At 47.6% G+C, this 66,765-nt stretch overlaps 3 protein-coding genes across 7 annotated transcripts; all 3 read right to left on the bottom strand.

Annotated features, from left to right (window-relative positions):
• Positions 1-10,105: 10,105 nt before the first annotated feature.
• Positions 10,106-19,231, bottom strand: HAUS4 (HAUS augmin like complex subunit 4). 2 transcript variants are annotated; one of them, XM_021695386.1, is made up of 10 exons: positions 19,039-19,231; positions 17,209-17,293; positions 15,801-15,943; positions 15,578-15,709; positions 14,979-15,113; positions 13,516-13,612; positions 12,084-12,229; positions 11,813-11,913; positions 10,778-10,846; positions 10,106-10,653 (listed from the first exon to the last, which is right to left on the bottom strand). In XM_021695386.1, exons 2-10 carry the CDS (start codon positions 17,261-17,263, stop codon positions 10,470-10,472), a joined length of 1,062 nt encoding a protein of 353 aa, XP_021551061.1. In that variant the 5' UTR covers positions 17,264-17,293; positions 19,039-19,231; the 3' UTR covers positions 10,106-10,469. The 2 variants fall into 2 exon arrangements, with proteins under 2 accessions (XP_021551061.1, XP_021551060.1); XM_021695385.1 differs by having other exon boundaries at positions 10,110-10,653; positions 11,813-11,943.
• Positions 19,232-29,325: 10,094 nt separating this feature from the next.
• Positions 29,326-39,458, bottom strand: AJUBA (ajuba LIM protein). Of its 2 annotated transcripts, XM_021695405.1 has the most exons (8): positions 38,110-39,458; positions 35,242-35,343; positions 33,504-33,571; positions 33,305-33,367; positions 32,235-32,365; positions 32,095-32,146; positions 31,290-31,358; positions 29,326-30,821 (listed from the first exon to the last, which is right to left on the bottom strand). In XM_021695405.1, exons 1-8 carry the CDS (start codon positions 39,143-39,145, stop codon positions 30,696-30,698), a joined length of 1,647 nt encoding a protein of 548 aa, XP_021551080.1. In that variant the 5' UTR covers positions 39,146-39,458; the 3' UTR covers positions 29,326-30,695. The 2 variants fall into 2 exon arrangements, with proteins under 2 accessions (XP_021551080.1, XP_044773945.1); XM_044918010.1 differs by lacking the exons at positions 29,326-30,821; positions 31,290-31,358; positions 32,095-32,146; ... (2 more) ...; positions 33,504-33,571; positions 35,242-35,343 and adding an exon at positions 35,677-35,948.
• A 4,252-nt stretch (positions 39,459-43,710) lies between these two features.
• On the bottom strand, positions 43,711-53,103 carry C9H14orf93 (chromosome 9 C14orf93 homolog). Of its 3 annotated transcripts, XM_044918001.1 has the most exons (7): positions 52,218-53,103; positions 49,704-50,024; positions 46,102-46,163; positions 45,774-45,877; positions 44,575-44,687; positions 44,185-44,299; positions 43,711-44,064 (listed from the first exon to the last, which is right to left on the bottom strand). In XM_044918001.1, exons 1-7 carry the CDS (start codon positions 52,815-52,817, stop codon positions 43,880-43,882), a joined length of 1,500 nt encoding a protein of 499 aa, XP_044773936.1. In that variant the 5' UTR covers positions 52,818-53,103; the 3' UTR covers positions 43,711-43,879. The 3 variants fall into 3 exon arrangements, with proteins under 3 accessions (XP_044773936.1, XP_021551112.1, XP_044773937.1); XM_021695437.1 differs by having other exon boundaries at positions 43,711-44,299; XM_044918002.1 differs by lacking the exon at positions 49,704-50,024 and having other exon boundaries at positions 43,711-44,299.
• Between the last annotated feature and the right edge of the window lie 13,662 nt (positions 53,104-66,765).

Genomic DNA, 66,765 nt, shown 5'->3' with positions numbered 1-66,765 from the left:
CTCTCAAATAAAAATAAATAAAATCTTAAAAAAAAAAAAATCATCTAACACCTACTGAGCCCTTATTTTGTGACAGGTTCAATGAAAAGCACTCTACATTCCCAAGAACCCTGTGAGGTAGGAGGTATTATTCTCTTGGTCTTAGAAAGATAAAGCGATTTGCCCCACTAAAAAGGAGTTTAGATGGGGTGCAAACTTAGGTCAACTGACTCCAGAGCCTTTGATCTTAACCTTAAGGCATATCATCTATAATTTTCCTTCTAGAAAGCTATCCTAGACAATCTTCACAAACTAGGACAAAGATTAATTAAGAGAAATGCTTAGTGTAGCATTTTTTTAATGATTATAAAGAATGTAAAACAACAAGTTGGATATCTTATAGGGGTATGGTTAAATAAATCATCCATGCAATGAAATCTTAAGCAGCCATTAAAATCAATGTAGCCAGAGAAAATTTAATAACATGGAGGAGCACTCAATGATATGCTCTTCTGTGACAAAGATTACAAACTGTACATAATGACTTTGATATGTGGGGAAAAATGGTATTTTCCAAATTTTCTGTAATAAACATGTTTATATTATAGGGAAGACATTTAAAAAATGAATATAAAACCTGTGCCCTCCCCCTGGGCTTTCTGCTTGTTTGCATCCTTCTTTCTGTTGACGACCCCGTCCTTCACTCCAGGCCCCTCACGCTGTCCTGTCTTCCGCAGTCACTCTCACCTCGGAGCACCAATGTAATAGCCCTCCTACACAGACTAATATTTGTTTAGTCCTATCTCATGCCAGGCACTTTAAATATATTATCTTACTTAATCCTCAGGACATAATCTTCTGGGGGAGGAATTATTGATACACCCATTCTGTAGATGAGAAAACTGAGGTTAAGTATCTTGAACAAAGTTATGCTTCGGTTAAATGGAGGAGCCAGAATCCAGTTCTTCTGATTCCCAACTCACTGCTTTTCCTTCTACCTTTCCCAAAATGTGGTCCAAAGACCTTGGGGCTCCTGAGACCCTTTTCAGGAGGTGCTTGAGGATCTCCTACATGTCTGTGTGGGGCCAGGTTTTCTTTATTCAACCAAAGCCACATATCACCACAGAAAGAAGATATGGAAGTTTACTTGTCTTCCATTAAATGAGATATTAAGGAGAGTTACAAAAATATAAAACAGTGTTACTCTTGTCATTAAATTTGGTTTGTTTTGGAAAATACACTTTTTTTTTTTTTTAAGATTTTATTTATTTGACAGAGAGAGACACAGCGAGAGAGGGAACACAAGCAGGGGGAGTGGGAGAGGGAGAAACAGGCTCCCCGCAGAGCAGGGAGCCCGATGCGGGACTCGATCCCAGGACCCTGGGATCATGACCTGAGCCGAAGGCAGTCGCTTAACTGACTGAGCCACCCAGGCGCCCTGGAAAATACACTTTTTTAATTAAAATGTTTTATTGGGGCACCTGGGTGGCTCAGTCAGTTAAGCGTCTGCCTTTAGCTCAGGTCATGATCCCAGGGTCCTGGGATCGAGTGCGTATCAGGCTCCCTGATGGGGGCTGGGGGGAGTCTGCTTCTCCTTCTCCCTCTACATCTCCCCACTGCTCATGCACGCTCTCTCGCTCTCTCTTGCTCTCAAATAAACACAATCTTTTTTTTAAGATTTTATTTATTTGATGCTTAACAACTGAGCCACCCAGACGCCCCTCAAATAAATAAAATCTTTTAAAAATGTATTATTTATGTTAACATAAAATGGGCTTATTTTTTAATGAATTAATAAACAAATTCTTTAAAATTTTCTCAGTTTTAATTTTTTTGATTGGGAAAATATTCGGTTTATTCAGTTTATTATGAATGTCTGGAATATCAGATACATCATTTCAATATGTAAATATCCAATCACATTTCAAAGTCCAATTTAGATTACCTGGATTTTTTCTTTGCTTTTCTCTAACAATGACAACTTCTCTATTTTATTAGTTTCTTTAGTCTTTAAAATAGTTTTTTAGGGGCACCTGGGTGGCTCAGTTGGTTAAGCAACTGCCTTGGCTCAGGTCATGGTCCTGGAGTCCCGGGATCAAGCCCCGCATCAGGCTCCCTGCTCCATGGGAAGTCTGCTTCTCCCTCTCCCACTCCCCCTGCTTGTGTTCCCTCTCTCTCTCTGTCAAATAAATAAATAAAATCTTTAAAAATAAAAAAATAAAAGTTTTTTAGACGAACCATGAGAGGCTATGGACTCTGAGAAACAAACTGAGGGTTCTAGAGGGGAGATGGTGGGGGATGGGTTAGCCTGGTGATGGGTATTCAAGAGGGCACATATTGAATGGAGCACTGGGTGTTATACGCAAACAATGAATCATGGAACACTACATCAAAAACTAATGATGTAATGTATGGTGATTAACATAATAAAATAAAATAAATAGTTTTTTAAGTGATGTTCAAGTAAACTTCAAGTGATTATCTTTGACTTTTTCTGAATAAAAAGTTTCTGTTCTTAAGACATAGGCTTGAAATTCATATACTTGATATTACCACATGGCATTTTATCTGTAGGAGGAAGAAGGAATTCAAGTTTCAATGAATGCTAGAAAACTGTTCAACGCTTACTCATTATTTACTGCCTCTTCCCCTCTGACATGTTACAGAAAGTTCTTTTGGTTCTATGTCTGCCACCAGGGACTAAGTACTGCTTTCGCAAACGAGATCTAATCAAGATCATATTCAAGAAGATTTATTTATTTGCGAGAAAGAGAGAGAGAGGAGCAGGAGTGGGGCAGAAGGAGGGGCAGAAGCAGACTCCCCGCCAATGTGGGGCTCCATTCCAGGTCCCTGCGATCACGACCTGAGCCGAAGGCAGATGCCCAACTGACTGAGCCACCCAGGTGCCCCAAGATCATACTTAAAGATCAAAGCAATTGTGACTTAATGGAACTTGGATACTACAGGACTCCACCTTGGCAAAGGGTTACATTCAAGAAACTCCATGCTCAATAAAACCAAATTGCTTTTGTGTGCCTGGGTGGCTCAGTCGTTAGGCGTCTGCCTTACGATGTGGGCTCCCTGCTCCGTGGGGAGCCTGCTTCTCCCTCTGCCTCTCTCTCATTCTGTCTCTCATGAATAAGTAAATAAAACCTTTAAAAAAAAAAACCAATTGGGGCGCCTGGGTGGCTCAGTTGGTTAAGCGACTGCCTTCGGCTCAGGTCATGATCCTGGAGTCCCTGGATCGAGTCCCACATCGGGCTCTCTGCTCCGCAGGGAGTCTGCTTCTCCCTCTGACCCTCCTCCCTCTCATGCTCTCTGTCTCTCATTCTCTCTCTCAAATAAATAAAATCTTTAAAAAAAAAACCAATTAATTTTTCTGACTGTCTTCAGAAAAACACAGTTGATATTCTCTCCATTTTGATTTTTAATATGAAAAATATCTATAGATAAAACTTACATAAACAAAAGTTCTTGGTGTCCTTTAAAATCGTTGAGGCTAGAGGAGTCCTGACACCAGAAAGATTGAGAACACTTGGTTTACAAGCAGCTGCCCTCCAAGAGCTTCTGATGCTTCTGTGGATAGGATTAAACACACCTCCCTGAGCTCCCAAGGGCAGTGACCCACTTCAGGGTAAAATGTTCCAGTGCACACTTCGTCACTACTTTAAAAAGAGATCAGGTGGCGTTGGCTGGGTTCCCTATCCATCGGCCTCCATCCCCATCAGAGTCCTGATGTAGTCCCGGAAGAACCACCAGGCGAAATGGGTGGTGTCTGCTTTCTGTTCTCCATCGCCATGCAGGAGAGTGTGGTCTTCACAAAGGCAGAGGCATGAGGGTGGGGAAGGAGTTGAGAAGAAATAATAAGTGCCAGGGTGACCTCCTATTTTTCCTTAGGCCATAAGAGGCCTGGGGCAGGAGTCAGCAAACTCTGGCAGTTGGCATGCTGCCTGTTTTTTGCAAATAAAGTTTTATTGGAATACAACCATACCCATTCAAAATAGATAAGTAAACAAACATACCTCCCAATATTGTGATGAAAATTCAAGCTCCTCATATGGCAAGCCCCTTAAAGAAGTTGTGACAAAGCTGTGGGGATTTAAATGGTAGACCTTTTCTACCTGGAATGACACTGGGGAAGCAGAACTTGAGGTGGGCCTCAGAGATTATAGGATTTTATGAGCCAAGAGTTCTGCCAGGTAGATAGAACTGTAACAAGCACAGGGAAGCATGAAAGGGTGAGTCAGCCCATGGGGGTGGTGGAGGGTGAGTAGTGAGTGTAAATGGGGGGAAAGGTTGGAAAGTGGAGCTTCACCCTGAGGACTTGAATCCACAGCTGAGCTATGTGGACTGTCTTTGGAGAAATGACAAAACAAAGTGAAAATTACAAAATACTTATGAAAAGCAAATTAGAATCACCATAAAAATTGGCCCAACAGAGGCGTATGAGAGGAGGGACAGTTAGGACAATTGGCAAGGCCCAAAATGAGGACCTGTGTAGGATGGGGCAGCAGCAGGGGAAAGGTGCCCAACGACCTCATGGGGTGGCAGGAGGACACTGGCAAGGTCTTCAGGGTCTGGCCCAGCTTTGTAGATCCAGAGCCTCTATTTGCTAGTAGTCCTCTGTGTCTCCAACTCTCTGCAAACTCATTAGAGACCAGTATTTATACTGTATTGCCAATGTACTTGGGAGGATAACGCTTTCTAGTGGCAGGGATATTCATCTGATGTGTGGGGCATCCTCTTCCCAGAGTCAGGGATAAGCAAATCAGTAAACATGATGTTGCTTGGAAGATATATACTTGGACCTAAGGTATCAGAGGGTCTCAGGACAGCCGGTTCTGGAACCAGACTGTATGGGTTCATACCAGGCCTCTTCAAGTTCCAAGTTTTGTGAAATTGTACCAGTTACCCCATCTCTCCACGCCTTACTGAGTTTCCCGATTTATAAAGTGGGGATGGTAATAGTACTCACCTCGGAAGTTTGCTGTGATCATTGAATAACTTACTACATACAAAGTGCTTAGAAATCATATCTGGCACCTAATAAGGTTTCAAAGCTCTTGTTTTATGAAGAGAGCTTGCAATCAGGCCTTGTTCCTGCCTGCAATGTAGCCCCTCTCTCCAGTAACCTAACTTATATCCCCAGTTCAGTGTCTCTTTCAAACAGGTTTAGGGCTGGAAGAAAACCAGAATACTTGTGTGATGGTGAGTTAATGTGTGTCAACTTGGCTAGCCTATAGTACCCAGTTATTTATTTATTTTTTTAAATAAAGATTTTATTTATTTATTTATTTGACAGAGAGACAATGAGAGAGGGAACACAAGCAGGGGGAGTGGGAGAGGGAGAGAGAAGCAGGCCTCCTGCTGAGCAGGACCCCGGGATCATGACCTGAGCTGAAGGCAGACACCCGACAACTGAGCCACCCAGGTGGGGCCCCGATTTTATTTATTTATTTGAGGGGGGAGGGGAGGAGGGAGAGGGACAAGTAGACTCCCCACTGGGCAGGGAGGCTGACATGGGGCTCCATGTCAGGACCCCAAGATCATGACCTGAGCCAAAGTCAGACACATAACCAACTGAACCACCCAGGTGCCCCAGTACCCAGTTATTTAAACAAACACTATTCTAGGTGCTGCAGTGAAGATGTTCTGTAGATGTGGTTAGCATCTACAATCAGCTGACTTTAAGTAGAGTACTCTTGATAATGCAAAGGGATCTCACCCAATCAGTTTAAGGCCTTTTTTCTTTTTCATTTTTTTTTTTTTAAGTAAACTCTACCCCTAACATGGGGTCTCCAACAAGACCCTGAGGTCAAGAGTTGCATGCTCGGGGCACCTGGGTGGCTCAGTCGTTAAGCGTCTGCCTTCGGCTCGGGTCATGATCCCAGGGTCCTGGGATCGAGCCCCACATCGGGCTCCCTGCTCCGCGGGAAGCCTGCTTCTCCCTCTCCCACTCCCCCTGCTTGTGTTCCCTCTCTCGCTGTGTCTCTCTCTGTCAAATAAATAAATAAAATCTTAAAAAAAAAAAAAAGAGTTGCATGCTCTACCGACTGATCCAGGCAGGCGCCCCAGTTTAAGGCCTTTAGAGCAAAAACTGAGGTTTCCCACTGAAGAAGAAATTCTGTCTCAAAACAGCAAGCATCATTTCTCCCTGAGTTGCCTGCCTACAGCCCACCCTTCAATTTTCAGAATTGCCAGCCCCACAATCACATGAGCCAATTCCTTAAAATAAATCTCATTTTATATAATAAATAGAAAAATATAATTAATATAAAATAAAATATATAATATAATATAATATAATGTAATATAATAAAATATAAATCATAGGTTCTGTTTCTCTGGAGAACCCTGACCTTGCTCTTTGGATAACCCTTTCCTAAATTCAGACTGATTGTTTACTTTTGATTATACGTTCTTTCTTCAGCCAGGCTTGGTACATTTAGGTCTCTCTAAATTTCATTTGTATCTTTCTAGACCAGGAAAACCACTTAGGCTAGACCTCAGCCACTCAAACACAAACCACTTTTCACAGTAAATTATTTCTACAGATTGCTAATCTTGTCCATTATCAGTTGACTCCTATATCTTCACTGTCTCAAGATGTAAGGAGACCTACCAGTTCCTTTAACAAAACCTAGCCCAGGTCCTTCAAGATGGGTAATGTAGAGAGACTGTTCAGGGGGTTAGGGGCCCCACGGAGAGGCCAGACCTCAGGGAGTCCCCTCTCTTTGTGGGAGCATCCGGCTGGCCTCTAGAGGGCGCTGGATTTCCTTTGTGCTGGCTGAGGAAGAATGCAGGGTTGCTGCCCCAGAGATCTGGAGAGTCACCCTTCATTGAGAACCTTGAGGGGACAGGTTTTGTTTGTCCAAGAGCCCCAGAGTTTCCTTACGGAGAACAATCCTATCCCAAGCTCTGGGGGTGATTTATTTTGTTTCTCATTATAGAGGAAGAATCAGCAAGACGGAGTTCTTGGTCAGGTGGGGTAAAAGACAAGTGAAGAGAGAGATGCTTGTGAAAGAAAGGAGAGGCAGTAAATGTAAATCTTTTCTGAAGTGGGAGGGGGAGTGAGGGCAACTGAAGTCCAAGACGCTAACCTTCGGCTCGCACTGTCACCCAGCCCCTCCCCTGGCCCTGCAATCCCCTTCTCACCTGTTCCACAATAGCCAACAGCTGACGCGAAATCCTGCGAACCTGCCATCCCCAGTCACTGTGAGGAAGGAAAGGACCAAGACAAACCGCTGTGGTGCCCCCTTCGGGCAGCACTGGACACCTCTTGTCCCTTCTCCCACCTCCATGGCACAGTTTTGAGGTACTTTTTCTACACTATATTCATAAGCTCAGTAACTAACTTTTCCATGAAATCACTAGATTTTTTTTTATTTTTGCAAGAGAGAGCAAGCGAGCAGGGAGTGGGGGGGGGGGGGGGGGGAAGCAGCGATAGAAGCAGATTCCCTGCTGGGCAGGGAGCCCAATGTGGGAGTCGAACCCTGGGATCATGACCTGAGCTGAAGGCAGACGCTTAACTGACTCAGCTACCCAGGTGCCCTCATGAAATTACTAGAATTAATATACTGACTTTCTGTAATACAAAAAAAGCAGACACTTGAGCAAGGTACAGATGCAATGATATTCAATCAAGCATTTTGTAATAGGGCAAACTGGAAACAATCTAAATACCTCTCGTGAAGGGAATGGTTAAATTATGATGTAGCCATACTCCAACAATATGAGCTAATATTGCTGTACATAAGTTTGCAAATGTTTAGAAAAAGCTCTGGCATAATATTCACCAAATCACTCTAGTTACTCTAGCGTCGTGGATTGGGGTAATGGGCTGTGTGTGTGTGTGTGTGTGTGTGTGTGTCTCAGGGGGTGTGGTAAATCCTTTACTATTATATATTTGTGTGAGGTTTTTTTGTTGTTTTTAAGCCAATAAATATTTTTTTTTATATAGTTGGGCACTACTGTTACAAGCAAATGTTCGGTTTCATTTGGGTTTTGGGAAACACAAGGAACAGCTAGCGGTCCAGCTGCATGTCATTTAGGGAGCCAGGGCCAGGAACCATTGGCTTGGAAGCCATTTTGCTTTCTCAGGTAGTTGGAAATCTAAACATTTGTCAGACCCCAGTTCTCCAGGGACTTGATTGAAGCCATGGGATATTCTTCTCAAATTTTGGTTATTTAAGATGAAGGCTTTCCTTGGTGCATGATTTACTCATTTCTAACCCTGTGCCTTCACCCACTACCCCTTCCCTTGTCTTTGTCACTTTTTCCAAAATGCCATCCCAAACTTACCTCTAAAGCCTGAACCAAAGCTCTCTTCCCTAAGACTCTACCTTATAATTCCTGACTCACTTCTCATTTTGTTTTTTTTTTTTAAGATTTTATTTATTTGACAGAGAGAAACACAGCAAGAGAGGGAACACAAGCAGGGGGAATGGGAGAGGGAGAAGCAGGCTTCCCGCTGAGCAGGGAGCCCAATGCGGGGCCTGATCCCAGGGCCCTGGGACCATGACCTGAGCCAAAGGCAGACACTTAACGACTGAGCCACCCAGGCGCCCCACTTCTCTTGGTTTTCAACCATATTCATTTGCACTTCCTATTACTTTATATTCTTAGACTGTTTTTATGTGTCTACTATTAAGTTGTAGACCTTGAAGACAGGGTCCATTTCTTTTTTATTATTATCCTTATTATTTCAAATATCAAAACCTAGTATGGTTTAAGATGAGTACCTAATTAAATGAGGAAATGCTGAATGCCATAATAAATATCAGGAAAAACTATTTTGAGATTTTTGATGTTCATCTCTAGATGCTACTAACTACAAAGGGAAAATGTATTCTATATAGGAGAGAGATTGGCAGTTACCACCTTAACCAAGCAATCCAACTCAGCATAATTAATTGTGAGACATTCTAACCTGATATGGTTCCAGGGTGCTATAATGTCAAGTACATAATACCATCTATTAAGTACTTTGCAACAATGTTTAACCTGAATCTAATAAAGCCTGTAGACCTACTTCCAGTTTAGAGGAAATGTAGGCTTATAGCACTGTCCAATAGAACTTTGTTTTTTCAATAGCTTGTTTATTTTTTAAGATTTTATTTATTTATTTGACAGAGAGACACAGCGAGAGAGGGGACACAAGCAGAGGGAGTGGGAGAGGGAGAAGCAGGCTTCTCACCAAGCAGAGAGTCCGATGCGGGGCTCGATCCCAGGACTCTGGGACCATGACCTGAGCCGAAGGCAGATGCTTAACGACTGAGCCACCCAGGCGCCCCAGAACTTTCTGTAATGATGTAAGTGTTCTATATTTGCACCACCCAATACAGTAACCACCAACCTACTGAATTTTCATTTTCATTTCAGTCGTGCCCCATTTTCAATGTGGGCTCAGTCGTTAAGCGTCTGTGAATTTCGTGTGGGCCAACATTTCTCTCTGTCATTTCCTTGTAGATAAATGGCAGTAAGCACCATTTATAGAAAAAATCTAAATTATGTTAAAGACCTTAGTTTTTCCTATAAACCAATCCAAGACCATCATTATTTATTGTAGCAGAACACCTCAAGACAGTCTAGACAGTCTCCCTTGAAAGTAGTTTGAGAAGGTGAGTAGGCTCTTGTAAGTAAGGGTGGAGATCTTCTGCTTCTGTTCTCAGTCCCTGACTTTGACGCCATCAGGACCCTCCCTGCCTTGTTCTAAGCTAAGTGGACTATGAAACTTGGTTCCTTGGGGTGATCTCTTCCCACTCCCTCCTTTAGAGAAAAAAGTAACCCTCAAACCACACAGGGTGATCTCTTCCCACTCTGCTTTCAGAGAAAAAAGTAACCCTCAAACCTCACCAGCGGAAACTGGGAACACAAGTGGCTTGTGTCTTTCCCTGTAACAGGGCTGGATGCCCTGCTGCTTTATCCTAACTGCCCCACTAACAGCCGGGGTGACAGAATCGTCCCCCACCCGCCGTGGCCTCCAGCCCTCCTCTGGATATTACAGTTCTTCAAGAGCAAGGCCAGATTTAATCCATGTCTGCTCTCCAAGAATGAAGCCTCTAAGACTCCAGGTGGGCAGGCCGGCACTCCTACCTCCCACTCCTCGCGTAAGCATTACACATCTGTTCATCTGGATCCACTCAGTTCCCCTCCTTACCCATCTAGTCTTTGATGTTCTTTTTTCATCCGTGCCCAAAGGAAGCATCATCACTTTATTCAGGAGATAATCAAATATAATACAGGGCTGACACTGACAAATAGCTGCACAGAGAATTACATAAATCTGCTCCATTTCCCAGAAGAGACTCAGTCACTGTAAACAAGGAAGAAAAACCAGGACGGTGCCTAATCCACTGCAGGGTTTCAAGCAAGTGTCCCCACACTCCCGGAGTGAAAGTGGGCCTCAGGTGGAGGTGATCCTTTCAGCAGGAGGAGGGGGAGGCAGCGCCCATGCAGAAGTCCGTCGCCGGAACCCCACCAGGCAGCGCTCAGCGACAGGCCTTGTTAAACTCCCGGAGGGCCCAGCGCTTGTTCTCAGCTGCCTGCTTGAGTTCAGTGTACTCTTTTACCAGCCTGTCAAACTCCTCCCCAAGGACCTCATAGGTGCTCAGGACCTGTCGGGACTTCTCCATGTCCTGCTCTTGTAGGCGAATGGCCCCCTCCAAACAGTCCCTATATGCCCGGGGAAGAGAAGATACAATGTAAGGATCTGGCTCCTCAGAAAGGAGACAAGAATGTGAACACATTAAAATGAGCGGGTTGGAGAGTGTGGGACCAGGCCCTTGGGAGTTCTCACCTAATGAGACGATGAACTTCCACCTTCTCAGCAGTATAAGTGTCAGACAAGATCTTTAGCTCCTCCATCCTGACAGAGGGGAAAAAAGAAATGGTGAGGGTCCCTGATGGGAGCAGAGTTAGGAACAGGACATAGTACCTGCCCATGGTCAAGATGTGGGCTAAGCAGTGACAGGATAAGCAAGGTCACTCTGAATTCCTGAGTAACGTATCTCACAAGAGTGCACCTATTTCGGAAGGCTTTAAAATAAGACTCAAGGGGCACCTGGGTGGCTCAGTGGGTTGAGCATCCAACTCTTGATTTTGGCTCAGGGTCATGAGACCGGCCCCATGTTGCACTCAATGCGGAGTCTGCCTGTCCCTCTCCCTCTGCTCCTCCCCCCGACTCGCATGCTCTCTAAAATTTGTTTTTTTTTAAAGATTTATTTATTTATTTGAGAGAGCGAGAATGAGAGAGAGAGAGAGTACATGAGAGCGGGGAGGGTTAGAGGGAGAAGCAGGCTCCTCGCCGAGCAGGGAGCCCGATGCGGGACTCGATCCCGGGACTCCAGGATCATGACCCGAGCCCAAGGCAGTCGCTTAACCAACTGAGCCACCCAGGCGCCCTTTTTTTTTTTTTTTTTTTAAAGATTTATTCTAAAATATTAAGTAAAATTAAAAAATTAAATAAAATAAGACTCAAGAATGTTGAAAGGGGGCGTCTGGGTGGCACAGTCTGACTCCTGGTTTTGGCTCAGGTTGTGATCTCAGGGTTGTGGGATCGAGCCCCGTGTCAGGCTCTGTGGTCAGCGCAGAGTCTGCTTGGGACTCTCTTTCTGCCCCTCCCCACAGTGCATGCTTGTGCTCTCAAAATAAATAAATCTTAAAAGAAAAAGAAAAGAATGTTGAACACTTCTGGGTAATCCAAAGGCTAATACTGCTGTGTGCCATTAACTGAAGACCCATAAGATGCTAGGCATGGCAGACAGGAAAGAGAGATAAGGGGGAGGGTGTGTGAGACCAAGTTCCCGAGACCCACAGGGGGCATATAGCTCACCTCAGCTTAAGGATCATGGCACTGCACTTGATCTCCAGGTACTGGGCATTGATGCGGTCCAGCTCAGACTGAGTCTTAAGCCGGTGCTCCTGAAGAAGCCTCTGCAGCAAGGCAAGGCAACGCAGAAGTACCTGAGCCCCGGGGAGGCAGGAAGAGGGCAAAATCAGGAGTCAGTAGAAAAGAAGGTAGATCAAAACTCCTTGGCTTCCCCAAAAGTGCCCCTGGCACCAGGATAAAAGACACAAGAGGCTAACCCACTGCTCTGACAAACCTGGGAGTAAGTGGCACTCTTCTTCTCGAGCAGCACCGTCTGCTCCTTCTGCTGGCTCTTGGCACCCTGGCATTGCTGCTTCTCACCCACCAGGACCTCTGCCAGTTTCCACACCTTTGCTGCCTTCAAGGTTTCACTGTCAGAATCTGGGCAAAGAGACAGAGGACTAGGGGCGCCTGGGTGGCTCAGCCGGTTAAGCATCTGCCTTTGGCTCAGGTCATGATCCCAGGGTCCTGGGATCGAGCCTCGCTTCGGGCTCCCTGCTCAGCGGGAAGCCTGCTTCTTCCACTCCCCCTGCTTATGTTCCCTCTCTCACTGTGTCTCTCTCTGTCAAATAAATAAATAAAATCTTAAAATAATAATAATAAAATAAAACAAAGAAGAGAGGACTGACAGGAAAACCCTAATTGCTACTGCCCTTCTAAGGCCATTTTTCAGTGTGCTATCCCACATCCAGCCCTACAAATTCTTCAGGTTTGCTTCTCGTGTCCTCTTAAAGAGACCCAGTTCTGGGGCGCCTGGGTGGCTCAGTCATTTAGCGGCTGCCTTCGGCTCAGGTCATGATCCCAGGGTCCTGGGATCGAGCCCCACATCGGGCTCCCTGCTCGGCGGGAAGCCTGCTTCTCCCTCTCCCGCTCCCCCTGTTTGTGTTCCCTCTCTCGCTGTGTCTCTCTCTGTCAAATAAATTAAAAAAAAAAAAAAAGACCCAGTTCTCGGGGCGCCTAGGTGGCTCGGTCGTTAAGCATCTGCCTTCGGCTCAGGTCATGATCCCAGGGTCCTGGGATTGAGCCCTGCATTGGGCTCCCTGCTCAGTGGGAAGCCTGCTTCTCCCTCCCCCATTCCCCCTGCTTGTGTTCCTGCTGTCGCTATCTCTCTGTCAAATAAATAAATAAAATCTTTAAAAAAATAACATAAAAAAATAATAAAATGGCCCAGTTCTCAAAAAGTTCTCTTTGCTCTTACCTTTATTATTTTTTTTTTATTTAAATAATCTCTACACCCAACATGGGGCTCGAACTCAAGACCCCGAGATCAAGAGTCAAATGCTCTTCAGACTGAGCCAGCCTCGTGCCCCTCGTGCCCCTCGCTCTTACCTTTAAGTCCAGATTTGGCCCTTAATTCTTAAGTCATAGAAATGAAGATAAAGGGAATATCTATTAGCCTGAACTTTCTTCCCTATTCCATTCTGATTCTCTGGAGACGAATGAACTCATCCTTCCCTGCAGTAAGAGGACACTTGGTACCTTGCTGAAAAAAAGGAGTTCTCACACAATTCCTTGCTTGTATTCTACCAGCAAGAAAGCAAACAAATAAGCATCTCCAATGCTTCCTAGCTTCTGCCCCAAATCTAAAATTCAGTGCATTCTTCTCAGAAGAGCAGACCAGGAACCCTGCAGGTTAGCTGGGAACAGAGCTGAGTGCCAGCACTCACCTGAATTGGGGTCATGGTAGCAGAGCAGGGTGAAACATTTCTTCTTGAGCTGCTCCTCCAGGTCCAGTGGGAGCCGAGCTCTCATCCACACAAAATCCTATAGCCACAGAAGCAAAAAGAGAGATGCAAATAGACTATTAGAACTAGGAAGATCCAGCCAATGAGTAAAGGATGATAACACTCTCACTGATACCAGAAAAATGCATCAAGAGACAACAGGAAGATTCATTTTTATTAGCCTATCAAATTTGCAAAGAATAAAATGATGGTCAAGACCCCATGTTGATGAAAAGGTGGGGAACTGGCAATATGTACCAATATGTTTAATGTGTATATCCTCTGACCAGTGATCCCACTTTGAGAATTCATAATTGGGGAAATAATCATACAAAGGCAAACACACTTATGAACTAGCAATGTTCCTATCAGTGAGGTTTCTAACAGCAAAAATGCAGAAACTACCATATCCATCACTAAGGTTAAGCAAACTATGCTACATCCATACAATGGAATCCATTTTTTTTTTTTTAAATGTAATCTCTACCCCCCAATGTGGGGCTCAAACTCACCACCCTGAGATCAAGAGTTGCAAGGTCTACCGACTGAGCCAGCCAGGCGCCCCCATACAATGGAATCCTATCAGTGATTTAAACTGATGAAATAGGGGCGCCTGGGTGGCTCAGTTGGTTTCGGCTCAGGTCATGATCTCAGGGTTGTGAGATTGAGCCACGAGTCAGCTCCATGCTCAGCAGGGAGTCTGCTTGGGATTCTCTCTCTCTCCCTCTGCCCCTCCTCTCACTTGCACTCTCTCCCTCTCAAATAAATAAATAAATCCTTTAAAAAATAAAATAAAACAGGGGCGCCTGTGTGGCTCAGCTGTTAAGCGTCTGCCTTCAGCTCAGGTCATGATCCCAGGGTCCTGGGATCGAGCCCCGCATCGGGCTCCCTCCTCGGCAGGAAGCCTGCTTCTCCGTCTCCCACTCCCCTTGCTTGTGTTCCTGATCTCGCTGTGTCTCCCTGTCTAATAATAAATAAAATCTTAAAAATAAATAAATAAATAAAATAAAACAAAATAAACTGATGATATAATAAGAACACTGAGCGCAGACTATGTGCCTGGCACTGTGCTAAGAGTGCTTTAGGAGCTATCATCTTATTCACATTTATTTATTGACTTGAAAAAAGTCCCAAATATATTAAGTGAAAACAGATTACATTCACTATACAAGCATGGAGGCTATAATACCATTTATGTCGAGCTGTATAAAATATACTGTACTTATTCCTAGGTGTAGTATTTCAGCTTTTACTTTCTTCTGTGTAACATTTTTCTTATTTGAGTTTGGCCCCCATGAACATGTATCATTTTTACAAAAACAAAAATGTAACAAAAAACCGTTTAAATATATAGGAGAAATTAAGCCATTTCACTTCTTTGGTCCCAATATCTGCCCACCCACAACCTCTGAGCGGGGCATGAGCTCCAGAAGGTCTGCCTTCTCCAGCCCCAACAGCGGAGGCATTTCTCTCTCCTGGCTGGGACCTAACAGTCGTGTCAGTTCAGTCACGAGTAGCCGCTGTTCAAGGGTCTCATGAAACTGAGAGAGAATAAAAAACAAAAAGAGGTTACTATACAACTTCTCCCCCTCCTCCTCCTCCATCCTCATAAACCAGTTCTTCACACATTTTCAAAGTCCTCAAACATCTTATCCCCTTCAGCTGCCAGTGCCTTCTCCTGTCAATCTTTCTTTTCAAAACCCTGGCAACACACCCACCTCTTCCGCCATAATTACAGTCTATTTCTTCTTCTTCTTTTAACAGATTTTATTTTTAAGTAATATCTACACCCAGTGTGGGGCTTGAACTCACAGGCTTGAACCCTGAGATCAAGAGTCACACGCTCCACCCACCAAGCCAGCCAGGTGCCCCAGTCCATTTCTTCTTTGATAACCATTACTTGAAGTTCCTATTTCCCCCAGAGCATACAATCAGGTGAAGCCATAGTTGGCCTGGTCATTCCTGCAGCTGGTAACTACCCCCTACTGCATCTCTCCTGCTTCACCTTTTTGTCCTCAGAAGTTAAATTTGTGTCTTGTGTCTTCACATAGTAGTCCACAAGCAGCTCTTGAATGACTCTCTGTAAAATCTCAGACCTCAGCCATGTTGTCTTATGCAGTCGAACTTCCTTCCATGCCTACGAAACCAAAAAAATCCCAGGTAGGAACCTCCTTCTCTCTTGGAAACTTTTTCCTTCCTCCTATCATCCCTCCTCCCAGGGCTCTTACCTGAGCCTGCTCCTTTGCCAGGGTGAGGCTTAAGCCGCTCTCATCCATGTGCTGTGAGAGACCCAGCAGCAGTTTGCTGAAGTGTGGGTTCTGTAACAGGTCCTCTTCACTCAGGTTACAAGGAGGAAGCTGTTTGCTGCACACTTAATGGGATGTCCCCCATAGGGGCAAAAAAAAAAAAAAAAGCAAAGAAGCTATCATATATAATTGAGAATCACTCTTAGCTTAATACTCACTTCCAAAAAACCCCTAGGTTTTTAGTAGGGAAGTTTTCTAAATCTAATGAAATGTTTAAAAAACCCCACAAATAAACTCAAGGCAATACTCAAAAGTATCAAGCATTTCTATATATATACACAAAGATATTAATCAAGAATTAGGGAATGAGTCTCCAATGAAACTAAGAGCTTAGAAAATGGAAGTACAGTTGGAAAGTATTAGACAAATAGAATCAGGAATAAGGGACCTTTTGGTAGGGGTCACCACAGTACTCCAAATGCCTCATTCACATAGAATAACTAGAATTCTTGAGGAAGGGAAAAAAACAAAGGTAAAGTTCCAACTTTGGATGTGATCTCTAGTTGCATAAGCAAGACTGCAAGAAGATAAACTCTTAGGAGTAACTGAAAAACTGAATTAAATTCTTATTGTAAACAGAGCTGGGTAACCCATGTGGATTCAGAGCAGCACAAGAATGAGAAAAAGTGCAAGAAACTGGGATCCTCTGGTTATTGCCTCAGCTCAAGGGCCTCTCTTTCCATCTCTTTTCCCACATGCTTTCTGCTGGGGTCTTCTGTTTTACTCCTACTTACCAAACAATCAAACTTTCATGCTTTGGACCATGAGAAAGCACTTTTGGAAAATAAGAACTCTTTTTTCTCCCCCTCAGGCACTGAAGGATCAACTTGGCAATGTTCAAAATAATAGAAGATTCAAGTTCTTGAAGGATTCAAGATATAGAAAGGGTTAGAGATAGGGAAAGAATTCAAGATACAGAAGGATTCAAGCTATAGAAAGGGCTTGAGATAGGGGAAGAATTCAAGATACGTAAGGATCTGAGATTTTGGAGTACAAGATATGAGAAAATTCAAGACCCAGGTAGAAAGGAAGCCTTCACAGAGTTTGCTGGCCACCCTTCTCTTCAGGTTATGCCTGCTGACACAGCATGGAAGCGACTGGAGTTTTTAGTCTACTGCACAGGAGGGTGCTTAACAGGAGCCGGTGTAATCTGTTTTCTAGTAAGAGTGTCGAAGAATCTTCATGTATCCTAGTTTCCCCAGGAACTTCGGCTTTTATGTGAGAAACCATACTGGTGGACTTTATAAATCCTTTTTATTATAGAAAGCAAGAACCTGGCTCAGACCTCTCTGGGTAAGTCATCAAACCTCCTTCAAATGGCAGCCCTTACCTTGTTGGGGTATTTCCATCCCCTCTCCAGGTGAGCAGAAATCTCCGGATGCCATCTGATTTTCTTGAAATTCTTATGTGTGGAACTGAGTGAAAGAACAAGAAGTAAATACATTGGGTGGCTGCTCCAACACAACTACCTTGGGTTCAAATTTCTGTTGTCTATAAGCTGCGGAGGAACCACAGGGATGCCTTTTACAGGGAGAGACTATATCACACACCCTGGGTCTCAAGCTCCTGGACAAGTTTTATGGGCAGACTTATAAGTGGCAAAACAATCTGCATTCTAAGCACATAAATGTTTCCACTTGTTCCAAGCTGTCAAAAAACGGAGCCTCCTTTGGAAAGAAAATTTTCCAATTCACGAAACAGAAGGATGCTCCCCTCCCCTCAACATTATGTCTAAGTTAAAATAGGGTTGCAGCTTTCCAGTTATGAGTGAATTGGGGAAAGGGGTGTGTGGGGGGGTGAGGTGGGGGAAGTCAGCGTCTGCTTTTTTCCCCCAGTCAAATAACTCAGCTATCAAATTCCACAAGTTTCTTGAGCTTCTTTAATTTGTCCTTTCATCTAAAATCTGTTGGTAGTTTTTGATCATTAACTCTCGAATCATCCTTCAGGAGTGACAGATCATTCCACACTTGAAAAACAACTGGTTTTCACATAACAGCATTAGTAAGGAGCACCTGGAGGAAAGAGCATGACAAGACTGACAGGGAGGTCAGTGCCAAAAGAGCAACACAAAGGTGTAGTTAATGCAGCTGAGACTGGGATGGCAGCTGTCGGGTGTTTTGCCAGAACATGGAGTACACCGAAAAGTATGACATCAACACAAAGGGGCAGTAAACATGGGCAGTTTGTGGACTCTGGAGACTAAATTTTTCCCTTGACGTTCTTTTCTTTTCTTTTCTTTTTGCTCCACCCACTCCTCTCTGTAAGGTATCAACTCCAAAGGGCAGCTGAGTCTCCCAAAGCAGAAGACATTGAAGGTTATTATGATTTAACACTTTAAGTTCACAGAACATTTGGTTTACTCCCTCGTTTTATGAGTAGCATCAAAGTAACTACTCATTTATTTTGTAACATGGTCCGGGGGGAACACAGATGAGGAGTCGGAATGCTAAAACTTAATTTGCAGCTCTGCAGTTCCTTCTGTGTGAATTTAAGGGAAATGTTTTTTTGTGCCAAACTTTTTTCCACCTGCAAAACGGAGATAATGAATCCTGCCTTGGCTGAGACACCAAGAATTAATAACACAATCGACTTGTCAACAAAAACCACTAGTTAGTTAAGCCCAGTGTTTTAACAATTCTGTTTATCGTTGATCTAAGTTCTGCAGGCAAATTTCGCACACGGAAATGAGGGCCAACACAGATTTCCAAAAGTCAGCTGTTCTTCCCTCTCTAGGGGAACTGCCCACTTGGGTTTTCTTGGAGTGCCTTTCTTTCACCCTTTTAAAATGTTACAGGGCGTGAACGAAGGCGGCAATCAGGCTCGATTCTCCACCCTCTGCACTCAGACGTGTTAAAACGCTGCTACAGGGGACCCAAGCATTTAAATGTTCTGACTCAGGCGTCTTTTAAATTCTTAGAGCTGTCTTTACACGCTGCACTGAACGTTAAATTGATTTTACAGGTATTTTCACAAGATGTGACCCTTACAGGGCCCGAGATGAATCAAAATGCGGAGCGGGCTCTCCGGCGCCTACTTCCCTTCCGTCTGGTCAGCCAAGGATTCCCAAGGGCGAGGGCGGCCGCGGCGGCCGCACTAACCCTCCCCGCACTCCTCCTCCCCGCAACGCGGCCCGCCGACCCTCCGAGGCAAACCTGCACACCAGAGGGCAGCTGAAGCTCCCGAGGCCGTGCGGAGCGGGCTGGGACGGGCTGGCCGGCAGCGTCGACACCGGGACCCCGCCGGCGCCCGGGCTCCGGAACCTCTCACTCGGGCCGGGCACTGGGGCTGGGGGAAGAGATGCCCGGGAGGACCGCGCGGGAAGGTCGGGGGAGGTGGGGAAAAGGCTCAAAGTGCACGCGAGGCCTCGTGAGAAGGGAAGAGGGGCGGGGCTACGCTCGAGGCGGGAACGCCAGGCCCCGCCCCCCGCCGAGCGCGAGCCCTCGGTCGTCAACCGCCGGCGAACCCAGCCTTTAGGGTGTGAGCCGGGAAGGCCTCTTGGCCCGTTTTCCTGAGTACCTCCCCCTTGTTGAGGGCAAATGTTGAGAAAATGGTTTTGATTGCTAATATTTATTGAGGGCCTACAGTGAGTCAGCAACTGTCAAGCAAAGGTTTACTTGCCATTCCTCAGTTAGATCTCGTGTAAATTCGTACAGCGTCCTATGAGGAAGTCACTATCATGAAATCCATTTTACAGAGGGGAAAATTAAGGCGCGAAGAAATTAAGTACTTGTTTGAGGTCGCAGTTCACAGCGTTTAAACCTGACCCAGTGGCCCTCTGAACCTTCCCAGACCTGCCGCGCACACGGAGCCTGTCAGTCTCCTGATTCTGGCGCAGCCCCCTGGGTCAGCTTCTCTAATTTCCTGCCCCAGGCTCCTCTAACCTCTCCATTATCCCTCATCCTTCATTCAGCTCGCTTGCTCGCTCAGGCTCTCTCACGTGTGCTCTCTTCCTCCCTCCCTCTCTCCCACCTTCCCTGCCTCCTTTTTAAACTATAGGGGCATTTATTGTTTGCTTAACAATTAAGTCTGGAGCTGGAGGTCCCAAAGCTTTTTAGTAGCTCTGTGGTCAAGGTTCTTTGCAGTTCTCTTTGCATTTCCCTCATGAGCACAAGGTAGCTGCAGAAATCCAAGGAGTACATCCAACTCAACAGCATCCCAAGCAGGAAGGAAGGGGAGGAGCCTTCAGTTAGGGAAGAAAACCTTTCCCAAAGTACCCAGCAGACTTTCCCATATGTCTCATGGGCCAGACTGGGTCACCTGCCATCTCTAGACCAATGAGCTAGATGTCTTCCATTTGCCCCCCAGATGCACATTCTGCTTTTTGACACCCTATTTAGACCAGTAAGTACTTCAGGGTTCCATATTCTCTGACTGCTTTCAGCCAATGAGGGGTCCCAGCAGGAGTTGCATGGGAGGAGGGGGACAACTACCTCTGACACCACTCCCACCTTCTTTTCAAAGTGGACTGGAATGTAGTCATTAAGTGAATTTTCTCAAAAGTAATATTTGATACTAAGTAAATTACACCAAGTTTCTTCAATCTCTTGCAACAGAGAAGCTGATAGTCTGGGGTGGTGGGGAAGGAATCTCGGTCAGGCATGCAGAGCGGTAGAGAGTTTCATCTTTTCCTTTAGTACCAACTAGAGAGTTCTACTAGGAATACATAGAGGAATAGTGTGATCCAGTACAGAAATTTTACATCCCTGGTCATCTTGTCAGCTGCCACCTTTCGTGCTTAATATTAAAGTCCTGTCATTTTCTACGGCTTTTAAAAATCATTTATGCTTCCTCAGCTCTGTAGTGCAGCATCATTAAATATCAGGCATAATGTTCCTAACAAATGATACTTGGAACAAAATAGCAAACGTGCTTTGGTGACTCAGAGCTGATCAGAAATCGACTGAAATTTCATATCTCATATTTGTCAGGTTTTATAAGAGGGTACTATAAGCTTTGTCTAAGCAGCTCTAAAGGACTTGGGGAATGGGAGAAAGGTGCAGAGGCCTGTCTTCAGGTAGGGTAGAGCGGAGGAGAGGGGGAGAGCCATGGGAAGCCTTGAATTGAATCAAACCTTCATATGCAGTTATCTGTTCCATCCCTTTCTCTCTCTCTTTCTCTCTCTCTCTCTCTGTCTCTCGGTGACCTTGGGCTTCAGGTTCCTTATTTGTCAGAAGGAGGAAATAACATATTTCTAGCTCCTCCAATCTCGGAGTGTTGAGGTAATGATCAAATGAGATAATGGCTGAGAAAGTGCTTTGGAAAGACTATCAAAGTGAGGTATTTTAAAATTGACACTTACTGAGCACGTACTAAGTGCCTTAGGAGACACAAACATAAATATGACCCAGTGCCTACCCTGAGGAAGTTCATAATCCAGTTGAGATGATTAAGACATGCACACGTGAAAAGCAAATAGTACAAGGCAGCAAAAATGTGTCAAAAGAGCAGTTTAGATTATAAATACTTGAGAAACTTGGGCTCCTGGGTGGCTCAGTTGGTTAAGCATCTGCCTTTGGCTCAGGTCATGACCCCAGGGTCCCGGGATCCAGTCCCAGGCTCTTTGCTCGGTGGGGAGCCTGCTTCTCCCTCTGCCTGCGGCTCCCCCTGCTTGTGTACTCTCTCTCTCTCTTTCTCTGACAAATAAATAAAATCTTCTAAATAAATACATACATACATACTTGAGAAACTTAAACTAAGGTAGAGAACCCTTTCTGAAGGAATGGATAGGAAAGACTATGAAATCAATCTTATCTTAACTGGGCCTAAAAGGAGAGAAAATTTGGATCATTTAGAAATGGAGGAAACATCCCAGCAAGCAGAGGCAGGGACAGGGAGTCCAAGCTGCCTCCTGGGTTCAAGAGGAGATAGGACTGGCTGAAGGGAAGGGGACTATATAGGCCAGTTCTACCTAACACTAGAACACTGAACCTATAGACCTTCTTGGCAATAAAAACTGCAGAAAAGTACTGAAAAAAGATCTTACAATCACACACCATCTGGTGTCCTTGAGCAAGTAAGATTTGCCAGAGAAGCCCTAGAATTCATTCTCTTTCTCCCTCCCTCTCCCTCCTTCTCTCCTTTTTTTTTTTCCCCCAGATTAAAAAACAAAAACAAAAAACATGCACACAGGGGTACATGGCTGGTTCAAGTGGGAAGAGCATGGGGCTCTTGATCTCAGGGTTGTGAGTTCGAGCCCCACGTTGGGTGTAGATTAGTAAAAAAAAATAAAAATGAACAACAACAAACACACACACAAAAACATTTTTATTAGGTATTTTTTTTTTTTAAAGATTTTATTTATTTATTTGACAGAGAGAGACACAGCGAGAGAGGGAACACAAGCAGGGGGAGTGGGAGAGGGAGAAGCAGGCTCCCCGCAGAGCAGGGAACCCGATGCGGGACTCGATCCCAGGACCCTGGGATCATGACCTGAGCTGAAGGCAGTCGCTTAACCAACTGAGCCACCCAGGCGCCCTTTATTAGGTATTTTGACACACAATATTTAATATGTACGATTCATTAAGTTTTAACCTTAACTATACACACTATCACCACAATCAAAATAGTGAACATAGGCATTATCCCCTAAATGTTTACTTGTGCCCCTTTGTAATTCTCTCGGGCCCCTCCCAACCACTGATCTGCTGTCACTATAGATTAGTTTGCACTCCCTAGAATTTCATATAAATGGAATCAAATAAAGATGTACTCTTTTTTGTCTGGCTTCTTTCACTCAGCATAATTTTGCAATTCATACATGTTGTTGCTAGTATCAATAATCCATTTTTTTAGTTCATGTCTTTTTTACTGCTGAGAAGTAGTACAGAATCCTCTTTAAAACTTTCATTTGTTTGGGTTTGTAGTTAAGGGGGTGTTTCCTTCATAACCCTAAGTTACCTATCTCGGTGCTTGGCATATGGAGGCACTTATTTGTTGCAGGAGTGAATTTTGGCCACCCCCACAATGCTAATTCTTTATATAGTTTTGTTTGTTCAGTGGAATGCTTGACCTTTATAGGCCTGTCTCTTCATCAGTGTTGTTCATCTCACATTCTGCTATGCCATATGCAAAATACAATCACTCACGTCTTAAATATTCTTTAATGATAAAGCCAAGAACATGCTCAAAAGTATTCCTGAGCTAGATTCCTGCAGGGAGTTGTGGGGGAGGGTGTAGAAAGATAAATTAGGCATAACTCCTGCCCACAATCTAGCTCTACTTTCTTGAAGACATTGCTCTTGATCAAGTATTCAAAAAACATTAACGTGTATGTTTTTAACTTGATGATAAATGTAAATGGGAGCCTGAGAAAAAGTTTACTTAACCTTTCAGACTTGGACATTCCTTTGCTGCATTGTTTGGAATTACAGAGAAGAATGGAGATTTGCTGAGAGCACCTGGAAGGACTCTGCCTCCCACACTCTAGCTGGGGAAACAAAATGGTGCCACAAAGACAGAAATTTCAGATGAGTATTTAGTACATATTCTGTTTATCAAACTATTGGAAAGTTTCAAGTAGAATATGGTCTCACATGGAAAATTTAGGCTTAAATAACCAGTTTCAAAGCCAGGATGTTAAAATAGCAGGTGGACTGTGGAACCACACTTAACCAAGCGATCATTTAGAAAATTTAAAAAAGAAAAGAAAAAGAGCCATACCACTTTGAAAGTATCCGAAGACAAGTAGCAAGAATATATTTGTATTATGGATCCAGAAACTAGTTTCAGGAATGAAATTTACAGGCAGTCCCGAGGTTTTAGAATTATTTTCAAGGGTGTTCACTGGAAAATGAAGGTATTCAGAGACACAACTACTGATGATTAAGCTAGGAAATTCCATGCCCATTGTAAGTACATGATTTAAGGAGGAAACAAGTGGATAAAGAAAATATGTAATCAACCTATGACATCAAATGAAAATTTTAGAACAAATGTTCATAATGTGCCATTTTTCAATTGCTTAACCATTCCAAGGGGATTTCAAACCAAGCCCCCTCGTAGCTTCAAGGGTTGCCTGTCTCTTCATGGAAACTTTTGTTATACAAACTGAAATGAGCCTGGTTTTACTTTGAGACACCACTGTGAACTAGTATATAAATAAGGCCTGATAGGACATTTTGGATCTCAAAGAGAAGCTGAGAAATTTGGCTCAAAAAATGGGACAGATTGAAACAATTTTTACCAAAGGAATATGAGACAGTAAAGGAAATTGATTCAGAAGAAGAAGACTAGTATCATTTTGAAAAGTTAGACATGAGGCACAATGTGTGCAGTTCTTATTATAAGGATTGAGTGTGTTGTTGTAATGAGAAAACATGTGCCAGGCTGATAAAAGTATTTCCCTGGATTTTAAACTGATGATGACACTATCTTATATTGAGTTGCATATGAAAGAGATTTCCTCCTTTAAAAACTATATCAGGGGGCGCCTGGGTGGCTCAGTTGTTTAAGCGTCTGCCTTCGGCTCAGGTCATGATCCTGGAGTCCCGGGATCGAGTCCCGCATCGGGCTCCCTGCTCGGCGGGGAGTCTGCTTCTCCCTCTGCTCTCCCCCTCTCATGCTCTCTCTCTATCACTATCTCTCTCAATAAATAAATAAAAATCTTAAAAAAAATAAAAATAAAATAAAATAAAATAAAAACTGTATCAGAACCAGTGGGAGAAACAGACCAACCGAAGGGCATTTGGAGTTTCATGCTTGGGAAGAACACACATTATAAATTTTGAAATGCCTCCTAAGATTAAGGTGTTATGGCAAATAAATAAATAAATAAATAAATTTAAAAAAAGCAAAACCTTGAGGAAGTTAGCAATTTAGTATACTTTCTAAATTCCATTTACCAAAGAAAAAATTTTGCTAAACTAATTTACAGTATGCAAGTATGCAACCATGGTAGCTAAGTAGATTAAGTATTACATCTGGGTTTCCCATGACTAGGTAGCCTTATAAAAAACCCAGGCATAGGGGGTGCCTGGGTGGCTCCAGTTGATTAAGCATCTGACTCTTGATTTCAACTCAGGTCATGATCTCAGGGTCATGAGATGGAGCCCTGAGTGGGGCTCCACACTCAGCGGGGAGTCGGCTTGAGATTCTCCCTCTCCCTCTGCCCCTCCCACTAGTCGCGCTCTCTCTCGCTCTCTCAAATAAATAAATAAATCTTAAAACAACAACAACAACAAAAAACCCAGCCATAGTTAATTCTGGAATGGATGCTTTTCTTGGGCAGCATTTCAAAACTAATTTATTAATACCTTCAAATGATTATTAATGGGAGGCTCTATGGATGGGGAGCCCATCAGGCTCATCCAAATCATCAAAAGTCTACAGAAGCCAGGCAGGTAAGCGGTGTGTGAAGCACACAGGGTGGTAGGGACTATGACAAATGAAAGGAGACCATACACCCAATAAAGGAGCAGCAGCCATCACTTGGTTCCAAATACTTGCTGTCTTGTGAGACTGGAAGGGGGGTGTGTGTGACAGATCTTCTGATTATTCAAAAAACCTTAGAAATCCCACTCTTCATATACAATATCCAGATTTTTATGTGAAATCTCCTGAATTGTAAATATTGGCAACCTGTTATTTTATTTGCAACAGCTTATTATTACTACAGAGGCAGGACACGTGCATTGTATAAAAATAGAAAATGTAGGCCAACAATAATAAAACATACTCTCCCACTCAGAGATCACCACTGTTAACACCTTAATGCGTATCCTTTCAGTTCTTTTTTTTTCCATACATATATAGACACTTTGGAAACAAAACACGAGTCCCCTGTACTGGTTTCGTAACTGGCATTTTGTTAATGATTTTGACCTTTCCATCTCAGTAAATTTTCACCTCATCTAATTCCCTGTCCATATAAAAAAATTTTCCAGTTGACTCCAAATAGTTTTTCCTTTTTAAGTTTTTATTTATTTATTTATTTATTTGACAGAGAGGGACAGAGCACAAGCAGGGGGAGCAGAAGGCAGAGGGAGAGGGAGAAGCAGACTCCCCGCTGAGCAGGGAGCCTGATACGGGGCTTGATCCCAGGACCCCGGGATCATGACGTGAGCCGAAGGCAGACGCTTAATCGACTGAGCCACCCAGGCGCCCCTCCAAATATCTTTTATAGCAATTTGCTTAAACCAATAGGGAATCCAGGACCACACATTGTATCATTATTAGATAGCTTAAGTCTCTCTGATCTAGCAGTTTTGAATTTTTTGAAGATCATACTGACTTGGAAACAAACTGAGGATTGCTGGAGGAAGGTGGGTGGGGGCATGGGGTAACTGGATGATGGGCATTAAGGAGGGCACTTGATGTGATGAGCACTGGGTGTTATATGCAACTGATGAATAACTGAACTCTACCTCTGAAACTAATGGTGTACTACATGTTGCCTAATTGAATTTAAGTTTAAAAAAAAAAAAAAAAACGAAGAAAAAAAAATTATACTGACTTGCTGAAGAGAGTTAGCCAGTTGTCCTGCAGAACGCCTCCCTTCCTAAGTTTGTCTAGTTGCTTCCTCTTAGCGTCTTTTACTTTCTCTGTTCCTGGCATGGCGTGTAAACTGTAAGCTCTATCTAACACCTGGGGGGGGGGGCGGCGGGGTGGAGTTAGACTATACACTAGGTTGGGTTCTGTTTGCCTCACACCAGAACTGGTCGATTGGTTAGTGACACCAAGACCCATTCCAGGAAAGGGTGATGCCAAGACCATGTGCTGAGAGGCTACTTGACAATGTCCAGTTGTCCACCAACCATTTCACTTATCGTTTTAACTCCAATAATCTTTGCCAGGATCAGTCAGGTATTCAAGTTCACAAAATGCTGTTCTTCCAATTCTGTCATTCTTTCTACATTTGTTAGCTGGCCTTTTCCCCCTCCTCAATGAGGGTTCAAATTAATATTATGAAAAATAACTCCCAGCGGGCCAAAGAGTGCATTTGGGGGCAGGATTTGTCTATGGGCCGCCACCTTCTGATCCACAGTGTAAGTCCAACAAAGTCTCCCCCTTGTCATCTGTCCCCTGCAGCATTAGGTCTTTTGTTTGTGACACTCAATTACTTTGCACTTGGTGACATGTTGCTTGTAATCTTCTCAGACACTTGATGTGCGTATTTGTCTCCCTGGCTAGACGGTGACCTCCTCAAGGGCAGGGACTCTCCTGCAGCGTCTTTCCTTTGCTTCTCCTAACGTGCTTTTATTGTCTCCTGGATTCCCTGGCTTTCCCACTAAAACTTTCCCTAGTTATTTATCATAATGAAGGGCTGATCTAATTTACAGTTTACTTGTGCTGTGGGAGTCCCTGTGATGAGGATGAGGGCTGGAGTGGGAGGGAAGAGGGGAAAGAAGCTCTCTATTAGTCCTCAAAAGTGGGAAAGTCATTTTCCAGCTGCATGACCTTGGGTAAGTGCCCTTATCACTGTTTCTGTTTCTCCATTTGGTAAAATGAGGTCACTGGGTTCTCTCTCAAGTCACACCCCGCTCGGCTCTAAGCATACGAGTCGAACCTGCACCTTTTGGATGTTCTTCCTCAGCCGTGTCTCCCTGCTTGTATAGCTCCCTGGCTCCCTTCACATGGGGCAGTGCTGTCCTTTCTAAGCCTAGGTGGACAGAATCTGCCTTGGACGACTCTTCAAACACCAGTTAGATTGCTCTAATCCATCCATCCCAATGACAGTTTGCTCTTGTTTCCAAGGTCAAGCCTCAGTCCTTCACAACCAGGGCCAAGTGTGGATATCCCGAGGGCTCTACACCAGTAACTGGCATGGCGGAGGCCGTCTTAGGTCTTCCTTGGCTGGGAGGGAGAATGAAGAGGACAGAGGTTGCCCTTGCCATGGAGTCCCCTCACATTAGGGCTCTGAATGACCCCAGGCCCACTCTGGGGTCTGGATCCTTCTAAACAACAAAATGCTTTTGCTCACTGGTTTTTCCAATCCTTTTGTCTCAGTTCTATCAGTCTCCTTTCTCTCTTGTTATCCCTTCTTTATAGGTACAATCTCAAGGACCTCCTCCAGCTGGCTTTACGTGCCTGAAAATAGCTTTCTCTACTTTCTTGACTGAGGACAGTCTCCAGCCTGATTACAAATGGAATCTCACCATCTCCCCGGCCTAGAGAGCTCCAGGTGGTGAAGGGCGAAACGGGTCTCTAAGGAGTGAGGCAGAGAGAGAACCACCACCAGCCTTATTCTTCACAAACCACATTCAGGCCTGTGGTGAACGGGGCTGACCAGAGCAAACAGCCGAAGTCGGCCCCTATACCGTGATTCTCATCTAGAGACACAAAATGGATCTGTAATTCTTCCATTTCCCCCTCTCCCCATCTCCCCAGCAGCCTAGTGGCTGCTGATGAAAATCAGGTGGTTAGTTGGCCAAACAAGGTCTACTTATTGCTGTATCCTTTGCAGTGCCCCAGGAATCTATCAGTTATAGATATGAAACAGAACGACTAAGGATGAGCAGTCTCCCAGCGAACAGGAAGAAGGCAAACTCTTGCAATGCAGGGCACACTTGGGAGACTGCCACGGTCTGCCTTCCCTGGGCCTGTCCTCATCAGATGTTAGCACTTGCTTTTCCTCGGGAAGGAAGGAGAGAGTAGCCCCAGTGTCAAGAAGTCTTGGGAAGCCCCAGGGCTGGCACAGATGAGCATAGACCCAGAAAGGAAGCAGCCAGTCAGCAACAGATGGGAGGCTGAAATCAGAGTTAGAAACGAAGGGCCGGAGCGGACACGACCCCCAAGAGTCAAAGAAAGGATGGATGTAAAGTTATACGTGCTTGCCTGGATTTCCCAGTCCTGGAGCGGCCTGGTGAGAAAACTGCCCAGTCAGAGTCTTTGTATTCACTTATTTAATAATAATAATAATTCAGAAGAAGCAATCCCAGCTGTAGACCAAGTTATCTAGTCTCAGAACATTTATCACTCCAAAAGTGCATCTCCTCCGGCAGTCAGTGGTATGAATGTGAGCTCTTCCTCTCAATCATACCCTCATGCACAGGCCTCTTCTCTGCGACCCCAGCGTGGCTGACACGGCCACCTTAGAATAACCCCTAAATGCGGAATTTCTGTTCTCAGGAGTCACCATTTCCAGTATGAAACTCTTAGTGACAAAGAATGAAGACTAAGGATCAAAGATTATCAGATTAATTTGCCTAAAACCAACTCACCTAGAGACAATTAGTCCCAAATATTTATCAAATCTGCAGCATTTCAAAAGGATTTAGCAGAGTCACCCTTTCACTTTTTATTGCTCCTGTCTATGTAACCTTTAATTGTTAGCCAACTGAATATGCCACATGCTTGTTCATTTGTTTAGAATACATTGGCATTTTTAACAGCAGGAATGTAGAAGTTAGGCCAAAGCATCAAAATCATATGAGCTCCATTACGTTTTCCAAGGCATCTAATTTGTAAAGGGATATTAGATTAAGAAACACAAAAAATGATACACAAAATGTCTGTACCAATTAATTATATTTATTGCTAGGAACTTTAAACTTTTTTGAAAAATGTTGGCAAAGTAGATAACATAGGAAAAGATGTCCGTAAAAGTAGGAAACAATCTCATTTACAAAGTGCTGCAAATTTGATAAATTTATGTTGACAGTAACTCAGAAGTACTGTTGGAGGAATAGATATAAATCCTTAAAACACCCAAAACATAATAGAACACCTAAGTGAACACCTAAACGGTTCCCCAGATGGAACCGAGCTTTTGGCAAACTGGTCATTAAGTGATGTAAACTTTGGCAGCTCTCTCTGCCCACGGGTCCTGTCCCCGTGCTTTCAATAAAACCGTCCTTTCTGCACTGAAAAAAAAAAACCAGTGAAGTTGAAGGGTGTAAGTGTTCCATGAATTGGCTTTAAGGGACCAATTTTAGCCAAACGGACTAGAGCCAGGTCAAAGTGTGTCGCCCCTCTGGCTCCCCAGAACCTCAGGGCTTGGGAGTTGCAGTGGCTGGAATCCTGGATCCCTCTGCAGGGTGGCAGGTCTGGAGTGGGGGGCTCCTGTGAGGGGACGGGGATGACAGTGTCCTGAGAAGAAGGGAGTGAGAGAGCGAGTGTGCCTCTGCATGTGTACGGTGGGCTGGAGGGCTCCATGCGCCCGCACCTGGGCGCGTGGCCTAGCCTGAGGCCTCCTGCACCCCCAAAGGCCCACTCGTTACGTCCCCGAGCCGAGGAGAAGAGGAACCCAGGACAGGCACCCACCCGGCCTTCCCAGGCCCACGTGAGTCCCTGAGAGACATGCAACACAGGCAGCAGGTCCACCCGAGCTGCCCCCGCTTCCCAGCACAGGGCTGAGCGGCTCTCCTGGTCCTTAGAGAGGTCACCAAGAAACAACTCATGAATAAGGTCCAGTTTCCACCTCTTCATCCAGATACAGAGATAAGATACTGTGGTAAGAACCTGCTGACCCCGTATCTGACCCACGTGAGGGGTGCAAAAGAGTGAGGAGTGTTCATAATGTCCTCTCTTCCTATAATCCAAAGCCAGAACATTGCTTGACCTGTGCATAAACGGATACTGGAGATACAGACTAAAATCAGACCTTTAGAAAGTCCTGGAACCTGCCTGCCCGAGTGTATGCTACAGCTCAGGCTGTGCACACGGGAAGCAAGCCAGTCACCCCACCGTGGCAATCGGAAGGGTCCTTCTCCACAGTCCATCTGGAATGTCGTATCTTTGGGTCTCTGGCCCGTGGGGCCCTCCCCAGAGGACTCTTCTGCCTGACCTGGGAGCACGTTCCTGGCCTCAGCTGGCCTCACAGGGGCCCTCTGGCCAGAGCAACTTGTCAGGGGTGGCGAAGGCAGCAGCGGGGACCGCAGTTCAGATATAGTTGGCAGGGGGCTGTCGGGCACTGAGCCGCTGCACGTGACAGCCGTGGCAGAGCAAGTGCCCATCCAGAGGGAAGCAGCAGCAGCCCTCCTCGTCACTCAGCTGCATCCGGCAGTCCTAGGGAAGAAGGACACCTAGTTCACCTCAGCCCGGGCACCTCGGACATGTTGGGAGTCTGCCCTGCTCCACACCAGCCTCCTAAGGACTGGAAGAAAGGGGCTGGGGTTGGAAGCGATGGACTCCCGGAGGAGAAGCCCGAGAAAATACCTCAGCGGGACAGCAGGTGTCGCTGCTACAGCAGAAATAATGAGCCTGCCTCCCATCTGCAGGGGTTACCAGGAGTCCCCAGTTTAGTCTTGCCTCTGGGGAAGCCAGATGCAGAAAGGACTAAACCCCCAGGAGCAGAGAGCCTGGCTGGAGGACGGGAGGACGGGAGAGATACTGGGGACGGGGCGGAGCACCTTCCTGGTTTCCATGCCTCAGACCTCTCCTACAGACTCGGGCAGTCCAGGGACATGCCTCTTCCCCCAGCCCCGTTCCCCTGCTCCAGATTCTCCTCCAGGAGCCCTGGCTCCTAGCACTCACCTCACAGTGGTAGCACTCAAAGTGATAATCTCGGTCCATGGATATCACCCTCACAATGTCCTCACAGCCCTGAAATGATGCAGACCCCATGGGATGAGCGTAGCATGACAACCCCGATTCTGCCCTCCCCGCTACGGGCCCCTTCCCACCCCAGTGCGAAGATCATATGGGGGGCCTCCAGAGAGAGCGCTCTGCAATCGTCTGTAGCTTTGAGATGGCCTCTGCAAGTCCTCCTAGAGCTTTCCCCTCTCCTTCCTTGGTGCTGCCTCCAGGAGGGCATGTCCTCTCACAGTTTTCCCTCCATCCAGCAGCTCTGGCCTTACCTACCTCTCCGAGCTGTGCGGAGGGAAAAGGGGCAGGCAGCCCAAGTAAAGTAAGCTAGGATGGGGACGAGGAGATCCAGTAGGGTCTGGTTCCTCACTGGCTTTTGGATTCTCTCCCTAGGCAAACGTGTAGCACACAGCATAAATCATTGCCGACATCTTCCTACCAGCCCTGAGGATTCTTCCCACCTTTTTCTAGCCCCTACATCTGGGATCTGGTGACCCTGACCTCAAAGAAAGGAAGTCTCCTCCTCTGGACTGGGAGAGACGGGATGAAGCCTGGGCCCAGTGAGGCTGTCAGACATGTCCAGGCCCGGATGTTAGGGTCAGGGTGGTGACCCTGAGAGCAGAGTCACACGGGAATCTTCAGAGTACATTCCTCAGCACCACCGCCTCCCGCGGGAAGCCGGGCCGTATGTCCCCATCCCCTTCCCAGGGGCAGCGCCACTGTCTGCCCCACAGGAGAACCCAGACATACTGACCTCTGAGGGGAGGATGGGTTGGCCGCAGGCCGCACACTTAGGAGCATAATTTCTGAAAAAGAGAGGGCCGAGAGAGAGGAGTTGAGGTTGGGGAACCCCCGAGGCCAGTTCCACACCACATCCCATGGGGGTAGACTCACTTGTGGTAGTCAGTGACACAGTACACCTGGTTGGAGAAGTCCACTGTGAAGGGGATGCCATCTAGACACTTGTTGCAAACGATGCATCGGAAGCAGCCTGGGTGATAGGACTTCCCCATGGCCTGCAGGATCTGGCTCACGGGGTGGGAGGAGAATCAATCAGTCTCCCTCTAGTCTCAGTTCTCCAGCTACCCATGGTGCTCCCCACTGCCCCCCCAACCTCATCCAACTCCCTGCCCTCCTCCCAGAACAATGCTATGTAATCTGAGGGGCCTAGGACTCTTAAAACAGAGGCAGGGGGAGCGCCTGGGTGGCTCAGTCGTTAAGCCTTCGGCTCAGGTCAGGATCCCAGGACCCATGATCGAGCCCCGCATCGGGCTCCCTGCTCAGCGAGAAGCCTGCTTCTCCCACTCCCCCTGCTTGTGTTCCTGCTCTCGCTATCTCTCTCTCTGTCAAATAAATAAATAAAATCTTAAACAAACAAAAAACAGGCAGAAACCTTGAAAACGGTCTTAGAGAGCAGCCAGGCCAGTGGTTCTCGCCCCAGGCTGCATATTAGGATCACCGGGGGAGCTTGTAAAACCCATCAATGCCTGGGCCTCACCCCAGAAGTTTTCATCACAATCTCTGATGACGACCCAGGCACTGGTCATATTCTTTACGTCTTCCCAGGTGATCTGCTAGGGTTGAGGACCACTGATCTAATCCTATTCCTCCTTCATATGGAAAAAAAAAAACCCAACAACAACCCTGAGTTCTAACCGAGCCCAACCAGTAGCAGGAAGGGGATTAAGACCCAGGACTCCGCACTCCTAGCTTGGCTGTGCATGCAGAATGAGGCAGGGACCAGATCACAGAGGCTTGGGGATGGCAGGATTAGGGGTCCAGACTTGACCCCACCGGCAGAGGGAAGCCACTGTAAACAGTTGCTCTGGGGAAGAATGAGAGGAAAGCGACTCATGCAGTGATAGGGTTCCTCCCTCCACCTTTCCTCAGTACCCACTTAGACCCTGGTTCTACCCATCAGCTCCCCCAGCTCAGAAAGTCTCAGCTGACGACACTTTGCTTACCTTCTCCAAAATCAAGTGACCACAGACACAGCATTTCTCAGCTGCCTCCTGAAACCCTGAAAACTAGGGACAAAGAAAAGACCAAGGGAGGGTATTACAAGTAGAGAACGACCTGACGGGTGGAACCCCAGTGAGCCGCCAAGAAGGGGGGGGGTCCCAGCATGGGAGCCATTCCAGGCCCGGGGGACCCCTCACTCACCAGATAATCTTCCTCACAGTACACGGAACCATTGACGCTGTAGAAAGCCTTGCAGCGCAAAGTTCGCCCTAGAAGCAGCAGACAAGGGACTGGAGCCATCCCAGGGTCCGTGTACAGGGCGTCCCTGCCCCAGGGTCACTGCTCTCCAATGTCGCATGACGTATTTAAACCTGGACTTCAGTGCCCGTGCTCCTCACTGCTGTGTGTCCTCCCTCTCTACACAAAAATCCCATCTGGCGCGATTCCAATTTACTTTGGTCTCATTCCTGCCAACTTCCCCTCTCCTCTGCTCGCTGCTCCTCCAGTTCCTGCCTCAACAGTTTTCTAGGATCCCGCCCTCCCTCGATGAGTGCCTTCCTATCCAGTGCATGCGGAGCCACCAGGGAGAGCAAAGCCAACCCCAGGCTGGGGTGCAAGGTGAAGGAGCTCTGAACAAGGTGCCATCCAATGCCCAGGGTAGGGGTCGCTCTGTTGCAGGCCTTGCCCTCTGGGACCTTCCAACCGAAGGGCCTCTGCCTATGCACAGCCATCCTGCTCCCCTAGCCCTGTCTGTCTTCTTCCAGGGACAGGCTCAGTAGAGGTCAGGAAATATTGGCATTACTGTTGGGGACAAAGTGCTTTGCTTGGGAGCAAAGTCATTTCCCTTCCCCCCTGCACTAGACTGCTCCCCCAAGCTTAGAGGAACCCAGAGAATCCAGGATCTTCTGTGAGCAGACAAGGCATGTGACCAACACTTAGGAACTGCTCCAGGGTGTCTAAATTGTCAGGGAGAGGGGAGGAGTGAGACCCAGGGTGGAGAACGGGCAAGTGTGCCACCTCCTCTGCCCTCTTCTGATCAAAATCTCTTCTACCTCTGCCCAATGGTTTGGAAAAGCTGACTTAGAAACTCATGAGACACAGCGCGGGTACAGAGAGGGAAAGAGGCACACCCAGAAGAGGCCCTATACACAGGACAGACAGATGGAGGAACCTAAGAGAACCAGGCAGAGGTGGGGGGCGGCAGGGGGCGGGGGTGCTGGTGGTGGCTGGAGTAGGGGAGAGAAAAGCTGAGTGCTGGAGTCAGACAGGCAGAGATAGGAGATTAAAGGTTTAGCAAAGGAATCAAGAGTGGGCAAGCAGTGGGGAGGGGTAATGAGGGAGGTGAGGGAAGGGCTGGGGAGTTGAAGCCGCTGGGAGCACCCCCCCCCCCCCAAGCGGGCCTCCTGAGCTAACAGTGGCGGGCATTCCTGGAGCGTGATGTCATCAGCTTGGCATGGCTCTGTGGCCTGCACTCCAGCGAGGTGGCTGAACTCTGACCAGCCAAGAGAAAACCCCCTCTCTCCGCCCCCCAGGGCTCCCCACTCCCCCAGCCCACCCCCACCCTTCCCACATTCCAGTCTTTCACTGTCGCCCCAGGCAACTCAGACTGCCCAGGACCAAACCCCACCAAGGAGAGGCCAAGGAGGCCGGGCTGGAGTCCAGGCTGGGCAAGCAAGGAGGCAGAAGAAAGAGGGAGGAACAGAGGGGAGGAAAAGAGGCTGAGTGGAGGAAGGGAGGGCTGACCCCAGAAAGCAGACCCACCATGGGGGCTGGAGAGGCAGAGGAGGGCAGGTGGGGCAGTAGTGGGCAACCAGACACACGGGGGCGGGACCCGAAGAGGCACAAGCTCTGCTTTCCCGGGCCCTTGAGAGTGTGTATGCGTGTGGGGCGTGCCTGAGGCCTCAGCCTGCCAGTGCACAAGGCCTAGGGGTCCACTCACCACAGGAGCAGCAGACAAAGCACTGGGTGTGGTAGAGGCTGTCCAGGGCCTGGCAGGCGTTGCTCTGCCCATAGATGCCTTTGTTGCACTTAATACAGGTGCCTGAGGGGAGAGAAGAGGTTGTCAGCATCACACCCGACACCCCCAGCTCAAAACCAGGGATTCAGGATCCTTCCTGACTGCTCTTTCCTGATTGTTCCAGAGGACCACCAGTCCCAGACTTCCTTTGATGGGCTCCCTCCTGGGAAGAGAGGAGAACGAGAAATGGAATGCAGCAAGGTCTTGGCTGAGCAGACCCATCCCTGTTTACTGATGAATCAACAGATATTTTCTGAGCATCTATTTTGTGCCTGGCAAAAATATGGTGCCCGATACTGTGGAAAATTGGGAGAGAGTCAAAAATATGGTCCTTGACCTGCAAATGTGCAGATTCTGTCAGGGAGAAAAGACTAACAGGCAAGGGTATGACCCCCGTTGCACTGTGTGGGACAAAGAGTCAGAGATCCCAGTCCATAATGGCCCAGCAGTGGCCTCCTAGAGGCCTAGAAAGCCTCTCTGGGACCTCAGTTTCCCCATCCGTAAAACGAGCTGCTATATGGCTACAGAATGACTTTTTACTGCTCCACACCTCTAGGTTTCCAAGGATGGAAAGAAGGATATGGCTCAGCAGAGGGCCCTATGCAGAGGGGACCATGTGAGCATGACTCCTGTGGGGAGGTGGCTGCTAAGAATGTAGGGTGTGTTCCAGGCACTGGAGGTTGCACAGGAAGGTGGGGGAAGGGTGACAGAATCCCTAATGTCTCCCTGAAATCTATCACGGGAAGGATAGAGCTGAACTGCTCTTCTCTGACACCCCCCCCCTCCTAAAATACATACACCTGGCTCTGGCACCCACCTTTCCTGGGTGTGTTCTTCCCTCCCTCCACTCCCCAATTCCAGGCTCATGAGTGAGGGCTCGGGCCTGTCTTTGGGGAGCAGATCCCAACGGGCCCGCCTCACCCCGCCCCACCTCTCCCCCTCGGCACACTGCCATACTCCTTGCCTGTTGGGGCCCATCCCAGTCTTTGCCCAGGGGCTTGGGAGCCCGTGCAGCAGCTGCAGCGACTGATGGGCCCAGGCCTGTCCTGCTCCCACCCTCTGGCAGCTGGCAAGGCTGGAGCCAAGGAAGAGGGCCCCTAACTAGGGGCCAGAGTAGGAGGGTACAGTCAGGCTGGGAATTCTGTCAGAGGAGACAACCTGACTCTCAGGGAGAAAAAGCCTCTACCTCTGGGGTCAAAATGCCCATAAGAGTGAGCCAAGATTGCCATGCCAGGGGGGCCCATCAGAGCATTTCTTTGGGAAGCCTTGGACATTATGGGAAGACAGGTGCAAACTGCTCAGACATGTCCACCTAGCCTCCTCTAACCCAGCATATCCACACCTAGGTTCTTCCTGCCATTTTATTGCACTCTATCCAAGCTCCTTTCTTCCTTTTCACTCCGATGGCTTGGCCAAAGAGACTTCTTTGCCGTTAACCGCCACTTCTCATGGGCCCCAAAAGGAAACTGCTAAAAGGACCTGGTCACTTAGTCTCCCTTGACCAAAGCGTCATCTACTCTAGGTTTTCCTCTCTTAGGATGGGAGGATTGGGGTTGAACGGGGCAGGGAGGGCCCTATCGGCCTGCAGCCCTGCTACCTCTCAACTTCCGCCTCAACCTGCCCTCCCTGGCTAGGTTCCTCTCCCTCTCCCCATTTCTAGCCATAGAGGTCTAGGCATGGGGTCTAGGGCAGGAACATGGATGGTGGGAAAGGTGAGGAGAGGTCCAAGGCCTTCCATTTCTTTTCTTCCCACCGTATTAGCATTTCTTTATATAACGAAGTGGTGGCTGTGGGTCTTACCTAAAAAGATCCTTCAAGATCCCAATATCCCCCGGTAGCTGAGACATATAATCAATCAATACTCCTTAAAGGTAATCGCGTGCGGGAGAGAGCGAGCGACCAGGTTTCCTTAACAGCGGCAGAAAATAACGTGCCATTTCTAGCCGGAATTCTGAGCAGGTTGTGGCCCAAACTGAAGGCCAGGTTATTCCTGGCAGTTACACAGGGTCGTTAACCTGCTAGGGATGTTAGTGTCCAGGTGGTCACGGCTTCTGCCCTGACTTCCGGAGGATGGGGAAAGTAGAAGCGGACACCACCAGGTCTCCGCTTAAATGCCCACGCACGCAGCAAGCCAGCAGGACTGGGACGAGCCGGCGGCAGGGTCCCTGCTTTCCGTCCCAGAGCGCTTCACCCTCCCTCCCAGGCTCCATTTCCCCGACCGCGGCCACGGCTCCGCGCGTGTTAGCAAACAGCACCCCCCCACACACACCCCGCCCCACCGCACCCCACCCTCCGCCCCGCGCCGCGCGGCCAGCCCCGCCCGCGGGCACCTGGAGCGCCCGGGCAGGAGCCGGCACGCACGCGGCCCGCCCGCCCCGCCCCCCACCCGCGCATTCCCCGAATTCCTGCGGGCGGAGCTTGGGCCCGGGTGGGGGCGCGGCGCGCAGAAGCCTGCAGGGGCACCGCCGCCAAGGGGGGAGCAGAATGGGGGGATGCTCTCACTCCCCACTTGGTCCCCTCCCGACGAGGCCTCCTACCACGAAAAACGGAGGCTCTAAAGCTTCAACTGGGACTCACGAGATAATCAGGGGGGTCGAGAGTAGCAGGAATAAGGAACCCCTGGTCCATTTGAGACCTGGTGGGAAGGGGAAATCCCTCTTGTCTCTTTTCTAGCTCCGCGTCTCCGTCTCCGACTTCCCGGCGCCGGCAATTTGGGCCGTCGGGGCAGTGGGGAACGAAAGCGGTGACGGGTCCCGTCCCGTCCCGTCCCTAACCACTTCTCTCACTCACCGAAGTAGTCCTCTCTGGCCTCCGGCTCCCGCATCCGGGCCCGGGCAGCCTCTGGAACGAACGGACCCGGCGGCTCCGCGAGACCCGACGGCTCAATCCCCGAGGGTTCCCCGCGGGCGCCGGCTTCTCGCCCTCCCGTGCCCACCGTCAGGCGCAGCAACGCTGTTAGCTCATCCTGGTATCGGGCGCCCGCGGCGCAGTCCCCGTAGCCGGTCACTGAGTGTCGTCCGGGTTGCGCCCCGCGTCTCTCCAAGGGCCCTGCCGCTCCCACCCCGGCCCCGGCTAGAGCTCCGGGGCTGCCCAGGGCCGGGGGATATGAGTGGCGGCTTTCCTGGCAGCCGAACCCCGCGGGCCGGTGAGCGCACAGTCGGTCCAGGGCAGCGTGGAGCTCCGGGTAGGCGGACGGCACCCCTCCAGGGGAATAGCCCGCTGGAGCTCCAGCCAGGGGAGGGCCAAACAGGCAGGGCCCGGCGGGCAGGGGGCTGCCGTGGCGCTGGTCGTAGCCCATGCTGATGCCGCTGGTACGATTGCTGCAGGGTCGGCTACCTCCGGCTCCGCCTGCCCCCGCCCCGTCCAGCAGCAGGCTGCCGCGGGGGCTGGACGGCTTGCTGGCGTCGCTGGCTGAGCTACTGGCGAAACTGGAGCGGGGGCTTAGGGCTGGGGCCGTGGTCTCCAGCCGAAAGTCGGGGGGCAATGACTGAGGTAGAGGCAAGGCCCGGGTGGGAGGCGGCCCCCCGGGAAAGGAGCCTTCGTAGCGCTGCGCCTCAAAGGAGCCGCGCGGGTTCCGCTCAGCGTCCAGGGGGCCCTGCTCTCGGGCTGGCTCCAACGGCTCATCCCCAGGTCCCCCAGTAGCTCCACGGGGCCCTGATTTCCTAGGAACCCCCAACCCACTCAGGCGCCCCTTGCCCGGCCCGGGGGTCCCATCAGACCCAGACCGGCTAGATTCACCCTTTCTGCGGCCGAACTTGGCGCTGCCGGAGTCCGAGAGCCTTAACTTCTCCAGCAGGCGACTGGCTTTCTCCCCTAACCGCTCCATGCCCTCGGGCCTGGGGCCTCCAGCCCCCTCCCCGCCCGGCACCCTGCAGCGTCTCGGCGGCCGCTTCTCTTTCCCAGCGGCCGGACTCCGGTTCCCCGGGGGCACGGGGTAGGCACAGGGGTTTAGCCGGCGGCCCGGATGCCCGGCGCCGGGAATCCGGCAGCATCCCCCAGCGAGAGGGGCTGCTTCCCCCCGCGCATCAGGGGTTAAGCGGAGCTAGAAGGGCCTACGGCCGCGGCTGTCCCGTCCGCAGGTCTGTCTGTTCACGCGTCCACTCGCCCGGCCGCCCCACTCTCCCCGGCCCCCGCCCCCCTCGCTCTCACACTCAGCACAGACCGAACTTCTCTCCCAAACTTTTGTCTGCCTGGCCGGATCTACTTTCCGGGAGGGGCGGAGCGCTGTGTGCGAGAGGAACGGGGGTGTCTGCGCAGGGATCTCTCGTACGCCGGAGGGGGTGGGTGCTGCTGATGCTAACTGTCCTGGACGTGGAGACCCGCCGACTGGAGGCGAGAGGCGGCTGAGGGGCAGTTTGGGCAGCTGCTACTACATCTCTCAGGAATTGGGACCGGGAAAAGTGGGGGAGGGGGGAGAGGAACTCTTTGTTTGCAGTTGGAATGCGCGGAGGGGCACGGTGGAATGTCGCGGTCCGGGAAGGGGTGACGCGAGGCATGTTCTGCGCAAACATCGTGACTTTGTTCCTACTGTGGGGACTGTGGGAGAGATGAAGAGAGACTGGCACAGAAGTAGTGAGCAGGGAGAGATCCATAAAGAGGGGGACAGGGAGAAAAAAAGGTAGATACATAAAGAGGTTCAGAGACGTTAATGTGAAGAGCCCAGAAGGGCGAGGAAGGTCGCGTAGAGAGGTGGTGGAAGACAGGTAGCGAAAGAAAGGGGGAGCCGGAGCAAAGGGAGGGGATCGTGGGTGGTGCGCAGCCCGAAGGATGAGCAGACTAAGAAAAAGGCAAATTTGTGCAAGTCCAGACAGAATGAGAGCCCAACATATAAACTGCAATAAAAGGACACCACTTTTTGAACCCAAAGCTCTGCGCCGGTAGGGAGGGAAGGAGCTTTGGTGTCTATGCAAAAGAAACGAGGAGGAGGGTTGGGACTCATCTCTACCGTCCGGGTAGGACAGAAAGAGGACTAGAAGACACCCCCTGGTGTTGGGAAAAGAGATTTTTAGATTTTTAGCAACTATTTCAGGGGACTATAGGAATAGGAGGCCTGGTGTTAGGGCTAGCGAACGCCTCCCCCGTTGGTGGGCCCACAGGAGATTGTGATAAAGAGTTAAGTATTAAAGAGGAAGAAAAGAAATGTCATTTAGACGGGCTAGCAAGTGAAAAAGATCAGGGTGGAAAAGGGAAAGAGGAGACTTCTAGTGTTGGCCATACTGTAAACATGAAGAATAAGGAAAGAAGAAACGGTGGCTGAAGCTGAACATGCCTAATTAAATACCAGCGCAACTGATTTTGTCCTTAGCACATCAGGGACAAGAGGTAGAGGAGGTGGGGCGCCTGGGTGGCTCAGTTGGTTAAGCGACTGCCTTCGGCTCAGGTCATGATCCTGGAGTCCCTGGATCGAGTCCCTGGATCGAGTCCCTGGATCGAGTCCCTGGATCGAGTCCCGCATCGGGCTCCCTGCTGAGTCTGCTTCTCCCTCTCCCCCCTCTTGTGCTCTCTCTCTCTCTCAAAATAAAAATAAATAAAATCTTTAAAAAAAAAAAAAAGAGGTAGAGGAGGTAAAATGGGGAAGGAAAATGATTCCTTTGTATTTAGATAGTAAATGAGTATGAAAATTTTATGCAAACAAATCATGCATATTATTTTCATTTCAACATTTTTGAACACCTTTCGTAATCTTAGTGTAGCCTTAGGGAATGGGAAGCAAAGGAGGTTAATATCTTTGGGGAAATTAATTTGGCACAAACTATTTGGCTTCTTTGTCCTAGCTGCATTGTCTCCCTGACCTCATCTCTCTGGGGAATCAGCCTCTCTGTTTCCCTGTCAGGCCTACAGCTTTTCTCTGATCCAGAGGAGGGTTCACTATCAGACTAGAAGCAGGGAGCACTGAAAGCATTAGTAACAGAGGGGAGCTATCAGGTTGCCTTCAGAACCTGCTGTGAGCGACATCTTCAGAATTAACCATAAGGCTCTCCCTCCTTTCCTGTCTCCAGATGGGAAAGGAGAACCTGGATTCTTCCTTCCAGCTACTTACAACCAAAATATCCACAGAGCCTCTTATATTTGTAAGCTTTCCCATGCTGGGGTGAGGATGGGAGAGTGAACCTTATGAGAAGTTGAGAAGCCTTTAAAGGAGGCCCATGTGGGAGTTGGTGGTGGCAGCAACGGGCACAGTTGAGACCAACGACCTGTATTTTCAGGGGATAACAAGAACCAGAGGCAAGTGAAGGGGCAGAGGGATGCAATGAAGGCATGCTCCAGTAGTAACTGTTCCATAGTCTCATCTGGAGCCAGGAGCTCCACAGGCCCTGTTGGCCCTGTTCTCCCTCCTCAAGATTTGAATTATGAACTATGTACACAGATGGCTCCCAAATCCTCATCTCTAGCCCAGACACTTTTTCTTTTTTAAAGTAAGCTCTAGGAGCACCTGGGTGGCTCAGTTAAGCGTCTGCCTTCGGCTCAGGTCATGATCCCAGGGTCTTGGGATCGAGCCCCGCATCAGGCTCCTTGCTCAGCAGGAAGCCTGCTTCTCCCTCTCCCTCTGCCCCTGCTTGTGTTCCCTCTCTCTCTGTGTCTCTCTCTGTCAAATAAATAAATAAATAAAATCTTAAAAAATAAATAAATAAAGCTCTATGCCCAACATGGGGCTTGAACTCATGACCCTGAGATCAAGAGTCACATGCTCCACTGACTGAGCCAGCCAGGCGCCCCTTAGCCCAGACTTTCTTGGACTTAAAAACTCAGCTGACTACTAGCATCTCCACTTGGTTGTCTCAAAGACATACAACGCTTTCAGTTGACTTCACCTTCCCTGCCTCCCGAAACTGGCTCCTCCAGTGTCCCCTGAGTAAATGGCGCCATTAACCACTTTGCTGCTTAAGCCAGAAACCTGAACATCAACCTTCTGTCCTCCTCCCTCCGCCTCAAGTCCAACCAAGTCCCGTCAGCAAGGCCTGTCAATCACCAAGTCCTATCAGTCCGGCTTCTTAAATCACTTTCAAATCTGTCCTCCTGTCACCATCGTTTTCTGTCCAGCCGTCTCTTCTCTCCTGGGCCACTGCAGAAGTACCCCCCCCACCCCGGCCTGGCTTTCTCCCTGCCGTCCATCTCATACCGAGGGCAAGCGATTCTTCTCAAACACAAAACTGATGACCTCATTTCCCTGCTCACCGCCTTTGAACAATTTCTCACTGCCTTCGAACTAAAGTCTCTATTATTTAAGATACTTGACGAGGTCTCGGTGTCTCTCCAGCTTCTCTCCACACCATCCCTTCCTCAAACTGTTCTGCAGGAGGATGGCAACTCCTCTGTGCTCTCTCTTGCCTCTGGACTTTCGTCCTTGCTATTCCCTTGTTTGGAACACTCCCGGCCTCCCCTTCCCTTCTGGTTAACGCCTCCCCATCTTTCAGGTACCAGCTTAAGCACCACTCTCTGAGAAGCCTTTCCAGACCACCAGAGTAGGTCAGCCACCCCTGCTGTCTGCTGCCGAGGCACCTTACACCCCCCCATCATCACCCCCACGGCAGTTCAGTTCACTGTCGACTTAACTGCCTGACTTCCTGATTAGATAACAAAACCTCTAATCAGCACCTCACCTGATCAACAGTGTACCCACAGCACCTAACACAGTACCTGACACCTAGTAAGTAGTTAGTATTTGTTGTATGACTGAACAGAAAGCCGTTTTTAATTCACAATCCATTCATCAGGCACAAAGTTTGTATGCAAGTGTGTGTGGGTGCATGTGCGTGAGTGTGTACACCCGCAAGCGCGCGCGCGCACACACACACACACACACACACACACACACACACACACACCCACCCCCTTCCTCCAAATACAGGTTGGCTGACAGGACTAATAGCTACAAAGCCCCATATACTGCTGGGTCACACAGTGGGACAGCAGCTGCCAGTGAGACATGGAACTCTTTAAGCTTTAATTTCTTCATGTGTTAGATGGGAATAATAAGATCTGCCTTACATAATTCAATAAACAATAGCTATTATATCTGTATCCCAATTCCCAAATAATGGTGCGGTGCTCTGCTCAGAAGACGCAAGCCCATGACTGAAACTGCCCACCAGGGGGCAGTAGGACCCTGGACTGGTCCTGTGGGGCGGCCACTGCAGAGCCAGACCAGCAGTCACGGCGAAGCAGAAGGTGCAACCAGGGCTGCTTCCCCAGGGCTTTGTGTGAAACCAGAAAAAAACCAGCTCCGAGACTGGGGCATATGTCACAAAGGCCTCATGTTTCTTAGACCCATCCTCCTTCTTTCCTCAGCCCAGGCGCCCCGAGGCACTATTTATGCTTAGAAATAAGCATTTTCTGGCTTGCCATTCACAGGGAGCCGGGGTGGTCCCCCCTCTAGGTAAGTCTTTTTACCCCACCACAGCTGCCAGCTTCCACTTCCATTGGGGACTGTGGTAAGAAGAGAGACAGATTTGCTTTCTCAGACTGCAGAGGACACCTTGTTAATCTGGGAAGCCCCATGGCCACCCATCCCTGGGACATGGGGAGTGGCAGATGCCAGAGTTATTCTTGGTTATAGATTTCATTCATCCTTTTCCACCTTGATTTCAATGAATGAGTTCAAGTCAGGACAGCAGGTTTTGTGGGGTTGGTCAAAGGATGGGGAGACAGGTCCATTCTCATCACCTCCCTCGTCTTCCTCTTCTTGAAAATTAGGATTATAAAGTTCTGGTGGAAGGAGCTGGGCCTCAGCAGAAGGTAATCGGTCTGAGGGAGGCCCATACACACGGTTGGCTTTAGTGCCATGCTTAGAGTTGGCATCCAGGTGGTAGCAGAGCTCTGTGAGGCGCTGGGCCCGGAACCGGGGAGGCCGGGCCACCCAGACACCTGGCTCATTAAGACTGTCCTCTTCATCTGACATCAGCTCTTCTGTCACATCCTTCCACAGGCGTTGGTCCTCAGGTCCAAAATGCCTCATGATGCTGGATCGGTTGGCAAAAAGCTAAGGTAGGGGCCCAGGGCAGAGATAGGAAGAGAAACAAATTATGCATTAGATTTGGGGAGCAGGTTCTCGTAGGAAGAAGGCTGTGTAAAATCTGTGTCTGAGAGAACCTAGCCCCCAAGTCATCTTAGAACCGGCTCCCGCTCCTCCTCCTCTATCTGCCAACATTCCTGGCTCTCAGCCCTATTCTCAGATGCCACGTCCACTGGCCCTTCCCACTGGAGCTTAGTAGGGTTTAGTGTTTAGCATCTTGAAAGGAAGGCCTAGAAACCTACCCGGTATCTGCGACTTCGAAGCTTCTTCTCCTCTTTTTCCTTCAGGCCTTTAAAGGGGTTCAGGGAGTTGCGGTACTCACGCCTCTTAGTGAGAAAGTAGGCTACACAGGCTCCTGAGGAGGGAAAAGGGAGGGGGCAGAGAGCAGGTGCTCAGCCCTTTTTTTCTGCCCTAACACTACTGGCTGGGAGGTGAGCATCACTCTAGATGGTGGGCTTTCTCACAGACCCATAAGCATCTATTTACTCCTCTTTGGTTTGGCTCTCTCTGCTCACCTCCCTGTCCAGACTGACTCCCTCCATATCTCCCACTGGCACACAAAAGTCCGAGCTTCTGTAGCTCCCTCCCCGGACCTGGGCTCCATCAAACCCACTCCCATTCTACTCTGCTGGTAGTGGATTACCAGTGCGTTTTCAGCAGAAGCTTTCTTAATGCTTCAGGGTTAGCTATGGGCAAATAATAGAAGAGTAAGGAAAGTAGAAAACCCAGGAGGTAATATTTAGGGACAAAAGGGCAGGCCTGGATTCTGACTTCCTTTTCCTAACTCCCTAGATTCAGGCCCTGTGGAAACATCATGCCTGCTGGTGTTAGCCCTTTCCTTCTCCCATTTTCATTTCAAGTGGGATAGGGGAATTAAAAAAAAGGCAATTAGAAACAATCCTGGGGCGCCTGGGTGGCTCAGTTGGTTGAGCGATTTCGGCTCAGGTCATGATCTCAGGGTCTTGAGATTGAGCTCCGAGTCAGCTCTATGCTCAGCAGGGAGTTTGCTTGAGATTTTCTCTCTCCCTCTGCCCCTGCCCTCACTTACACACTCTCTCTCTTTCTCTAAAATAAATAAATCTTAAAAAAAAAAAAAAGAAGGGGTGCTTGGGTGGCTCAGTCGGTTGACCTTCTGACTTGATTTCAGCTTGGGTCGTGCTCTCGGGGTCCTGGGATCAAGCTGTGTTGGGCTCCGTGCTCAGCGCAGAGTCTGTCTGGGATTCGCTCCCTCCCCCCCACCCAAAGCCCCGCTCAATCTCCCGAAAGAAAGAAAAGAAAAAAAGAAAAAGAAACAATCCTGTGAAGATGTGAGAATAGCCAAAAAAAATTTTTAAGTCCACTATTTTCAAAACCACCTAAATCATCTCCATTATGCCTCTTCTCTGACCAAGAACAGTGAGTGGAAAAAGAATGAGATGGGAGTTAATTCCATTTTTCTCACCTTTCAGCTCCTTATCAGTGTAATTGTGGGGACTGGTCACCAGCTCCTGCTTGAGCTTTTCCAGAAGGAACTTCACTACTGAAATATTCCAAGAGGACTTGATGCTGCCACAAAGAAGATCATGAACAAGGCAGTCAGCATATTAAAAGCCAGACAGAGATTCCTGGCACGAATCAACTTTGTGGCAAACTCCCCCGTGGCCAAGGACAGGAGGCAAGGGACAATGGTGAGGGCAAAGCCTTAGCCTCATTATTGTATTGGAGAAGCCCTGTGCTTCTCTCTCGTTGGCAGAGTACCTTGTGATTCTTTTCCCTCAAGAGGATCATACCTTTCAGACCCATTGAATCTCTTGTCATTGGTGATGTGGTTATGCACATTGTGGACCAATTTCTAGGGGAAAAAAACAAAAACAGATTCAAGCCGGGAGTGGATATGATGACACCCTCCTCTGTTCCCTAAGCATTGTCCCTATGGGGTTCTCTGCCTGAATCCTTCCCATAGTCTGGGCACCATTTCTGTTCATGCCCCTTCATAGCCAGAGAGCTTATCCAAGTCAGTATTTCGAATGTCCTCCCTTTTGTGGTCCTTTTCATTTAATTTGTATGGAGACTCCAGGATCATCCCTGGTCTTACTTCTTTTTCTGGGGAATATGGTCACTAGGGCAAAAGGTCTCAGACATTTTCACAAACATACTCCTTCCTAATAGCCAGGAGAGAGCAAATATACACCAGGACTACTGCAAGTGGACATTTCTTGAGGGCCGCTACTCTTTACAATATATCTGTATTTCTTTTAATCTAAAAATGTCTTCTTGTAATGAGCACTGGCTATTATATGCAACTGATGAGTCACTGAACTCTACCTCTGAAACTAACACTACACTATATGTTAATTAATTGAATTTAAATAAAATAAAAATTTTTAAAAATGTCTTCTTAATCTCCTAGTAAAATTGATGACCCAGGAAAATGTCCTAAGTATATTCCTTTGCACATTACCACAAATCTCAAGGGTGTACACAGCATGGTCTGAAAAACACAAACCTAAAATAACAGAAATGTGAAATGCAAAGGACCTTGAAGACGCTATCACTCAACCTCCTTTTCACAACATTCAACAGGTTTTCAGCTTTGCTCACATACCTTTAAGAATGGGTTCTCACTACTCTTTTTCGAGTCAGCTTTTTTACTGTTGAGTGTTAAAAAGTGTTGCCTTAGACTCCAAAATCTGGCCAGTTTTGCCCCTAACAGCACCTAAAATCTTTGAAGACTCTCATGTACTCTCTAAGTCTTCTATCCAGTCTAAATATCCCCAAGTCCTTCAACCATTCCTTATGACACAATTTCCAGACAGACGCCTCTTGAAACTATCAGGCTCCCTGGCTTGCCAGTGTCCCTTGGACAACGTGGCAGTGGGAACCGAATCTAATGCATCAGTGGAGACCTGGCCGAAGGGAGCATTACTTCCCCGAGTGGCACTCTACACTTCTAGGAATGAAACCCAAGATGGTATTACCTTTCTTAGCAACCCCACCCCTATTCCTAAGGTCACAGTTGTCATTCCTAGTGAGCTTACAGTCAACTCAAGTCCATTTTTCATATGGATTACTATCTCGGCCATTCTGCAACTGTTTTGTTTTTTTAAACTTTGATGCAGGATTTTACATTTCTTCCGATTAAATTTAGTTCCGGTGTTTCTGATGGTATTTTCATCCCAAGTTCCCTCGGTCGGTGGAAATTCCCAGTCCCAAACCGATGGACTCATATCCTGATCTCAGGACTTCAGCTTCAATTGAGAAATCCCCAATTTACCCTTCTGCCTCTATGACTGACTGACCATATCAGTTTAGGAAAGTACTGTCAACTTTTTATGGTTAGGGTCTCCACTCTATAAAAAGGACTGTTACGAAATTAGCTTCATATTTGATATCGTTATTTTACCTCTTAGAAGTCCCAATTTAAGGAATCACAAGGGATGGGTGAATGCTTCAGAAAGAATTTGAAAGTGTTGGCAAAAAAAAAAAAAAAAAGGTAGAAGAAAGAAAGAAAGAAAAAAAAGGAGTTGCACTGCTTCCAGTTCAAGTGGCTTGGAAGAAATCAGCTGATAAAAATCAAACCAGGCTTGAAGTGGAAAGGGGAAATACTCTAAGACAATAATAAGTGTTAAGACTGTAAAGGCTGCTGGCTCACCCACTTCCTGAGTGAGCTAAAAATAAATACATTTCCCCAAGGGGTGGCTGGGATCAGCCGCATTCCAAGAAATCAGTGGTTCCCCTTTCTGGATCCCCAGCAGCAATCCACAGCGGCCTGAGCAGACTGGAGGGATGCCTCTCTGATTCCTTCCCAGAGCTAAAGGCCTGCAGCTAACCGTCTCCCTCGAAACCACAGTCTGGCACAAGAACATCTGAAACCTTCCTCTGTGATGGGCAGCAAAATTCCCTGACTGGTCCTCAGAGCCTTTTCAAGCAACTGCAACAGAGAGCAGGAGGGGTGAGCCCACTGTCCTCCTGTAAGGTCCTCAGTTCCACCAGGCTCTCCAAAGGGCAGGCAGCAGCCAGGCCTCAACCCCAGACCTCTCACTGGAGGCCATAGGCAGAAGAACAGGGAGTGGTCAAAAGTCCCATGTTTATGCAAATTGTAATTATCACACATTTATTCATGATTTAAACATTATGAAGTTTTGGGAAATCCCTTGCAGTGCATTTCTAAGTATATGCCTCCATTTCTGTCACTGGCAGTGAGAGTGGCCCTCTTGGGCCAGAAGTTTCTGACAGAAAAACTAAATCCATTCCGTTTTTGATAAGTGAGCTATCCCTGAACATAACCAAAATTGAAAATGAAGGTTAGAAACCAGTTGATTCTGATTATGAATGGTGTGTTCCTTCCCAGGGAAGGAAAGAACCCTTCAATGTAAAAACAAATCAAATGAAAGGGAGGGTAAGAGTCAGGAGCCCTTAGAAAAGGGAAAAAGAAGCAAGAAGTAATGAAAGAAGAATCTCCAGTGAAGATGAAGGAGGTACACACGGTACCTGGCAGGCTTCAACCTTTACTAAGACTGTGACAAGAGGAAAAGGGCTAGACTGTGACGAGATTTTGGGTGGGTGTGAATGGTGAGCTCCCTTCCTATCCAGAACTCTCCAGTGACTCTACCAGCCATGAGCCAGAGAAGGGAAATGCCTTACAGTCCATATGAATAGGATCTAGCCAAAGAACACCCCGACGGTTATCAGAAAGATGTTTGGGGACACAGAGGTGATCCAAAGGACTATGGTCACCCTAGAGCAGGGTTTCTCAACCCTGGCACTATGGACGTTTTAGGTCGAATCATTGTGGGCGGCTGCCCTGTGCACTGGAGGATGTTTAGGGATGCTCCTGAGGCTCCAAGCCACTCCAAGTTTCAGGCAGAACTGGTTCAGCCCAGTACCTTCCCTGCCAAGAGCTCTTAGAATCCCTAGGCTCGCCAAACCTTTATAACTGAGCTGAGTGTCTAAGGGCCCTCTGCGCCTCTGGAGTTTGGGACTACCTCAGCATACCTTGGCCATTCTGCCAAGGGGCCCCTTGCTGCTTACTCTGAACACTGGTCATCTGCAGGTTACCCCAGTGCTACCCTTCAGTGGTCAGTCTGATCAACCCCGTAAAGATCTTCCCATCAGGACTATTAGCTCACCGGGAGGAGATATAATACAATTCTCTTCTCTTTAAACAGAAGATTTCAATCTATTTGGAAAAGCCTTTAAAAAGTTCCCCAATTAGCAGGGGGTCTGCCTATCCCTAGGGCTATGGACCAATCTGTCTCCTTCTTGCCCCTCCCATTCCAGTAGGATTCAGGATACCATTCATTCAATATGGGACGTTTAAAATCAACCCACACTTCATTCTTCACTTCTCTCTCCAGACTGAAGAAAAATGTATAGAATTGAGCTCACTCACGGAGAGTACCAGATCCCGCTTGCGCCTGGAGTTCTTCTGCCCACTCCCTCTGGTCCTGCATGGGGAAGCGGTAAACCCTAGAGAGTGTCTCAGCTCCCCTGTTCCCCCGGGGCCTGACTCTTCCAAGGCACCATCCAGCACAGCAGCAGCACTGAGCATGTCCTCGGGGCGGGGTGGTGGCAGCTTGCTTCCATTTTCTGGCCCTGTCTCTGAGGTTGCCCGCTGGATAGCCAGTTGTGTGGCTGGTGAGAGCTGCTTGGCATAAGCAGGGACCAGCACCCGCTGTACTGCACCCTCAGAGGCCACATAATCATCCACCAGCTAAGAACATAAAAAAGAATAGCCTATTAGCCATCCAGGCTTAGGGGAACCTGGTCAACCATCATTCTTTGGCCAAGGATAGTGAACAGAGAGTAGGAAGCAGGGGGAATCCAGCACAGTCTTAATGGTCAATAGCTTGTTTCTCTGGGACTCCTACGGGAGTGTTGGAAAATATTTCTTGGATATACAGGGCCTCTCGGGTTGAATCGTTACCCACAGGACTGATTACAAGGACAAGGATTGTTTTGACGCTCTATTTGTGAGGAATCATCTGTGATTTGCTCTTGGGTATAAGAACACTAGCCAGGCAAGTATTTTGTCTAAAAGGGATTGGGGGAGGAAGTGATGGTAAGAAAGGAACACCAAGCAAGAGAAGGAACAAGAAAATAAAATGGTAACAACAAACAGGAGAAAAATGGGAGCAAAGAAGGGAGATACAAAGTCAGAAATTTCTAGAGAGGCTGGCACCAACTGCCCCACCCCAGCCCACCCCATTCCCTTCGCAGGACCTCTCTGTGCCCTCACCTTGATTCTGTCCTGGCCGCATCCTACTGTCACTGTCCTGACATCCACTTGCTGCCTGTGCCCTCACTCAAGGACATACAGGGCAGGGAAAGGAAGGAGGGAGGAAGGAGACAGAGAGAGAAGAAAGGAGGGGGGATTTCTGCAGCCAAGAAAACAAAACAGGGAAAGTAGGGGGAAAAAAAACACAGAGCGGGGGAGGAGGCTGAGATTTATAGACCTGTGAGCCGCTTTCTACGCTGTGAAATCTAATTCCATCCTGTCGGCTTGGAAGGCTTCCCTGCCTGACAGAACCAAAGCTCAAGGCATTGCCTGGCCTGGTACCTGGTACCGACCGCCCCCCCTCCTCCCACCGCCCGGCAGCCCCAAACCCTCCCCCCCTGCCCCCCAGAATCCTGGCTGGGCAGAGTGGGGCAAGCGGCAGTGGCCACCACCCACCACATGGCTAGGCCTTCAGGGAGCAGTGACCAGCTGCAGCGTGACACTGGAAGGGGACAGGGGGTTTCTACATTCATCTCTCAGATCTAGCAGATGGGCTGGGAGTTTCCTCCCTCCCATCTCCCCTGTGTGTTCTGCTCCTTTTCTCTTTCCTGGGTGTCTGGGCCTTGTTGTGCCTGTGGAGGGAGGAGGAAAGTGAGGGGGGGGAGAGCATGGGGGAGGAGAGCTGACAGACCTCCCACTGTCTCTCAAGTGGTGACACATCTGTTACTTTCCCATCTCTATGATCTCCCTAGTTGCTCCATCTCCTTTTCGTACTTCCATGTGCTGCGCTCTGCAGTTTTTACTCCACTCAGCCAGGGTTTTCCTGCTCAGATGGCCCTGAGCAGTAAAGAAACTGAAATAGCACAGTGTACTTCTGTGTCTTTTCCTGCTCACGAAATAGGCGCGCTTGCTTCCCTCCTTCTCCCGACATGTCTCTCTTCCCAGGAACTCCCAGACGTCCACTTCTTGTCCTCACGTTTTCCCCTTCCCTCTACCTCCTTCCCACCTTCCCTCACGTTCTCTTGCGCGCGCGAAGTCTCTTGCCATTTAGATTCGCCTTTCCTCTATGCTCTCTCTTCACTTTTCCTCCTTCCTCAACCCTTCATCTCCACCTGCCTCCTCCCCTCCCTACACCTGTCTTTCCGTTCCCTTTGGCCTCTCGCTCTCTCCTTCCTTCCGTCTCCTCCCTCCCCGCCCCTCCCTCTGTCCCTCTCCGGCTCTCCCTCTCTCTCCACCTCTGTCTCTCTACCCCCCACATTCCCATCTCTCTCTGTACTGAATTGCTCTTGGCAAGCGGAGGGCCCGTGATAAAATATGAATGAGCCGTCTGTGTACGGCAGGCCTCCTAGCCGGGAGAAGCAGAGCCGCCGGAGCAGCGGAGCCAGCTGCGGACGGGAAGGTGGCACGCAGAGCTCCTGGGGGGGGGGGGGGCCCGCACCCCGCACACCAGACCCGAGCTCCTGCCACGGAGGCTGCGGTTCAGGGGAAAGCGGGCAAAGCGGGCGAGGGCTGCCTATCCCTGCCGGCAAAGGACGCCTGGTGCGGTCCTGTTTCCGCACAAGGAACACCAAAAAGCAAGGCTGAGGCTGGAAAGGAACCAGAGGGAGGGAGAAGGAAGAAGGACAGGCCCGGAAAAGCCCTCGGGAGCCACCCCACGGCACTCGCGTCCTGCTCTGCGGCCATACTCACGGGATTGAGCAGCGGGGCCGCCTCGCCGGCCGCCAGGGCGCACCCCGGGAGCCGCGCGTCTCTCTGCGCCGCCGGGAAGCCCAAGGGCTCGGGCCCCACGGCCGAGGCGGCTCCCACCTGCCACAGCTCCTCAATCACCACCTGCATGCCGCTGCCCACGCTGTCACACTCCTCTTCCGCCGCGGCCGCCGCCTTGCAGGCCTCCCCAGGGCTCTCCTTGAGAGGCCCCGGCTCCTCGGGCGGGGAGCCGTGCGCCCGGCCGTCCCCGTCTTCATCCGGGGCCGAGGCTTTCCCTTGCCTCAGCTCACCCACCTCCTCCTGGAGACGTTTGAGCAATTCGTTGTTGGCCCGGGCGAGCCCCAGAGCGGCCTCGGCCAGGCCCACGGCCTTCTCCACCCGCTGGTAGATAATGTGCAGGAGCTGCTCTGAACTCTGAACGGCCAGGCCATGTCCGGTCACCGTGATAGGGGTGCTGGCAGGAGGGTTCCCGCCCTGGGAGCCCGTGCTGCTCGCACTGGTCTCGCTTTTGCAGGCGCAGCAGCAGCATCTGGTCTCGCCGCCACCCGGAGGGGAGAAGAGGATGGTGGCGCTGAAGGACATGGCTGATGGCCACAGGAACAACTGGGCTCACACTGCCGGACCGCTCCGAAAGGTGTCCCCAGTTGGCCCGACTCCAGGCGGGTAGGAAGCACTGGCCTCTTTGGATTCACTTCCCTGTGTCATGGAGGGCCACCAGAGGAGCCTGGACACCAGGCAGTGGGCTGTGTGAAGGAGGAGTAGGCAAGCGGTGCAGGAGCACACTGTCCATGGCTGCCTAGCCTGGGCCTGCAGAGGAGAGATGCCTTCTTCTATCTGCGGATCCCGTGCTCTCCCAGGGCGCTGGGGGTCCCACTCACCCCTGACCCAGAGGGTGGTGCCTACACAGGCCTTCCTGCTGAAGACAGTGTCAGGGGGTAGAAGGCATTCTTCCTGCACCCAAGCATGGAACCCCCCGCCACTCCAACCTGAGGAACAGAGAGGGGGACTCAAAAGGACCCACAAGCATCTGGAAAGATGAGAAGATTAAGGAAGAAAATGCAGATCTGTCTTTGCCTCCTCACTATCTTTGCAGTAATAACAGTCATTGCCTTTTGTCTCCTTGACATCATTCCTTAAGGAGTTCAGAACACTTCCCGCAGGTTATCTCAACCACACAGAAGCTCTAGGAAACACATATTACCCCAGGTCCACTGAAGAGACATGCAGACGAGTTATAGATCTTTTTCAAGGTCAGAGGGAGACCGCGGAATCCAGTTATTGCTACTTTCAATCTAGTGTTTATTTTTTTAACTGATAACCACTTTTTGTTGACATAAAGAATCACGATTCTACCCTCCGCATAATTTTCTTACAGATGCATTCAGAGTAAGACTCCTAAGTAAGGAATATGCCGACAGCCCTCAACATGTCACCAACCTCACACTATTATATCACTGATGCTTTGGGGGTGGGGCAGGGAAAAGAAGGGGAAAGCTGGATCAGAGAATCAAGCTGCGGTGACCCCGGCCGCACAGCCCCCTGGCTCTCACACTTGTGCATCTGGGCGTCCAGCCTCTGAAGAGGAATCCAGCTGTTCTGAATCCTACAGCTGGTAGCCCCGAGAGAAATCACCTCTGAGGCCCCTCATCTCCACTTCTCAAACTCCTTGAGGGAGGGGCAAAGCTCAAAAGGCATGCTTAAATAGCTCAGTGCTGCCACTTTGCCCACATGACCAGCCCTATTAAAGAGGAAACCAGAATATCAATGATAAACCAAACTGCCTCACTTTTGAATCACCATAGGTAAGCAACTAAACTACTCTAGAAGGAAAAGAAAAAAGGTAAGGGAGGGTTGGATTGTACGACTGAGAACAGTCCAAGGAGCTTCATGTTGTCTTTGCTAAATACTTGATTATAGAAAAAAGAATCCTCTGCCTGAAGCCCCCTAAGTGACAGAATCTTATGTTTAGAGTTTCCACAAGAGATACATTTCCACCTCACCCTGTAAATTATATCATAACATCACAATTAAAAAAAAGAGGAGGAGGGGCACCTGGGTGGCTCAGTCAGTTAAGCGTCTGCCTTTGGCCCAGGTCATGATCCCGGGGTCCTGGGATCGAGCCCCGCATCGGGCTCCCTGCTCAGCGGGAGGCCTGCTTCTCCCTCCCCCACTCCCCCTGCTTGTGTTCCCTCTCTCGCTGTGTCTCTCTCTGTCAAATAAATAAAATCTTTAAAAAAAAAAAAAGAGGAGGTGGGTAAGAGAATTTTCTATATATTGAGATTTGGGGGCTTTTTTTGAATCAGCAATCTCATTTCAGAAACAGGTACTATCGATGCCTCTGCAGTACTAAAACATAAATCTGACAATGCATTTTCATTACATTTGGTTAATAAAGAATAGTCTTTGATTTGCTTTTTCGAATATATATATGTATGTATGTATGTGTGTGTGTGTGTGTGTGTGTATAAAACAAAACGTTTTCTGTGCCAGGTATTCACTTATAAGAACTTCACTCAAATCCATCTGCAGCTTCTCTGTCATTAGAGTCACTGGAAGGCACAGCTTAACCTAAAACTAAAGGTTAGAGGAAAGCACTAAGCAAGTCCTGTGTCAGTTTATGGATGAATCATTTATATAACCTTTCCCTTCCTAAATAGGGCCTTCACTGTTCTTTTTTTATTATTATTTAAAGATTTTATTTATTTATTTGACAGAGACACAGCGAGAGAGGGAACACAAGCAGGGGGAGTGGGAGAGGGAGAAGCAGGCTCCCCACGGAGCAGGGAGCCCAATGTGGGGCTCGATCCCAGGACCCTGGGATCATGACCTGAGCCGAAGGCAGATGCTTAACAACTGAGCCACCCAGGCGCCCCGGGCCTTCACTGTTGTTGCAGGGTTTTTAGCCAACGTCATGCAAGGAGTTTAATCTGAACCGTGGCTATTGTGAGAAAAAGACAGTTATGTAGAAGATAAGATACAAATGGTTGCCAGTTGGGTTCAGTATATGTAAAATCAGAAACTAAGATGCATCAGGTTGGCACACCGGGTGAGTACCCCTTCTGGTACCAAAATGACAATGGCTACGTTCTTGCCCCCAACACTTACTCTTTCTTGCAAGAGGCCTTAACCCCTGCCAGTGCTGTGCCTGCCTCGAGCCCTCCTTCCCCCTTGAATGGTCATTCCCAGGTCATCATTCCAAAACAGCACTGAACTGGAAATTTAAAATATGTGTGTATGTGTGTGTGTGTGTGTGTATTTCTCATCCTGCTGCACTACTTAACAGCTGTGTGAACTTGGAAAAATGATTCCCTTTTCTGATCCCCAGTGCTCTTTTCTCTGCCCACCTGGAGTATTTTTGTGATGATTATACATACATAATGTATGTAAGGCACCTACAGAGTGCTGGCACATGGTCAGTGCTCCGCAAATAGCAGCTGGATGATACTATGATTATTCCTGAAATATTTTGTGTTCCCATCCTGGACCCCCATCCTGATTTCCCAATCTTGAAAAAAATGCAATGGCTTGAAATGGAACTTGGGGGACTTCCCCCTAAATTTAATAACAAATTTCTAAGACACAATAAATTCAAGTCTACAAAGAGGCATGTATACATATAAAAGCTTCTATGATATACCTTAGAAAAGTTATTGAGAAAACAGAGTATTTGCAGGGGTGCCTGGGTGGCTCAATCGCTAAGCGTCTGCCTTCTTTGGCTCAGGTCATGATCCCAGGGTCCTGGGATCAAGCCCTGCATCGGGCTCCCTGCTCAGTGTTCCCTCTCCCACTCACCCTGCTTGTGTTCCCTCTCTCGCTGTGTCTCTCTCTGTCAAATAAATAAAATCTTTAAAACAAAAAACCCAGAGTATTTGCAATTTATTACTCTCATGAACTGGCTTTAGACTGGGGATAATATACAACTCTGCTAGCTTTTAATGATAAATATATTTTCATATTTGTGTTGACATAAAAAATCATGATTCGGGGTGCCTGAATGGCTCAGTCAGTTAAGAGTCTGACTCTTGATTTTGGTTCAGGTCATGATCTCAGGGTTCGAGATTGAGCCCTACATTGGGCTCTGTGCTGGGTGTGGAGCCTGTTTAAGATTATCTCTCTCCCTCTCCCTTTGCCCCTCTCCCCACCCTAAATCCTGATTCTACCGTCTCTATAATTTTTTCCTCAATTTCTTTCTGCTTTTCTACTTTGTGTATTAACCTAACTACGTCTGGGGTGCCTGGGTGGCTCAGTCGGTTAAGCATCTGCCTTCGGCTCAGGTCATGATCTCAGGGTCCTGGGATCAAACCCGGAGTGGGGCTCCCTGCTCAGCAAGGAGTCTGTTTCTCCCTCTTCTCTGCCCCCTCCCCTGCTCGTGCTCTCTCTCACACACACACTCTCTCAAATAAATAAATAAAAGCTTAAAAAAAAACCCTAACTATGTCCATTTTATTTGTTTTTAATTATTATTATTTTTTGAGGCGGGGAGGGGCAGAGAGAGAGGGAGAAAATCTTAAGCAGGCTCCATGCCCAGCACAGAGCCCGACTTGGGGCTCAGTCTCACAACCCTGAGATCATGACCCGAGCTGAAATCAACAGTCAGACACTTAACTGACTGAGCCACTCAGGTGCCTCTAACTATGTCCATTTTAGAACGTCACATTCAGAGCAACAATTGGTGTTTTTTTTTTTTTTTTTTAAAACAAATTCTTTTTTTTTTTAATTTTATTTATTTATTTGAGAGAGAGAATGAGATAGAGAGAGCATGAGAGGGGGGAGGGTCAGAGGGAGAAGCAGACTCCCTGCCGAGCAGGGAGCCCGATGCGGGACTCGATCCCGGGACTCCAGGATCATGACCTGAGCCGAAGGCAGTCGCTTAACCGACTGAGCCACCCAGGCGCCCGGTGTTTTTTTTTTTTTTTAATTAACCTGTCTATATAAATCTGGTGCAGTGCAGTGTAGCACAATGGGTATTCAAATAACTCTTATTTGGTTTCTGTGGACATTCCTGCTGACTTAATTGTACTGGCTCCTATATCCACTTAAGCTCTAAGACATTGAAATGAAAGGACAAGGAAAGAAAGGAGAGTCAGCAGATAATAAAGGAATCTTTCACATTATAATATTTAATAACCAGGTAACAACTTAAATGCTGGGTAAGTTGGATTAAAAATAAAACAAAGCACAAATTTCATTAGCTACATACATCCCCACTAGAGAAAAAAAAACAAGTTGAAAAAAAAAGTTTCTAAAAATTCTCTGTATGCAAGGCCATGCTGAAGGATGAGTCACCAAAATGGATTGCCACCACTAAGTACTCAAATGAAGGGAAGACAAAGTCCCTACATGCAAGGAGCTTACAGCATATGTGAGAATGGAATGTTTAAGGAACAAAGCAAAATACAAGTGCCTAAAAATATGGTGCAGACAAAAATTCTTGAGGCGATAGTTTAAAATAATGGAAAGATAACAGAATGAAATCATATGAGAAAGGGGTCTTACAGAAGAAAAACCTCCAACTGAGCCTTGGGCAATGTACAGAAGGAATTGGTAGGGTGGAAAGAAGACGTGAGAGATGAAAGGAAAAACAAACATTACAGGAATTTACAAGGTGCATGTGCGAGGTCAGAGCAAAGGTATGGAAAGCTGACATAGGACTTTGAAAACCATGTTAAGGAAACTTCTAGTGTAGGGGTCAGCAAACCTTTTCCTTTACATAAAGGACCAGACAGTAAGTAATTCTGGCTTTGCAAGTCATGTGGTTGCTGTCACAACTACTCAACTCTGCCATTGTAGCACAAAACAGCCACGGACAATACATAAACATGACAATACATAATGAGCACAACTGTGTTCCAATAAAACTTTATTTATGGACACAGAAATGTCATCAGATATTATATTTAACACTTACATTAAGAAATATAAAAGCCAGTCTTAGGTCACGGGCCATACAAAAACAGATGGCAGGCCAGCCAGCCTATGGGCTGCAATTTGCTGACCCCTGTCTTAGATACCTAGTGGAAGAGTTAGAGATTATTAGCAGACTCTTCAATCCTGAAGTGAGTTGAGAATGAGGGTTGTGGATATGAAGTTTCAACATCCTGAAGGAAGACCTGATAATATTTCTTTACTTAATAAATATGGGGGACAGAAATATTGGCTAAAATTTATCAACCTGAGGGTCAGCAGATGGTACCATTGACAGAATAATAGAAATGAGAAAGTTGAGGTGGCTCAGTTGGTTGGGCGCCTGGTTCTTGGTTTCGGCTCAGGTCATGATCTCATGGGTTGTGGGATTGCCCCCACATCGTTCTGTGCTCAGTGGGGAACTCGCCTGAGATTCTCTCCCTCTCCCCCTCCCGCCCACCCCCTGCTGACATGTGCACACGTGCACACACACTCTCTCTCTCAAATAAATAAATTCTAAAAAAAAAAAAAAAGGAAATGAGGACATTGAGAGGAGGCACCACCATGTTAGGGAAGATGTGTATGTACGTATGTATTTTTTTCTTTTAAGATTTTATTTATTTATTTATTTGACAGAGAGAGACTCAGCAGCGAGAGAGGGAACACAAGCAGGGGGAGTGGGAGAGGGAGAAGCAGGCCTCCCGCGGAACAGGGAGCCTGATGCAGGGCTTGATCCCAGGACCCTGGGACCATGACCTGAGCCAAAGGCAGACGCTTAACGACTAAGCCACCCAGGCGCCCCTATTTTTTTTTTTTTTTAAGATTTTATTTATTTATTTGACAGAGAGACACAGTGAGAGCAGGATCACAAGCAGGGGGAGAGGGAGAGGGAGAAACAGGCTTCCCGCGGAGCAGGGAGCCTGACGTGGGGCTCGATCCCAGGACCCTGGGATCAGGACCTGAGCTGAAGGCAGACGCTTAATGACAGAGCCACCCAGGCGCCCCAAGGCGCCCCTATTTATTATTTTTTAGGGAGCTCTATGCCCAACTTGGGGCTTGAACTCACCACCCGGAGATCAAGAGTCACATAATCTACCAACTGAGCCAGCCAGGCACCCCAGATGTGTATTTACTTAACAAGTTAAATTTCAAACTGATAGCAACATCGTTAAATGGATGTCCTGATAGCAACTGACTAGGACCTAAAAAAAAAACCCAGAGGAAGGTCAGAGCTGGCATGCAGATTTAGACTCTTTAGCAGGAGGGTTGCAGTTGAACCTGAGAGAGTGAATGCACTCTCCCAGGAGTAAGGATAAAGTGTGAAATGCAAAGGCCAAGGACAGCGCTTAAAGCCAATCTGTGCAAGAGGCTTCATTAAAAGAGAAGAATGGTCAGTGAGGTGGGAGAAAAAGAGTGTTATGAAAGCCAAAGTAAAAAGAATTTCAAGAACGTGGATCTAATCAACTGTGACAGGTGCAGGAGAATGGCTAAAAAAGATGAAAATTAAGGAGATACATTTTATTTGTCTGTGATGGTCATTGGTCATGATCAGAGAGGTAATTTTTCAGTGAAAGTAATACTATGCAGTAGATGAAAGAGGAATTGATGGAGAGAAAATGCAAACAAGACATGAAGTCAAGTCTTCTAGACTTTAGTTATGAAAGGAAGGAAATAACAAGGAAGTCAGAAGAGGCTCTAGAGCTTCACTACACTTACAAAGCAGAAGGAAAAAGGTCAGTGATTTCTGTGACATTAGCCACAGCAACATTTTATTTTTCTAGATATATCTCCTGAGGCAAGGGAAACAAAAGCAAAAATAAACTACTGGGGAGCGCCTAAGTGGCTCAGTCGGTCAAGCGTCCGACTCTTATTTTGGCTCAGGTCATGATCTCAGGGTAATGAGATTGAACCCTTCTTCAGGCTTTGCACTGGGCGTAGAGCCTGCTTAAAATTCTCTTCCTTTGCCCCTCCCCCCTTCCTCTCTAAAAAACAAACAACAACAAAACTATCGGGACTACATCAAAACAAAAAGTTCTGTACAGCATAGGAAACAGTCAACAAAACTAAGACAACCTCCTGAATGAGAGAAGATATTTGCAAATAACATATGCAATAAATATCCAAAATATAAAGAACTTATACAACTCAACACACAAAAAACCAAATAATCCAATTTAAATATGGGCAGAAGACATGAAGAGACATTTCTCCAAAGAAGATGGCCATAGGGATGACCAACAGACACATGAAAAGATGCTCAACATCACTCATCATCAGGGAAATGCAAATCAAAACTACAATGAGCTATCACCTCACACCTCTCAGAATGGCTAAAATCAAAAACACAAGAAACAACAAGTGTTGGTGAGGATGTGGAGAAAAAGAAACCCTGTGCACTGTTGTTCGGAATGCAAATTGGTGCAGCCATTCTGGAAAACCGTATGGAGATTCCTCAAAAATAGAACTACCAAGGGTACCTGGCTGGCTCACTCAGTAGAGCATGTGACTCTTGATCTCAGGGTCATGAGTTCAAGCCCCAGGTTGGGTGTGCAGCCTACTTAAAAAAAAAAAAAAGAACAAGACTTGAAAGAAAGAAAGAAGGCCGTGAGAAAGTAAAGGATGAAGATATTAGAAAAGAATTTAAGTTTTCTTCTAGGAAGGATCCTCCCAATGTGAGAAGGAAGGAATGGTAACTTTTCCCTGAAACTGCAGAGAAGAAAAAATGAATACAGGGCAAAAATTCATTGAGGTGGAGATAGGAAGACAAAGAGATATACTATTGAGACTCTCTTTTTACTTAGAGGCAGATTTTCCTCAGTATGAATAATCCAGATTGATAACAGAACTTTATTATAAACAGTGCTGCATTATTTGTTGTTACAACCTGTTAAATCCTTTTCTAATGCTCCCAAACTAACGTAATTAATTATTCTTGCTTTTTTCCAGCACTGGCTTACGGTTCTAGAGCCCATTTAACCCTGCCAACATTATTAAGGTGCATAAATTTTATTCTAATATCTTTATTTTACTTCTCAAAATGTATAACTTTAATTCAATAACCCATGAAGCAATCCATGGAATGTTTGGCAAAGCAATGGTTAACTGAAGTAAATTATCTGGGCAGTACATAAATCATCATTATTAAACATTTTAATACAGTCAACTTTTGCAATTTCAGATTGCTAATTTATTTTCAAGCCAATAATTCATATTTTCATTCCAGAAAGAAAAAAAAAAAAGGAATAAACTAAAGGTTGACCGCCACAGAATAATATACAGGCCATTTGCAAAATGCTATCAACTTTTAGAATTGAGTGTTAAGAAAAAGATCTCTAATCTTTTGATGAGTTGCCAGCACAAAGTGACAGGAGCTGTCAAACTTAAGTTTCCATAAAATATATATTTGGGCTTCACTCAGTGTCTAATTTTAACACATGTGAAAGGGACCCGGAAAATGTACTTTTCGGTAATTTTGGTATTTTCTTCATAAATATTTAGATAAAGGGGCGCCTGGATGGCTCAGTCGTTAAGTGTCTGCCTTCGGCTCAGGTCATGATCCCAGGGTCCTGGGATCCAGCCCCACATCGGGCTCCCTGCTCAGCCGGAAGCCTGCTTCTCCCTCTCCCACTGCTTGTATTCCCTTTCTCGCTGTGTCTCTCTCTGTCAAATAAATAAATAAAATCTTTTAAAAAAATAAATATTTAGATAAAAAAGAAAGAAAAGTCATCTTCTTCAGACAGTTCAGGGTGAGACTGTCCATAATCTTAACTACGCCTTTCCTCCCAAGTCACATGTATTTGTGTTAGAACTAAATATATCATCCTCTTGGCAGCTCCCTTGCTTGCTTTCAACCCATTCTGAGCTTAGAATTTTCTGCATGACTGAGTTCACCTCCAAACTATGAAAAATAAAAGTTTCCTCACTATTTAATAGATGTGTATGATATGGTATCACTCTGATGATATATGTCTTTGTAATGGGCCCTTGGCTCATTCAGGGTCACGCTAGCAATGGACTTCCTTAAATGTGATTACTGAAAGCACAGCAATTCATACCGTAATTTTCATTTTAAGAAATAGAGAGGAAAATGGCCACTTAAAGCTCGAGCCGTGCTGGTCAGCCCTGCTCCTCCACTTGGAGTGCAATATGGTTCACCTGTTTCTATCAAGAAAGAGCCCCTTTATCACACCAGAGCAAGTAAGCAAATACCAGAAAATATTATTTTCCTACATTTTGAAAGATCGACCCATCTACTGCTCTGCAGAGAAAATCTAAGACCTCATTTTCAGGGGTTAAAAAAAAAGAGAGAGAGAGATGTAGATCTAAGGGGAGAATGAGATCCCAAAAAAAGACCTCCACTAATCCGAAGATTTCAAATACACTTGTATAGTGGTTTAAGAGTTTTTAGCCTAGTGTAGCCGTCTTTTTAATTTACATTTGTTAAAATGCAACTTGCTAAGATTGGTTTAAGATTTTCATAGAAATGTACCTGACATAAAGGACAAGTCCTGCATTTCTGGATCAACTGAAAAAGATGAAAAGCTAGCTCCTAAAGCTACATCACGTGCCCTGAGCCCTCGGTAAATGTTGATTAAATATTAGTCAGAGATGACAAGGTGGGCACCAGAGACAGCAGAACCATTTCCGACACTGGGAGAAGAGAGCTCGAGCACTGCCCTCGGGTCAGGCCGCACGGGTCAGGGCGACTCGCCCCTGAGCCCCACCGCAGAGTGCCCTGGGGGTTCCGGGGGAAAGGGGTGTAGCGGCCAACAGCCCCGTGGCCCGAGGCGCGGTCGGGGATTTCGCCGGGTCACCGTGGGTAGACTCCGTGGCCACAAAAGCTCTGCGGACTTGGGCTGAGAGCCGCCGGGAACTTCCCGCTGCGGTCCTGGCAGCCCTACAGGTGCTCCGTCCCGGGTGTTCCACCGCGTGTGCCCGGCGCCGCCGCTCCAGCTGACTCAGCGGCGCCTACACGAGCGCGCAGCCTCGCGAGGAAGACGGCGGCGCCGGCCCGTGTACCCCGCCAGCGCGCGCACGCGGGGAGGTACGCCCCGCCTGTCCCTGGCTCCCGGTGATTGGCGATTGGACGATGAGGGGAGCAGGGCAAGGGACGTTATTGGCTGCAATCCACAATCACTCAACGAGCCAGGGAGGGGAGGGGCCACCTCAGGGAGGGACACGACTGCGAGGCTTTTTCAAGGCCGTCAGGCGCCATCTTTAGCTTATTTTGTTTTGTTTACCTGGGTTCTTTGCTGCTTACAAAGCTGCGTGTACAGGATTATAAATTCAGTGCCACAAATAGGTCTCATACATTTGGTGGTGGAAGGCTTAAAATTTCTGTCGGCCATGGTTACGGGTCTTTCAGATACCACTAGCAAAGTGGCAGTTGCCCTTAGTTCAAAGTTTTAATCTCTAGGAGCCCCGCGATTCCCAAAGTCAACCGAGTTTAGCTGTGCTTTGGTAGGAAGACAAAGCCAACGATATGTTCGTGGGACTCAAAGCAAGGACACTGGACATGAGTCTAGGTTCCTAGGAAAAATCAAATAGCTTAGCAAGTCAGAGGCCTGGGTTGTGTACCTCTCTGGGACGAGCGCTCTCTCCCGAGAAGCTGAAGAGTGATGACCTGCATTGATGTGGAAAATAATCAGAACAAAACTCTATTAAAAATTCCCAGCGCTGCCGCCATCACAAAGTCATTGGAATCTGACTAGATTTCAAAGATATGCATGCAGGTCTAAACTTGTGGAATGATCCATATTTGAGACAGTATTTATTAAGTACTGATCTGACTTGCACTGTCCCGAAATAAAAATACACCCAGTACAGGTAAGAAGCCCAGAGAGCCCACAGAGGGCCACTTTCATTATAATGAATTTCAAGACCTGGACAAATAATCTTAAAGCTGTTGTTGAGGCGTCCTAAATACTACTTGAAACTGAGTAGGGCGCTGGCTGAGGAATGGAAATGTATTACCATCATCCTACAGAGGCTTTGTTGTAATTACATTTGAACTCTACAGTAGATCCTCTTTTATATCCTGGTTGCTACTTCACTGGTGACATTCCAGTTTCTCCCTCATCACCCCATACACTTCCTATGCTTTCACTCCAATCTGTAAAAACAGATTTGAATATATTTTCCATATGACTCCTAATAGGGAGACAGTGGTTCAGTAACACAATGAAGTGAGACTATGGCTCACATAACAGGCTTTGCTCTGAGCCTGTTTTGTCCTCTAATTCTTTTACCCTTTTCTCTTGACTCTTAGACCTGGGGAGAAGGCTACTCAATCCAAAAATGCAACACGATAACCACAATGCATTTCTTATCGCCCTCCTATGTATTATTTGCCTTTGCCTCCTCTTCGCCCCTCCCCCATCACAACCACCATGAACGGTTTTTGAGAATTGGACTTGACTGGATTATTTTCCTGACACTTTGCCAGCTGTGGAGCTTTTCGAACAAATCCCAACCTATAAACGACCATTTTGTCAAAAAGCCAAGAGAGAACTTCCCCTCTGAACACACCAACCAAACCACACATGAAGGCCAAAATATACACAGCTGTACATTTAAGAACGTGAGACAATAAAAAGCAAAACCACTTAAGGCAAAACAGTCACTAAAGAAGGCTTTGAACCACAGATTCAGTAAATTGCCTACTCTCATTTGCCACATGGACTATATACTCCCTGGCAATTATTTAATTATTCACTAATCTGATACTTTAAAAGAGGAGTAGAAAAATACAGTAAATGCACATAAAATGAAAGTGCCTAAGTATGCTAAGCATAGGATTTCTTCTAAGCTCTAATTTGCACACGAAATCCTGTTTGGATCACATTTGGGAACACAACAGAAAAAAAAATCACATCCTAATAAGGGCTACTTTGCACACATAAAATCAAAGGTAATCTCTTTTGAAAACAAAATCTGATATGGCACATATACACATACTGTACATATACACAAAGCACAAACCCCAAGATAAATCTTTATGAAATCATTTGCTTCAAAACACACAAACACACACACACAATGTCTTCATGAAAATGTAAGACACATTTGTAAGAAGGGCTTTGCCCCCCTCCCCGGGGAGATGAGTGTCTCAATTATAATATCCAAACATTTTTAACCTATTGGCCTTGGACATTTGCCACATTAAAGCCACTTGGTTTTGGTTCTGGGGGAGGGTGTGTAAAACGCACGCAAACAGCTTTGTGAGGGAGTCTCAATTCTCCGCTTCTTTCCACGTTGCCCTTGACGTTGCTCGTGGCAGAAATTTACATTATCCCTTCACCCCGCCTTAAAAAAAAAAAAAAAAAAAACTATACTCCCCAAGCGGCTGAATTTTTTAAATACCTCGACCATAAAAATTTCCCAGTTCTTAAAATGTGATAACAAAAAGAAAAAAAAAATCTCTACAAATTTGGCTGGAAATAGTTGTACACGGCCATCCGGCTTCTCAACTTCTTGGTATATTTAAAACCTTGACCAGGAAAAAAGAAAGAGGAAGAGAGACAGAAAAAGAAATGGGGGAAAGCGCAAATTCCCCTTAGCAACAGTTTCCTCACCCCAGCACTGCCACAGATCTCTATTTTTAAAAATTTTGAAAACACACACAAGATTAAGGAGGGAAAAAAATGGAAAAAGGATACCCGAAGGTCGTATGGCTCTTTGTATTCGTGTGTGTGCAAAAAGGAGGACTCGCGGCGCCCGAGCCGACAAGCCCCGCCCCTCCCCGGACGCCCTCCCGGATTGGTCGCCGGCGGCCGCCGGGAGCCCCTCCCGCAAGCACACGCGCCGCGCCCGAGGCCGGGTCCCCAGGGGGCCCCTGAGGGCCCCCCCGACCCCCGACCCCCTCCCAGCTGGACCCTGGCGGTCGGCTCGCATCTATCCCCTTCCCCACCTCTCTCGCTTTCCTTTCACTTTCTCACCCTCCTCACCCTTTCCCATCGTCCTTTCTCAGTGAAACGAGGCCCTCCGCATCAATTACGAGTAACAGTTCAGTGAGCGAGCTCCTTCTGACAATTTGCTAAACTTGGTTAGCTAGCTAGTCAGTAAAATTCCAGACTGGAATTAAGCACCAAGGACTTGGTGCGTTGGCCTGAGCTCATGATTTCCAGGTAGAACGTCTCTGGGTCGTGTCTGTTGCTTGACACTCCCACCTTTACATGAACGAACATTTCAAGCAAGGTGGAGGACAAAATAGACTTTCGGCGTTGCTTTTGCTCAGCCTGAGCCTCCAGTTTTTCTCTACCTGGCTAAAATAACATTCCCAGGAACCTAAAATGGCTCCCCTTTCCCTCCTGTGTGAGGACCTGGTGGCCTGTGCTTGAATGTTAAACCACGCATAATCTGGTCCCACACTCTGGTTTGTGCTTGGTTCCCACTGCCCTCACCTTTTCAGCCCCGAATTATTCCTTTGCTCAAGTGCTCCTGTCTGCTTGGAATAATGCCTGTTTCGTCCTCTCTGACTAGTCAGTTTTTACCCATTCTTCTTCAGCTATTTTCAGTCAGCACAGACCATTTCCTTCTCCCCTATCAGCATGAACTTCAGGCTTTCTCGGGTTAGCGGCACTTAACTCTAACTTGATTGTTTCACATACTTTAGTGATTTCACACT

The sequence above is a fragment of the Neomonachus schauinslandi genome, chromosome 9, assembly GCF_002201575.2.
Source record: "Neomonachus schauinslandi chromosome 9, ASM220157v2, whole genome shotgun sequence".
NCBI lineage: Eukaryota > Metazoa > Chordata > Mammalia > Carnivora > Phocidae > Neomonachus > Neomonachus schauinslandi.
The sequence above is the reverse complement of the archived record's forward strand: the minus strand, read 5'-3'. Positions and strand labels throughout refer to the sequence as shown.

What these genes read in the sequence shown, in the direction of transcription:
- HAUS4 (XM_021695385.1), bottom strand. Translation starts at nt 17,263, where the DNA reads ATGGCATCCGGAGATTTCTGCTCACCTGGAGAGGGGATGGAAATACCC. An exon ending in GATGGAAATACCCCAACAAG is followed by an intron (nt 15,944 to 17,208) that starts GTAAGGGCTGCC and finishes CATCCCATTAAG; the next exon opens with TGTGCAGCAAACAGCTTCCT. An exon ending in AGCTCATGCCCCGCTCAGAG is followed by an intron (nt 13,613 to 14,978) that starts GTTGTGGGTGGG and finishes CTGTGGCTATAG; the next exon opens with GATTTTGTGTGGATGAGAGC.
- AJUBA (XM_021695405.1), bottom strand. Translation starts at nt 39,145, where the DNA reads ATGGAGCGGTTAGGGGAGAAAGCCAGTCGCCTGCTGGAGAAGTTAAGG. An exon ending in GGCCAGAGAGGACTACTTCG is followed by an intron (nt 35,344 to 38,109) that starts GTGAGTGAGAGA and finishes CTCTCCCCTCAG; the next exon opens with GCACCTGTATTAAGTGCAAC. An exon ending in CTTTGTCTGCTGCTCCTGTG is followed by an intron (nt 33,572 to 35,241) that starts GTGAGTGGACCC and finishes TGCTGCTTCTAG; the next exon opens with GGCGAACTTTGCGCTGCAAG.
- C9H14orf93 (XM_021695437.1), bottom strand. Translation starts at nt 52,817, where the DNA reads ATGTCCTTCAGCGCCACCATCCTCTTCTCCCCTCCGGGTGGCGGCGAG. An exon ending in AGCGGGATCTGGTACTCTCC is followed by an intron (nt 46,164 to 49,703) that starts GTGAGTGAGCTC and finishes TTTTTCCCCTAG; the next exon opens with AAATTGGTCCACAATGTGCA. An exon ending in TTCGAAGTCGCAGATACCGG is followed by an intron (nt 44,300 to 44,574) that starts GTAGGTTTCTAG and finishes CCCCTACCTTAG; the next exon opens with CTTTTTGCCAACCGATCCAG.